Source organism: Zea mays, chromosome 2 (genome assembly GCF_902167145.1).
Source record: "Zea mays cultivar B73 chromosome 2, Zm-B73-REFERENCE-NAM-5.0, whole genome shotgun sequence".
Taxonomy (NCBI): Eukaryota; Viridiplantae; Streptophyta; class Magnoliopsida; order Poales; family Poaceae; genus Zea; species Zea mays.
In genome coordinates, this window is record NC_050097.1 from 30,330,513 (window position 1) to 30,399,377 (window position 68,865).

The following is a 68,865-nucleotide window of genomic DNA, read 5'->3' on the forward strand; positions in this document are numbered from 1 at the left end:
ACTTATGTCACACTCAGTTTTGGAAGGCAAACCGAATGCGAACCATGTACGTGCCAGGATCAGAAACTCACGTACACAGCGATTACATAATTGGACATCATCACATAATGCTTGAAATAAATAGCGGAAAGGTACTTGATTACATCAAGATGTCCAAGACATCCATAGAGTCTATTACATAACCAATGTCTTTAACGTAATTATCAAAGTTCGGAAATACGAAACGTAGATGCTAAGCCTACACAGGCAGCTGACTGGGGGTTTGCCACTAAGAAAGAACTAGAACTCGTCATATTCCTGGAACTCCTCGAAGTCATCCATGTTGTCAGCATCACCTCCTGAGCATTGGGTACACTCGGGACAACCTAGGGTGGGGGTGGTGTGTAAAGCAAGGGTGAGTACACATCAATGTACTCAGCAAATGTCCTGTTTGGCTAAAGTGGACTAGCTGTATATGGAGTTGAGGTTAAGAAGTTGCTTTTAGTTGGTCAAGTTTTATTATTATAAGTATAGCCAAATTTTAGTAATAACCCAGTTATTACCAGAAGTACCTCCTCAAAAGAGGAAATACCAGAGATCAGATTTTATAACATCATTGTTAATCATCAACATAAAAGTATCCAAAGTTCTTCTAATCAAAGAGGATCCCAAGGCTGCTCTTAATCGTGAGCTCGGCTGATATACCAGTTTTTAACACTCCGCAGAGGTTGTACACTTTACCCACAAGTCGTGATCCCTTTCCAGCCTAGGTTGTACAGACCCGATCTTCACTACCAAGGTGAATGGCCAAGGATACACTACGTAGCCTTTACAAAGACTCCCCTGGTGCATAGTTGCTCGTTAGGTTTCGCTAGTCGTACAAACGCAGTACACCTCCCCAAGGTGGGTGACTAACAAAACCAAATCGAAAGAACCTCTGCACCCTGTGACGGAACCTCCCAAGTAATTAGGCCCACCTACTGTTGTCCTTGTCTAACAGACATCAGACACCCTTAGATGTTCCTAAGTCACTTGACAAGTTCGGTATCTTTCCTTACCTTTCCAGGAACGTCTCACCCGTCTTGCAGACATTACAGAACATCGGAGATAAAGAAATGCGGAAGCGATTACATAAACTTACATTTATTAAAAAGTAAGCTCAAGTTGTTTATTACAGACCAGAAATATAAGCGAGTGCAGAGTAGTATTATTACACATACCAAGGGAGGCACAAACTCCTCCCGATAGTTTTAAGCAAAAGTTTTCTATATGGAGGACCAAGTCCTCCCGCATCTTCACTCTTGTTTCTCCTCCTTAGGAACCACCTTGGTACAGAAGCAACAGAAATCTGCTACTTCCTCACCTAAAAACAACGAAGGGATAAACCCTGAGTATGGAATTACTCAGCAAGTCTTACCCGACTAAAGAAAAGACTCTCAAGGGTATGCTGGCTTAAGGGAGTCAAGGTAAGGCTTTTCAATAATCAAAGACTCTGTTTTGCAGAAATGCTTACTAAAGTGGATCCTTAAAAATCCAATTTTATTTGTCAAGTTAAGTACAATTACCTGCAACTAGAGTTCTTTCTACCCTAGTTCAATCACTGGTCCTGCACTAGCCAATTTCTTAACAAAAAAAACCCATCATATTTAGTGGAATGCTACGTGTAGGGCAGTGACCAAGTCTTCATAACCGCGAAGGTACGGCGATCCAAATCGATTATACTCAGCTGAGGATCTCCAATCACACGACATATGTAGCACTTAACCCTTGCATATGTCAACCCGCCACCGGGGTTCTTAAGACCAGATCAGGTTCACGCAAACCGAGAGCACAGATACACCACCGTCCAGCCTCTTGCCACGGAGGGTACACGCTACTCTCGCCACCGCTCCACGCCCATTTCGTGTTATCTTATTCTGGCCTTAGTCTGCCTGAGGCAAGGCTTACCCATGACGAGGCATGTGACCAGTTAAAGGGTCCTCGATCATCAAGCCTACATCGACAAGGTCCTTAATCGACTCAGACGGAGACACTACACCGAGACTCTCTTCTCGTGCAAGTCACCCGCCCGGTCTCAGCTTAATCATTTCAACCCAAAAACTTGGTACCTGGCAGAGGTACATCTTTTCCGATGTTGAATCCATCATGGCCATGATGGATCCACCATCAAATTTTATTTTTGAAAACAACCCTCCCACTTTGCCAAACATCTTTTGTAAAACAAATCCTTTTGTTTTTCTAAAGCAATACTAAGCATAGAAAAACCTTTTTGTAAAAATAGGGTTTCAAGGAAGGTAATCAAGTTCAAGGAAGGTAATGCAAGAATTGTTTTATCAAGCAACTCCTATCACCTAATGCAGCAAGCAAGTGAGAAAGATTTTAAAAACATCAAGGGAGGTGGCAAATGCACCGGGGCTTGCCTTCGTTCACAGGTGAGTCTGGCTCGGATCCACAAATATCAAAGTAGAAGCAGTTTCCTGCCTGAGAATCCGAGGGTGGTGGTGTCCTTTCTTCAGTGACTTCCACTTCTTCTTCACGTTCTAACATAACCATATATATACATATATAAGAATGAATGCCATGTAATGCTCATGAGAGTGCGAAGATAATAAAGATTTATTATCTAAGTCTTGAATATAACTTTCCTTCACGGAACTCCGAGAACTTAGGGCTTCCGAAGTCTGTAAAGGAGTTCAAAGGGCAGGGGTGGGGGTTTTGGGTTCTAGTTATCAAACATGGTCCAAATCAATTCAAACTCTACCCAATGCTTCTAAATAATGTGGGGAGTTCATATAAAAATTTTGAACATTTTTGGGATTACCATATATCTTTTAAAAATCCAGAACTATTTCTTTAAGCTATTTTAATGCCCTAAAATTCCCTGTTTAAACTAAAAATCAGGAAACTATTTTTATTAAATTCTAGGGAAAATAATAAACCTAGGAAAATTAGTTTCACAATTTTACCATTTTTCTATCATTTTCTATAATTGTTTTGGCTCTGGAATAAAAAGAAAAGGAAAAACCAGTGAATAGTACTGGGCTGATTTCAGCCCAGCAGCCCAGTTCAGAGAGGAAAGGCGCCCGCGCGCGCCCGCGCTGGCGGTCTTGCGGAAAGGCCCTCGGCTTAATGACTAAACAGAAATAGGTCCATTCACTATTGAGGTGAGTCTCTGACGGTTTACAAAAAGGACCTCCACGTTCTATACTTTCGCAGAGCAAAGTCCACGACGAGGAACAGTCCTCGCCGCACTCCGGCGAGCCTATTCCGGCCAGATGACGCCATGGCTGGAGCTCCCAAGCGATAGGGACACAATTAGATCTACCCCGATCATTTCCCCTCCATCAATTTCACCTGGGGGACACTGAATCAATCAGTTCACGGTGACCGAGCGGATGGACAGGAGGATGAACATGTTCCGATCAAATAGCGACGGGGATGGCCAAATTGAGGTTGGGTAAAGGTTCACGGGTTCACCAGGGTCCATGGACATACTTTGGTTTGGGCAGAACAAGACCCGAAGAGCGGGTCGACGGTGAGGGGGGGTCACGGCGGTGTTTGACAGCGCACGGGTGCGTTCCGGTGATGGGCTTCGGCCAAACTCCAAATTGCCGCATCAAGGAGCAATAGGAGATCAAAGACTAACTAAAATAGGGAGTAATTTTATAATTACTGACCAGAGGAATGCTGGCCACGAAGGAGTTCTTCACGGCGGAGCAAGAACAGAGGAGAAGGAGATTTGGGGACTGCGTTAGTTATGCGGCGTACTCGATTCGAGTGCTCAGTTGTTGAGGTGCGGGATGTGATGAAGCAGCGGAGTCCGGGCTCAATTTATAGGCCGCCGACCGAAGTTGGAGAAGAAGTGCGTATTCCCGGTCATGCTGGCGAGCTCACCGCGCGGCAGATTCCGGTGATGGCACGGCGGCCGTCGATTAACCGGGGCCTGCCACCTCAGTGATTCTCTGCCATGTTGCCAAGGATATTTACCACGGCCATCGACCCATCCCGACCGCCGTGGCATCCTTATCGCCGGCGAGGTCCAGGTCCTTATCCACGGTGCGATATTTCTGAAGACCGATGAACAGTGCGCCTTGATTCAGTAAAAAGCTTATCTGACCGCCCATCTTCGGATCAAAACAACTCCAATTTTCATATGGTACCAAGACTTAATATCTACAGCAACATTGTAGAGCTACAAACCAGCTACACTTTGTCTATAGGGATTGAACTCAGTTGAGCACTAAATCAAGGTTGAATCCTAGGCCAAAGATGGCTCTGTTACACTGTAAGCCTGAAGTTCAGAGTTTAATCAGTCTGACAGCCAGACTTTAGGCTTAATTATCTCCCAAATCTTCTCATTAACTATGCTTACACTCTTAAGCAAAGTTGTTCTCCTTTGTTTGGTCTACAAGTTTTATGTGGTGACCTAGGGTAAAAACCCTAGAATTTGAAAGATAAAAGGGCTCAAAGTTGAAGCAATCACACTGAATTTCAGACTTCATCAAATGAGTCAAGTGTGGCTCGTTTGCACTTAAGTCCAAATCTCAAATTTTGGATTGCAAACCCTCATGATTGGGAACCATATGACTTAATATGCTTTAACATAGTAGCTTTCACACTTTAGTCCAAATGTGCACTGTTTTTGCACATAGGCCCCTAGGTTTTAGTTTTAGAGTTTTCCAGGGTTCCAATTAGGGTTTTTGGTACCTTAGGGGTATAAAGGTGATTCAAGTTCATTTTTGGGAACATTTTATACTATTTCCCTTAAAGCTTTTAGGTTTTCTCAACTTGGGTTATGTTTTACCCCTTTAATCCCTATTTAGGGTTAAGTTCCCTATTCAGGGTTCTATTTGCAAAATGCTATAACAATACAACTTGTTTGAAATTTTTACCTAGTGAATGCACTCTAGGTGTGTCAAACATATGCAATGCCAATGCTTATGATGCCATGCTCAAGTTTTAGTTATAGTAACACCAGGGGTGTTACATCCTTCCCCCCATAAAAGAATCTCGTCCCGAGATTAAAAGTCCTAGGGTAAGTAATAGAAAAGGAAATGTGTCACATTTTTATTCCCTTATTTCTGGTACAAGGCAGGGGTGGTTTGGGAATTACTCCTTTATTACAATAGCTATACAGGCTTTGCAAATTACAAGAGGCTAAAAAGCCTGGGAAATTCTTATCTAAAAAGTCTTGAGTTTCCCATGTAGCCTCTTCTTCGGAATGTTGGTTCCACTGTATCTTGTAAAACTTGAGAGTTTTTCTTCAGGTAACCCTGTCCCTTTGATCCAAGACTCGAATAGGGTGCTCAGAATATGTCAAATCTGGTTCAAGGACAACATCTGCTACTTCAACGGTTCGATCGGGAATCCCGAAGACACTTCTTCAATTGTGACACATGGAACACATTATGCACAGCAGACAAGGTCTCGGGTAGTTGGAGTCGATATGCCACTGGTCCACATTGCTCAAGTATAGGGAATGGACCAATATACCGAGGTGCAAGCTTTCCCTTAATCCCGAAACGCGATACACCCTTCGTTGGTGAAACTTTCAAGTAGACATAATCTCCTACGAGAAAGCATAAGGGTTGTCGTTGTTGGTCTGCATAACTCTTTTGACGAGTTTGGGCTTTCTTCATATTATGTATTATTTTCTGAACGTTGTCTTCAGTTTCTTTTACCAGGTCAGGCCTGAAGAAGTACCTTTCACCTGGTTCAGACCAATTTAGCGGAGTACGACATCGTCGTCCATATAGTGCTTCGAAAGGTGCCATCTTGATGCGTTCTTGATAGCTATTATTATATGAAAACTCCGCTAAGGGCAAACATTCATCCCATTTTTGTGAGAAGTCCAGAACACATGCCCGCAGCATATCTTCGAGTATTTGATTGACTCTCTCAGTCTTTCCACTTGTTTGAGGGTGATATGCCGAACTATGGAGCAATTTAGTACCCAGGGATTTATGAAGTTCTTCCCAGAATTTGGATACGAATTGAGATCCATGATCCGACACTATAGTCTTTGGAATACCATGCAAACTGAGAATACGGGCAATGTACAATGCTGCATAAGTAAGTACCGGGTAACATGTCTTGACCGGCAGCAAGTGAGCAATTTTCGTGAGCCGATCAATAATAACCCAGATAGAATCATACCCTTTTGTAGTCCTGAGTAATCCCACAATGAAGTCCATACTAATATCTTCCCATTTCCATGCTGGGATAGGTAAAGATTGTAATGGACCAGCAGTTTTCATGTATATGGCCTTGACACGTTTACAAGTGTCACATCTAGCCACATAGCGTGCAATTTCAATTTGCATCTTTGCCCACCAGAAGAACACATAAGGTTCCATGTGTGCAATTTGCCTCTTCTAATGACCCTGTACTTATCTGAGTCTGTTGGGTGGCAATTATGCAACTTTACCCAAATAGAATCAGATGCACCATCTTGGGTAAAACACACAGAAAGAGGTTTACCAATAAGTGGTTGCAGTAAGTTCATAGTACACGAGACGGGTGTGAATGTCGAATAACATCACAGATAACTCGTGTTAGCCAAGGAATCCAAGCCCACGGAAGGTGGTATAGATTTAGGAAAAATCACCAGCGGAGGGATCTGTAAATACGGACTTTGCAACCAGTCCATTTTACCCAACACTAGTCATGGATCGGCATGATCACACACGCAGGAAAAGTACGCGTGAGGCGGTCGAGGCACGACTAAAGCGATGATTAGGTGGTTACTGGTCGACTTAAGTTGTTTTTTTCTAAATACTTTCTTTATGGTGGGTTGAACCAAAGTGAGTTTAGACAACTCGATAAAACGATCTCTAAACTCAGCCTTCGTTCATTGGGTAGTTACAAGTTAGTCAAAACCAACTTGTTGAACCACTTTTGACATTGAGCAAGTCCTCTCAGTACCATCGGTAAGCCAAGGGTTGAGAGTTCACATTTGCTAACAAGAAATCCTTCACTTGGTTAAAAATCTATTTGGTCATGTTGTTCATCCGTTTTTCTCATGCGAGATGAACTATCCACTTGGTTAGGGAATACATGGATGAAATAAGAGAGCGAATGAACAAACTCCTGCATTTCAACAGCAGGGAAAACATATCTCTATTTTGAGAGCTAATCAGTTGTTTTCTTACACTAAAAAGCTCCAAGGCTTCACCTTTACACAAAGGATGCAAAGGGAACTTGTATGAGTAGTCACTGCCAAGATCAAAAGAAATAAGACCACACACGAAAGTGGTATGCCCTTTTGATCCAACGGAAATGACAGATGTTGCTTGATCTCTTCACAAACAACATAGAAATTGTTTCAAGGAAAGGTCAATGGAAGATAACACATCAGTGTAATTCCATAATGGGTCATGACTAGAGACCTTGATACCGGCGTGCGCCAAGCAGCAAAATCTTGTGTGCACATTTACAGGAGGCTCTCAGTTTCGCCGCGGTACCATAAGTCCTTAACCATGACACCATTACAAAACTGACACCAATAATGAATCTCACGAGGTAAAAACAATTTGTGTAGAGATAACATATCGATATAGTCTCATAATGGATTATGACTACTAACTGTGATACTAGCGTGTACCGAGCAGCACAACCTTGTGTGTATACCCACAGGAGGCCCTCAGTTTTGGCGCGGCATCATCAATTTTAGTCATAACACCATTACCAGACGTAACCAATAAGAAATCTCACACGACACCAATAGATTGAGCAAGGGTGACTATACACAAAGAGATACTCCACCAGTAAAGATGGTTACAAGTAGAGCGCCAAATAGATCATGGCCCGATGAAGTGAACAAGGCATGGCCATAACCTAAACTTGATGAAAGAAGTACGATGGGAGACTATTAATTCAGCCCAAGCATATTTCTATGCCCATCGCAGAGAGCACAAGGTCAAGGATTAAGTTGGTATGCCTTCGATAGATATGAAGAAACCAAAGGCATCAAACTCAAGGAAATGGTCGGACATGTCTTTTCTAGGTTGGGTTACTAAAGCAACATGGCAATCCGCGAGGAGAGGCCAAATACACTAGAGACTTCAACATGTATCCGCTGAACAGGAGAATGGTGCTAAAAGAAGACATGACTTGAGATCCTTGTTTGAAGTCCATGTATACTTTAGGTCCGACAAAGAAACTATCTAGGCATGTATTTGTATGTGTTTAGTCATAGAGTGATAAAAATTTATCTTTGGGTCGGGTCATGGTCCACTAAACACGAATATAGCCCAATCTTGGGTTTACGAAATCAAGTTACCAACTCTCTATTGGCCATAACTCAACCTGATGGTTCTTAGATCAGGATTGAGAATTGCTTTATGCTGGGCTAACCAGTTTATGCCCAAGATGACATCTATGTCTTGGCCTTTTGGAACAATCATATTTGTAGGAAAGTCCCGTTCAGCCAATGTTACGGGCACTTGGTAAGCCACTTCTTTTCACTTTTGGTAGCTTTACTGTTGGGCGTAGAAGACCATTTGTCAGCCAATCTTCATAGAGGGAGGGGGCCTGAAAAGGTCCAGTTCACCATCAAGTTCTTCTCCCGCTACATGAGAAGGTCCGGCTTCCATTCCGACAGGATCCGCAGGGACGTTCGGGTGCAGTTGTGAATACAACACATGAACTTCTTCATGTAGTGTATTATAATAGACCTACAAGTTATCCATGGCTGAGCTAAGCTCCTCCACACGGGCTCGAGCTTTGGCTTCCTTAGCCCAGGCGAGTGGACGAGAGTTAACCGCCCAATCGAGCGCTAGATCTCGTTTCGCGAGTTGGTCTTGTAAGTAGTGGATGGCTGCATCCACGACCCAAAGATCATTCCTGTGACGGAGTTCTGATTGAAGCAGTTCGACTTGTGCTTCCAGATCCCGATAGGATCTTTGCTACCACTGCTACTTTCTTCATGTCTTGGGACAAGTTAATGGCAGGGTATGCCAATGGGTCTAGTAGATTTGCGCACAGTCTTTCTGGTGCGCGACAGTATTTCTCTAAGGGGGAAATTTTATTGATATAGTGCTTAGCATGATGCATGTATAATTACAGAATCAACCTTAGTTGATTCACACCTTCTATATGTTGCACTCTTACTACCTGGCCTTTAAGATAGACTCTTCAGAATACTTAGGTAAGAAAGGAAGAGAGTTTCTAGGTAAGACTTTTTAGAAAATCCTTTTGAAGATGCCTCATAATATCTGCAAAGAAGGGCTACGCTCCGATACCAGCTGTGACGGAACCTCCCAAGTAATTAGGCCCACCTACTGTTGTCCTTGTCTAACAGACATCAGACACCCTGTAGATGTTCCTAAGTCACTTGACAAGTTCGGTATCTTTCCTTACCTTTCCAGGAACGTCTCACCCGTCTTGCAGACATTACAGAACATCGGAGATAAAGAAATGCGGAAGCGATTACATAAACTTACATTTATTAAAAAGTAAGCTCAAGTTGTTTATTACAGACCAGAAATATAAGCGAGTGCAGAGTAGTATTATTACACATACCAAGGGAGGCACAAACTCCTCCCGATAGTTTTAAGCAAAAGTTTTCTATATGGAGGACCAAGTCCTCCCGCATCTTCACTCTTGTTTCTCCTCCTTAGGAACCACCTTGGTACAGAAGCAACAGAAATCTGCTACTTCCTCACCTAAAAACAACAAAGGGATAAACCCTGAGTATGGAATTACTCAGCAAGTCTTACCCGACTAAAGAAAAGACTCTCAAGGGTATGCTGGCTTAAGGGAGTCAAGGTAAGGCTTTTCAATAATCAAAGACTTTGTTTTGCAGAAATGCTTACTAAAGTGGATCCTTAAAAATTCAATTTTATTTGTCAAGTTAAGTACAATTGCCTGCAACTAGAGTTCTTTCTACCCTAGTTCAATCACTGGTCCTGCACTAGCCAATTTCTTAACAAAAAAACCCATCATCTTTAGTGGAATGCTACGTGTAGGGCAGTGACCAAATCTTCATAACCGCGAAGGTACGGCGATCCGAATCGATTATACTCAGCTGAGGATCTCCAATCACATGACATATGTAGCACTTAACCCTTGCATATGTCAACCCGCCACCGGGGTTCTTAAGACCAGATCAAGTTCACGCAAACCGAGAGCACAGATACACCACTGTCCTGCCTCTTGCCACGGAGGGTACACGCTACTCTCGCCACTGCTCCACGCCCATTTCGTGTTATCTTATTCTGGCCTTAGTCTGCCTGAGGCAAGGCTTACCCATGACGAGGCATGTGACCAGTTAAAGGGTCCTCGATCATCAAGCCTACATCGACAAGGTCCTTAATCGACTCAGATAGAGACACTACACCGAGACTCTCTTCTCGTGCAAGTCACCCGCCCGGTCTCAGCTTAATCATTTCAACCCAAAAACTTGGTACCTGGCAGAGGTACATCTTTTCCGATGTTGAATCCATCATGGCCATGATGGATCCACCATCAAATTTTATTTTTGAAAACAACCCTCCCACTTTGCCAAACATCTTTTGTAAAACAAATCCTTTTGTTTTTCTAAAGCAATACTAAGCATAGAAAAACCTTTTTGTAAAAATAGGGTTTCAAGGAAGGTAATCAAGTTCAAGGAAGGTAATGCAAGAATTGTTTTATCAAGCAACTCCTATCACCTAATGCAGCAAGCAAGTGAGAAAGATTTTAAAAACATCAAGGGAGGTGGCAAATGCACCGGGGCTTGCCTTCGTTCACAGGTGAGTCTTGCTCGGATCCACAAATATCAAAGTAGAAGCAGTTTCCTGCCTGAGAATCCGAGGGTGGTGGTGTCCTTTCTTCAGTGACTTCCACTTCTTCTTCACGTTCTAACATAACCATATATATACATATATAAGAATGAATGCCATGTAATGCTCATGAGAGTGCGAAGATAATAAAGATTTATTATCTAAGTCTTGAATATAACTTTCCTTCACGGAACTCCGAGAACTTAGGGTTTCCGGAGTCTGTAAAGGAGTTCAAAGGGCAGGGGTGGGGGTTTTGGGTTCTAGTTATCAAACATGGTCCAAATCAATTCAAACTCTACCCAAGGCTTCTAAATAATGTGGGGAGTTCATATAAAATTTTGAACATTTTTGGGATTACCATATATCTTTTAAAAATCTAGAACTATTTCTTTAATCTATTTTAATGCCCTAAAATTCCCTGTTTAAACTAAAAATCAGGAAACTATTTTTATTAAATTCTAGGGAAAATAATAAACCTAGGAAAATTAGTTTCACAATTTTACCATTTTTCTATCATTTTCTATAATTGTTTTGGCTCTGGAATAAAAAGAAAAGGAAAAACCAGTGAATAGTACTGGGCTGATTTCAGCCCAGCAGCCCAGTTCAGAGAGGAAAGGCGCCCGCGCTGGCGGTCTTGCGGAAAGGCCCTCGGCTTAATGACTAAACAGAAATAGGTCCATTCACTATTGAGGTGAGTCTCTGACGGTTTACAAAAAAGACCTCCACGTTCTATACTTTCGCAGAGCAAAGTCCACGACGAGGAACAGTCCTCGCCGCACTCCGGCGAGCCTATTCCGGTCAGATGACGCCACGGCTGGAGCTCCCAAGCGACAGGGACACAATTAGATCTACCCCGATCATTTCCCCTCCATCAATTTCACCTGGGGGACACTGAATCAATCAGTTCACGGTGACCGAGCAGATGGACAGGAGGATGAACATGTTCCGATCAAACAGCGACGGGGATGGCCAAATTGAGGCTGGGTAAAGGTTCACGGGTTCACCAGGGTCCATGGACATACTTTGGTTTGGGCAGAACAAGACCCAAAGAGCGGGTCGACGGTGAGGGGGGGTCACGGCGGTGTTTGACAGCGCACGGGTGCGTTCCGGTGATGGGCTTCGGCCAAACTCCAAATTGCCGCATCAAGGAGCAATAGGAGATCAAAGACTAACTAAAACAGGGAGTAATTTGATAATTACTGACCAGAGGAACGCTGGCCACGAAGGAGTTCTTCACGGCGGAGCAAGAACAGAGGAGAAGGAGATTTGGGGACTGCGTTAGTTATGCGGCGTACTCGATTCGAGTGCTCAGTTGTTGAGGTGCGGGATGTGATGAAGCAGCGGAGTCCGGGCTCAATTTATAGTCCGCCGACCGAAGTTGGAGAAGAAGTGCGTATTCCCGGTCGTGCTGGCGAGCTCACCGCGTAGCAGATTCCGGTGATGGCACGACGGCCGTCGATTAACCGGGGCCTGCCACCTCAGTGATTCTCTGCCACGTTGCCAAGGATATTTACCACGGCCATCGACCCATCCCGACCGTCGTGGCATCCTTATCGCCGGCGAGGTCCAGGTCCTTATCCACGGCGCAATATTTCTGAAGACCGATGAACAGTGCGCCTTGATTCAGTAAAAAGCTTATCTGACCGCCCATCTTCGGATCAAAACAGCTCCAATTTTCATATGGTACCAAGACTTAATATTTGCAGCAACATTGTAGAGCTACAAACCAGCTACACTTCGTCTATAGGGATTGAACTCAGTTGAGCACTAAATCAAGGTTGAATCCTAGGCCAAAGATGGCTCTGTTACACTGTAAGCCTGAAGTTCAGAGTTTAATCAGTCTTACAGCCAAACTTTAGGCTTAATTATCTCCAAAATCTTCTCATTAACTATGCTTACACTCTTAAGCAAAGTTGTTCTCCTTTGTTTGGTCTACAAGTTTGATGTGGTGACCTAGGGTAAAAACCCTAGAATTTGAAAGATACAAGGGCTCAAAGTTGAAGCAATCACACTTAATTTCAGACTTCATCAAATGAGTCAAGTGTGGCTCCTTTGCACTTAAGTCCAAATCTCAAATTTTGGATTGCAAACCCTCATGATTGGGAACCATATGACTTAATATGCTTTAGCATAGTAGCTTTCACACTTTAGTCCAAATGTGCACTGTTTTTGCACATAGGCCCGTAGGTTTTAGTTTTAGGGTTTTCCAGGGTTCCAATTAGGGTTTTTGTACCTTAGGGGTATAAAGGTGATTCAAGTTCATTTTTGGGAACATTTTATACTATTTCCCTTAAAGCTTTTAGGTTTTCTCAACTTGGGTTATGTTTTACCCCTTTAATCCCTATTTAGGGTTAAGTTCCCTATCCAGGGTTCTATTTGCAAAATGTTATAACAATACAACTTGTTTGAAATTTTTACCTAGTGAATGCACTCTAGGTGTGTCAAACATATGCAATGCCAATGCTTATGATGCCATGCTCAAGTTTTAGTTATAGTAACACCAGGGGTGTTACATCCTTCCCCCCATAAAAGAATCTCGTCCCGAGATTAAAAGTCCTAGGGTAAGTAATGGAAAAGGAAATGTGTCACATTTTTATTCCCTTATTTCTGGTACAAGGCAGGGGTGGTTTGGGAATTACTCCTTTATTACAACAGCTATACAGGCTTTGCAAATTACAAGAGGCTAAAAAGCCTAGGAAATTCTTATCTAAAAAGTCTTGAGTTTCCCATGTAGCCTCTTCTTCGGAATGTTGGTTCCACTGTATCTTGTAAAACTTGAGAGTTTTTCTTCAGGTAACCCTGTCCCTTTGATCCAAGACTCGAATAGGGTGCTCAGAATATGTCAAGTCTGGTTCAAGGACTACATCTGCTACTTCAACGGTTCGATTGGGAATCCCGAAGACACTTCTTCAATTGTGATACATGGAACACATTATGCACAGCAGACAAGGTCTCGGGTAGTTGGAGTCGATATGCCACTGGTCCACATTGCTCAAGTATAGGGAATGGACCAATATACCGAGGTGCAAGCTTTCCCTTAATCCCGAAACGCGATACACCCTTCATTGGTGAAACTTTCAAGTAGACATAATCTCCTACGAGAAAGCATAAGGGTTGTCGTCGTTGGTCTGCATAACTCTTTTGACGAGTTTGGGCTTTCTTCATATTATGTATTATTTTCTGAACGTTGTCTTCAGTTTCTTTTACCAGGTCAGGCCTGAAGAAGTACCTTTCACCTGGTTCAGACCAATTTAGCGGAGTACGACATCGTCGTCCATATAGTGCTTCGAAAGGTGCCATCTTGATGCGTTCTTGATAGCTATTATTATATGAAAACTCCGCTAAGGGAAAACATTCATCCCATTTTTGTGAGAAGTCTAGAACACATGCCCGCAGCATATCTTCGAGTATTTGATTGACTCTCTCAGTCTTTCCACTTGTTTGAGGGTGATATACCGAACTGTGGAGCAATTTAGTACCCAGGGATTTATGAAGTTCTTCCCAGAATTTGGATACGAATTGAGATCCATGATCCGACACTATAGTCTTTGGAATACCATGCAAACTGAGAATACGGGCAATGTACAATGCTGCATAAGTAAGTACCGGGTAACATGCCTTGACCGGCAGCAAGTGAGCAATTTTCGTGAGCCGATCAATAATAACCCAGATAGAATCATACCCTTTTGTAGTCCTGAGTAATCCCACAATGAAGTCCATACTAATATCTTCCCATTTCCATGCTGGGATAGGTAAAGATTGTAATGGACCAGCAGTTTTCATGTATATGGCCTTGACACGTTTACAAGTGTCACATCTAGCCACATAGCGTGCAATTTCAATTTGCATCTTTGCCCACCAGAAGAACACATAAGGTTCCATGTGTGCAATTTGCCTCTTCTGATGACCCTGTACTTATCTGAGTCTGTTGGGTGGCAATTATGCAACTTTACCCAAATAGAATCAGATGCACCATCTTGGGTAAAACACACAGAAAGAGGTTTACCAATAAGTGGTTGCAGTAAGTTCATAGTACACGAGACGGGTGTGAATGTCGAATAACATCAAAGATAACTCGTGTTAGCCAAGGAATCCAAGCCCACGGAAGGTGGTATAGATTTAGGAAAAATCACCAGCGGAGGGATCTGTAAATAAGGACTTTGCAACCAGTCCATTTTGCAATTTGGATCACTAAATTTGGAGTTCATATGAAAAGTTTTGAAATAAACAAGTTTGGAAATTCAAAATATGAAATTAGGGCAATTTCTGTGAATATTTAAAAGTCCAGGGCTAAATCTGCAAGATTACAGGGGCCTGCGCGCGTAAACCAGGGACGGCGGGTTGATTTCCAATAAACCGAGGGTCTGTTTAAGAAAACTACCGCGCGAAGGGGTATCAGGTGAATCTAACCGTCAGATCTAAAACCAACGACTGAGATTAGATCTGCGGCCGAGGGCGTGCACGCACGCGAGCGGGTGAGCGCTGACAGGCGGGCCAGGGAGTGTCAGCGACAGAGGGGGAGAGCGCGCTGACTGAGCGGGCCCAACACCAGAGGGTTTGGGCGCTAACAGGCGGGCCAAGGCGTAGGGCGCGCGTGCGCGAAGCGGTACCTGCGGTCCAGGCCGTGCGATCAGGATTGGACGGAGGGGATCAGAGGCAGGCCAAGTGCGCAGGGCGCGCGTGTGCGAAGCGGTACCCGCAGTCTGGGCCGTGCGATCAGGATCGGACGGAGGGGATTAGACCGGGGAGGGGTGAACGGCTGCGGGCGGTGCTGCTCCTCTCCGCGGCGGTGAGGTTGCCGGAGTTGAGGCAGGCGTGAGGTAGGGGGTTCCGGGGTCGCCGGAGTTGAGCAAAGAGGAAGAGGGCACCACGGCGAACTCAATGGCGGGGAAGGGGCCATGAATCCACGGGCAGAGAGGGGAGAATGGCGGTGAGAAAGCCTCGGGCGGGTCGGAGTAACTCTGGTGAGCCATTCCGGCCACGGGGAGGGGACTTAAGGCGCACTAAGGCCTTGGCTAACTTCAGTAGAGGCAGGGGTGACACAGGGACCTACTCCGGGGAACTAGACCAGGCTAAATCGGCCAGCCACCGTGCGAGCATGGTGGACCGCCGCGGCCGAGCACCGGCGAAGGTGAAATTGGCCAAACACAGGGCGCAACAGGGGAAATTGGGCACGGGGACGGGTGTCTCACCTTGGGGTGGAGCTCGAGGAGGCTTGGAGCGGTCTCCGGTGAGCTGGATGGCCAGGAACGCGGGCGCGGGTCTCCGGCGGCGGCTGGCGGCGTGGGCAGAGCGCGAGAGAGGGTGAAGTTGAGTGAAATGAGGCGAGGGGTGTGCGCGGGGCACTGGCGGGGCTCTAAGAAGGGAGCTGGGCGAGTGGGCGGGCGTCGTGGCCGAGAAATTCGGCGACGTGCGCGAGTGCGCACGCGCCGGTCCACGGCGAACGCGGAGGGGGCAGAACTGACAGGGCAGGCCCACGGCGTAGAGAGAGAAGACAGGGGCGCGCGGGGCAACGGCTCGACGACTGGTGATCCGGGCCCGCGAGACAGAGAGAGAGGGAGCGCGCGGGTGAAGGAAACTGGTGCCAACAGATCGGTCCCACTGGGCAGTGAGCGAGAGGGGAGGGTGCACGCGAGGGAGAACTGTCGCTGACAGGCAGGGTCCGCCTGTCAGACGGCGTGGGCGCGCGGCCTGGCTGGGCTTAGTGGGCCGACAGGGCTGCTTTCTCTTTTTCTTTTTCTCTGGATTTTCTAATTCCTTTTCCATTTCTTTTTCTATAGAGTTTTCAAATCCAAATTCAAACTAGGTTTCAAATTCAAATAAATTCAAACTTGTGCAACACTTCAAAGAATATTTTAAGCTCAGCATGCTGCAACATGTCATGACTCATAAGGTTTTGGCAAAAATAAATAATTAATCTCCACTAGTTTAAGCTATTTCTAATCAAAAGGAAAAAGGGAGAAAGAATCTAGAGAGAGAAAGCCTAGAGTGAGAAAAGGAAGAGTAACACATGATTTTGGGTGATAATTAGAAAGAAATTTTATACCCCCAAAATCAGGGTGTTACAGGGGGCAGAGAACTCATGCTTGATTTCTTTCTCCTCAAGGTACTCTTCACTTGTATGTTCTTGAATTCCGATCCATTATAGCTTCTTATCTTCTTCACCTTTAGCCCAAACTCATTTTGAGCTCGCCTTAAGGAGAGCTTGAGGGTTCCTTAGGTTTTAGATTTATTCTGCAAAAAGAATATCCAAGTGAAGCGAGAATAGTCATCAACAATAACGGGACCACACTTACTTCCCTCGATGCTAAGATAAGCAATGGGCCCGAAGAGATCCATATGTAACAACTCCGGTGGTCTTGACATTGTCATTATATTTTTGCTCAGATGACTTGTTCCCGCCTATTTTCCTGTTTGACACGCTACACAAGGTATGTCTTTCTCAAAACAGACATCGGTTAGTCCTAGCACATGTTCTCCCTTTAGAAGTTTATGAAGGTTCTTCATCCCAACATGTGCTAGATCATGTTAGTCCTAGCAAGTAAACATGCATCTAGATCAGAATTCTCTTTAGTAAAATCAACCAAGTAAAGTTTGCCATCAGATACACCTTTAAATGTTAATGAACCATCACTTCTTCTAAAGACAGTTACATCAACATTTGTAAATAAGCAAGTATATCCCATATGACATAGTTGACTGACATAAAGCAAATTATAACCAAGCGATTCTACCAAAAAGCCATTAGAAATCGAGTGCTCGGTAGCAATCACTATTTTACCTACCCCTTTACCTTGCCTTGATTCCCATCTCCAAAGATGATCGTTTCATGGGAATCCTTATTCTTGACGTAGGACGTGAACATCTTCTTTCCCCCGTCATATGGGTCGTGCATCCACTATCAATGATCTAGCTTGAGCCCCTAGATGCATAAATATGCAATGAATTTAGGCTTGGGGTTTAGGTCCCCAACTTGTGTTGTGTCCTGTTAGGTTAGTTACATAAGGTTTTGGAACCCAAATGCAAGTATTACCCTTCTTGCATTCTGGTCCCACATTGGAAGCAACAATTCTATCATTTTTACAATAAAGCACATAGGATGCATCAAACGTGCGATAAAGCATAGAGGGACCATTAGATACATTCCTATCTTTACGTGCATGAGAAACTACGTGATATGCATGGTGCCTAGGTCTATTCGTACTATGAGAATATGAACCACTAGATGAAGAAATCATAGTGAGAGGAGTAAAAGCAGCATCATGACGCATAAACATGACAATCATTACAAGCATCAAGATGGACATCCTGAGAATTCTTAACATGAGTATAAATAAAGGCATGATTCTTCTTATCATGAAAAGAATGTGAGCTACTAGCCATACATGCTTTCTCTTTCGCCATAGTGAAGTTAGGAGCTTTATGGATCTTCTTGTTCTTGGTTCCCCCATGGAGGCCAAGTCCATCCTTAATGGAGTGATGTCTACAAATGGTGAAGGCATCCCTAGCAAACTTAACTTTTCTACCTCATTTTTGCAAGTTTAAGTTGATCATTTAAATGAGAAATTTCATCATTCAACTTAGCTGCACTTTACGATACTCTTCCAGACTCAAACTTCCTATGATAATGCTCATGACTTAAGCATGCTATGCACATCTTGCATCATTTCTGGTGTCATCTCTTCGCCTAGGGTAGGCTTTCCTACAACTATGTTCACAATCTCCCAAAGACTTGGATCCACATCGATTAGATGAGACTTCATCTTGTCGCCCCACTCGTCAAAGTTCAACTCATTAAGAGTTAGAAGCTTTCCAAGGGGCGTTGAAGAGAAGTTGGGCACAAAATTACGAGAATAATCAAACTGAACTCTAAGAAATCGTTACACTTGCTCTTGGATGATGACTCTATGATGACTCTATGGACAAGTGACACAACGATTTTTACGGTGGTTCGACCAATGCCTACTCCACGTTTTGGTGACCTCATTTGGTCAAAGGTTGCACTCAACCCCTCTCAAGTGATCCAAAGATCAAATTTGAGTGCCACAGATATCTTCCTTATACCAAAATCTCGTTGTGTGGAATATTGTCACACCCAGGTTTAAGGGACAAACCCGGGTGCGTCTCATCTGTGCGCCAAACAAGATCAACACATATAATGACTCGGTGTATAGAGGCGAATGTCACAATCTTTATTACATAATGAAATGTCTTACAAAATAACTGATAATAAATAAAGCGAACTAATATCATTACTATCCCATGGCGCCATCAAGCTGACTGGGAGACGACACCTAGACCTCGTCGAACTCCTCGTAGTAGTCTTCCTCCGGGGAAACCTTCTCTTCACCTGTGGCGGGAGTTTTATTACAAGAGTGAGCTCACAGATGTTCATCGCTCAGCAAGTATGGGGAATAATGTGCATGAGCTCACTTACGGTGGGGGCTCATGTATAGTGTCAGGCTGATCAACAAATAATGGTTAAGGCAAAGCATCACTTTTAATAAGTTGGTCAAATTTTTATTAGCAGTTACTAAGTATAAGTAAATACCATCACAATAAAAAAAATAAGAGATCATAATTAACAATAAAACCCAAAATGCGATGCATATGACAAATTAAGTTTAATTCCATAAGTTAATCATGCGAGAGTCCTGAGTCGATCTTGACCGCAAGCACGACTGATATACCAGTTTCACACTCTAGAGAGGTTGCGCATCTTTACCCACAAGACGTGTTCCCTTTGTTGCCTCAGGTTGATCGGACCCTTAAACACAGCCTAAGTGAGTAGGCTAGGGTACACTGTGAGGCCTTTACAAAGTTCCTCTAGAGGAGAGAACCCGCTACGGTTTCTGGGGCAAAAGCGGTATAGGAATCCCTCGTCCGAAAAGCTAAAAAGACAGTCCGACCCGAGGATCTCCCTGCACCTGCATCCTCCACCCCGCTTACCACTTTCGGGAAAGGATCAACTCACATTAGCTTTCCTAATTAGTCAGACAAGGGCGTCCCATTCCACCCTTGTGGTAGCATGGTTATCTCAAGTTAAGCACCATGTTCTAGTTAACACATAATCTTATCATGAACATTAAATAATCTAGGGATCATGGGAGGGGGAGTTGTTACGGAGATCCGATGCCCGCGCTCGCGTTGAAGAAGAGGCTGACCCTCCCCCGTATCCACCCGTCGGTGAGATAAGGCGATGAGTGTCGGGGGGGAGTTATGAATTTATAAATCAAAGAAGTTATGAATTTATGAAGTTTTAGAATTTAACTTCTATATTAAAATTCATTTTCTGGTTTATTTTATTAAACCTGAGTTCTTATTTGGATCGCGGGTACCATTATACCAAAGACCAGGGTTATTTCATAAATTCTCAGGACATAAATTAAATCCTTCCCTTCACGCATGGGACGACGGGTTGGTTTCAAAATTACTGAGGGGCTCTTATGTTAATAATAAAATGGTCGGCCAAAGGGGTACGTTTATTTCCCCGCCCTTGGATCTCAAACCTACGGCGCAAATTAGACGCAAGTCTACATGAATCGGTACGCAACCCGGGCGCTCGGATTGCCATCCGACGACCATAGTTTTATTAAACCCGAAAGATGCTCACCACCATTTGATCGCAGATCAATGACTACCATTTGATCGCAGATCAATGACTACCATTTGATCGCTGATCAATGCATTAAATACAGTGAAGATCTTTATTTTTCTGTAAGCCTGACTGTACATCACATGCTATTGAATTCTCTTATATATATGGTACATATAGGAGGAAGTAGTTCAAAGAGCCCAAAAGGGGACAAGGTCTCTAAGGGAATCTTCAACAACTGTTGTGATGACGACACATATGTCATCTCCCCCTTCTATTCCCACACAGAAAGAATAGTTCTAGCCTTCTTGGTGGCAGTGCGGAGTTATTTCTGCAAGTAGATGCAGTTGTTTCTGTAGCCAAAAAACTTTAGTTGGCTTTCACATGAGATATGTGCTAGTGAAAAATCTAGCATTTCAGTTAAAAATCTAATGTACAAATTTTCATATGAATGGCATGATATATAGTAGTTCATTTTAGTATCCTTAGGAAGAACCTTTGCATCTGGAGTGTTTGGGTATATGTAATATGTTATATGCCATTCTTAAGAAATACATGTTCAAAAATCTTGGTAACAATATAATATTAGTGTGCCTTGATTTACGCTATTTATTACATTTTATAACTTTGAATAAATACTTCATTGCAAAAGCTTTAGAGGAGATTTTTGAACGAATAGTTTAATCAACAAAATAATGAATTAATGTTTAATTTGTATCAAATGCCATATGCAGAGGTACAATTTCATCAAGGACTTCCATTCTTTTAGGGACAATATGCAAGTGTACTAGATTGCGCAGGCAATTTTTAATTACTTTGATGTGTGGATTCATGCTTACACTCTGCATCATTCTTGATTATGTCATATTGTCTCCCAAGTTTATTCCTATATGACACCGTATAATGCATTATTTAATGCAGATGACCACTAGTTATATGTGCAAGTTGTAGTTGATGAAGTGGCAATGCGGTTTCAGTCCTAGATAAGCTAAAATTTCACCAGAACCTAGACATGTAGATCAAGTGCAGGTAACTATATCATAAAAACGCAATTATCTTGTTATTGTTGTCATGTTATTGCTAGTTTGGGAATATATTTTGGGCTAGAAGGAGGATGGTCAGACTATGTACTCTGCTTCTTCCTTTTCAGCAAACTACCTTTAGAGGCATATTTGAGAAAAAAAAGGCTTAGAGTTTATGGCACTTGCATACATGGGCATGAGTAAATTGACCATGTAAAGTTGTAAACATCTTTAACAAATCATCGAGTTATGTAGAAACACGGACCTTGAGAATTCTGTATTTCTGTTAGGAAACCATATGCTCAAGTGATTCTTCAGAGGCTATCTCTATCTGTTCATATCCCTTGATAAACTTGTTGTACCATTTAGCGGACAATTTGGGTGTTCGCTTTAGTGACTTGAAATTCACATGGAAAAGTCCATACTTTATGGTGTAACCAGAGATCCATTCAAAGCTATCCATCAAAGACCAGACAAAATAACCTCTCACATCTGCTCCTTTCCTGCACAAAAGTAGTAAAGTTTTGGTATTACCTGGCTATAGAGCACTTTACATGAAAAGATAATTGAGGCATGCAACAACCTTATTGCAAAACTCAAGTAAGTGAGGTAGTCACGAATGTAATTTATCCTTTCAGTGTCATTAATTATTTCTTCTACTGTAGTGCTGATATTGGGTATTTGAGCATAACCTGAAAGACCAAAAAGGGAGACCAAAAGATACATACAAATAAAATTATGGTACCAGGGGACTACAAGTGTAATATCTATGAAGATGCATAGAAGTGAATCATTGTTCTGTACGAGGCATATATTACATAGCTAATATGTAGATTTTACCAAACCTAGTAACCCACCATTCTCTGTGATGTACAAAGGTATGTTATTATATCTCTCCTTTAAATACATGACCAATTTCTCCATAGAGCTTGGAACGACATAGGTGTTTGCATCCTGTGTCTGCAATATTAGTTTAGTTGTGTTAGCTTGTGTAGAATTAATTGGAAATAGGATTCTTGTTTAATAGAATAATGCAATATGTAGTGTCAATTTTACCAGTTTTCCAATGGGTATCCCATTTCGTTCTGTTGATTCAGAAACTAAAGCTTCAGATGTGTAGGGGTCAATATCACATAGAGAATATATGCAATCCTTGACATAGAATGTTTGGTAGTGATTTACTCCGATGAAGTCAATTTGGTTCTTCAATAGTTTCTCCTCTCCTGCTGTGAATTTCGGCAAGTTTGGGCCTAAGATTTGGCGCATTTGATGAGGATAGTCACCAAAGAACAAGGGATCCAAGAACCTGCTTCAGCATATATCATCAAGTGAGCATTCAATTGTGAAGACCAAAAAGTCAGTTCCAATAGTAAAATACTAGTATGATGGAAGGTTACTGGATCAACTAATACCATGGAGCTTCGAAAGACAGAGCTCGGCTTACTGCCAAGTGGTCCTCTGTGATATTCCTCAGTGGTTCATACCATCTCATATGTATTGTAATTCCAACTGAGCCACCTTGCTTGGACTAAGAAGGATGAATAACAAGAAAAACAACTTATACAACTTCCATGAGGATTTAAGAATAAGCACACGTTTAGTCCCCACTCCCTTTTGATCCAAATGTGTCTTTTGTACCTTGTAATTCTTTCTGTAGATGTTGTTCGTCTTTGCATGAGCTAATATCATGTTATGCGCTGCAATGTAGGGCTCAGTTGATGAATTCCCATAATCACATTTCCCATTTGGCTCAGAACAGCGGTTGGGGGGAAATCCCCCGATGAAGTATTCGAGCTTTGCCAAAAGATTTGGCTCATTGAATGTGACCCAGTGCTTTACTCGGTCACCAAACATCTTGAAGCAAAGCTCAGCAAAGTAGGTGAAGTCCTCCCTAGACAGAAATGTAGAAACAACCACACATGAACTTATTGCATCTTTGTAGATAAAGCTATAAAATAGGTGGCTTACTGAATCTCTGGGTTCAACCATGAGTTGTATCTTTCTTGGAGTTCCTCGGGTATGTCATAGTGGTTGATCGTCACCAATGGTTGTATCCCTGCTCCAAGCATATCAAATGTCGGGCCTAGATGAGAGATACTGAACTAATAGTCTTGCCCACATAATAACAGAACAAAGAATGCATACCTTTTTCCAGCAGTCCATTGATGAGGTTATTGTAGAATTTAATGCCTGCCTGATTAATACCTCCAAAGCGACCCTCTGACCAGGGATATTTGAAAGGTATAAGCATATAATTTAAGTTAAAAGATGATACTACAAAAGGATGTTGTTGAGTTGGGAGATGAGCCAGAAGGCATTGACCATTGGTGTAACTCATGAGATTCTGAGAATGAGCTCACTTGGAAGAATTCTCGACCAGGACAATGAGAATTTGTAGGAGGTGAGGCCAATCGAATGCATCATTTCAATGTCGTCCTGTCAATGCTGACTTTGAGTGAGATTTTAGTTTCTAGAGGGAATTGACGACAAAATGTCCTTTTGTTTTTTGTGATGCTTACCTTGTATCGATGATAATGGTCAGTGGCCATGTCGCCATTGCTTCCATCATCAATATTTCCTGATTGTGTTAATAGCCAAGATAAAGACAGGCAACAAAATCAAGCATGTCCGTGATTTTCAAAAAGCACATGTTTGTAGTGTACGGATGGTAGTCACACTACCACATCTATCCACGGACTTCACCCCCACTTTATGTGGATTTTGGTGTCAAATTCTAGTCGTACTCGTATATCTATAACCGAGTCAACCCGTGAAATGATGGATTAGGATTGGGTGTGAATTTTTAGCTGTTGGTGTCCAATGGGTCGGGCATTAGGGTGCGTTTGGTTTACCTATGAGCTTTGAAAAAACTATTGTGAGTTGTTTGCTGAAAAAAGTTATTTTGAGAAAAAACTGAAAGTCATTTGATTCAAATTCCTGTGAGTTGTCCACTGTAAACAAATTTTATATTATTTATATGCACTCTGTTTAACTATATCTCTTAATCCATATATCTAATTAAAAACTAATTTCACATTTGTGTTTCTAATTTTTTTACAAATAAATAATTTTTAATTCCATTCCTAATAAATTTGTATTAAATTTTTTATTTTAAATATTATAACACTTAGTCATTTTAATCCTATTTTAGTTTCAATTTATTGTGCCTGTTTATTTATATGACGAACTTCGATAAGCAACAAAAGAAGGGTCCAAGCTGCTTTCAAATTTGTACTATAGAAAAGTTTATTTTTTAAAGTAGCTGCGAAAAAATTGAACCCCTTTAGTTTAGTTTTGGTTCAAAAGCAGAATCAAACACACCCTTAGAATGCTAACTTCAAGTCCTTTTCACACATGATTTTCATTTAGACCAATGGAATCTTAGGACACTACTTAGCGTCACTCTTTTGAAATGTATATTGATATTGCATTATGTATTGTATGCTTCTAAATAATTATACATGTTTTCCTTTCTAGTTATTATCTTTTAACTATTTGCAATTGTCGATCATCCCATGGGTGTCTACATTAGTACTATAGGTGTAGATGTAGCTTGATGTGCCGCCTGTTAATATAGGTAGATGTTTGGTCCACACTCATTGCCATAAACTACACCAGCCCATTGCCATCTCTATTGTAACGGGAGTGACTTTGGTTGGGTTTTCAGGATTTCAGCACAAAATGGTCCTAGTTGGGTTGGCTCCACTTACCATGGATCGAATTACAGTTACCGGTACACTACTAGACTTGGGTCCCATTTGGACAGCTTCTTGTTGCCTCCCAAATCATGACCGAAGCCCAAGTGAAGCCACGTTCTCAGCATCCGGCCCATCTCAGCCCAAGATGACTTCGTGTTCGTCTTCTTCCTCGTTTGCAGCCGTCCCTGCACGTACGGTGCGGCGCCCGGCCGGAGGTGGCCAGCACGGCGCGGTGACAAAACGCATGGTTGGTAGGCATGGGTCATGACTACGCACGCGGTGAGCGGGGCCGCAAGCGCGGGATCCAGCACAACTGCACATGCGGGCGTCCCAGACGAGAGTTCCCTTGTGTGCTGCTGGCGCGGGCCTAGTGCATGCTGCGGTGGTGCCACTGCCGGTTCGAGCGACGGCCGAGGCTAGAGCCCGTCGTGGCTACGCAGCAACTCGTGGCTGCGGTGGTCGTGAGTATTGCAAACGGCCAACCGGCGGTGCAGGGAGTGCATGCTGAGCGGTTGGGTGTTGCTGGACAACGCTGTCGAGTAGGCCGACTTCAGAGGATGCATAACATGCATTCATTAGCCCCTCCCGGCTCCCAATTCTAGCTAACAGATACAGAAGATGCATTCATTTGCCAAAAACAGAAAGATGACACAATGTCCTCTTAAATAGAATAGTATATAGTCATTGTTAACACTATAATCCTGTGGAGCGGGGAGGAGTCGACGATAGCAGAGGTGACACGAGGAGAGGAGTTGACGACGGAGATGGTGGTGCGAGTGAGGGGGATTAGGCGGCAGGGACGCGAGGTGAGAAGGAAGGAGGAGGAGACTGGACAACAGGTCATGAGAGAAGGGGAGAATGAGATATGATTCAAATAATATTATTCATTAGATTTGAGTGAGTAAAAGAAAAAGAGTTATCCAGTGATCTGTATCGTTGGTTTTAACGGTGTGTTAAGTTTGGGATAAGTTGTTTGTGGATTTAGTGGAGGTTATAAGTATGGAGTGATTTAGTTGAGTAGGTTTTGTAAAATTTAAATTAGTGGATTATATATTGGTATAGATACGTGATACGTCTAGTTGACATGCAAAATTTCATGAGGGTAAAAATTAGGTTAGACTACTATATTACTGACATCAAGAACGTACAAAAAAGTATTTAGAATAAAACAATTGAAAGCACCAAGCGAAAATGATAAGATGGTGCTGCCCCTGCTGGCCAATTTCATTGTCTAAACTAGGCAGCCCAGTTTAAGAACCGGTTAAGGCCGTGTTTGGGTACACTTTTTACGGCCTCGCTTCGGAGACAAGCAGCGACTGAGAAAAGCAAGATTTTACCCGCGTCGCGACTCGCGAGAATCTAATTATCAGTACAAATGCAGCCAACGCACTGATTCACAATTCACTGAGGCTGCATTTGGGAGAAGCGAACGAAGCAAAATGCGTTTGGCACGATTATTCTCGATTCTCGCTTTTTTCCGTCCAGAAGCCAATTACAATCGTCTCCAAATATACCCTAAGACCTTGTTCGTTTGTGCCGGATTGGTGGGTGAGAACAATTCCTAGCCGGATTGTTTCTCTAATTTATATAAACTTTGATTAGCTGGAACGATTCCGGGTGCAATCCGACGTAAACGAACAAGCCCTAAGCCAGTTTGCCTGTTGTTTCTGAACCAAGTCGATTTTCAAATTGGTTTTGGATCTATTTTTTAGCATGGAAAACTTGTAGATCATGGACTATGATGAGACCAAAACCCTCTATATGAGAGGATTACGGCCGATTAAGGGCATGTTCGTTTCTACCGGAATGCACCAAGAAATTGTTCCTGTTAATCAAAACTTATATAAATTAGAGAAACAATTTAGGTAGGAACAATTCCGGTTCTACATTCCATGTCTACCGAACGGGCCCTAAGGATACCCAACTGCCAGTCGTCAAAACATACATCACTTGATCCAATTAGAGCACTCCCAACGCTCCAGCTCATATGGTTTCCATAGAATTTATTAGACTACCATGTCAGCTTTTTGATGATGTGGCAAGAGATTTATTGTGAAAGAGAAGGAACCGGTTTCTCCCCTGAGAAACGAAGTCTACTCTCGCACCAAGACGCATGGAAACGACCAAAACAACGTTGAGCCCCGTCGGTGGTTTCCATACTCGTTTTCTTTCCCTTCCCCGTGAGAAACGAAGTCTGCTTTTTCTGTGAAGTCATTAAGAGTCTGTTTGGTTGCCTGTATCTGCGCATGCTTGCATCACAGGATGCGGGTAGCTGCTGTTTGGTTGCTGTGAGCCAGACTATGCGCGTGCGAGCTCTGTGTTTGGTTGCCTGCATGTAGATTTGGATCCAGGCTCGCACGATCCTTAAAGCACCCTGGGCCAGGCTCACCAGATACGAGCAGATTGGTCGCATCTCCAGAGTCAGGCTCCAGTGATCCTGGCTCACACAGCCAGGTTGGCGAGAGAAACCAACCAAATGGATCCTAAATGTGTTCTCTGCATAGAAACTGCTTTAAACCATTTGCATTGAGAGATTAGTTTTTATAAGTGGTTCCTTGACTAGGTGGCAGCTATGGAAACCACTGAGCAGTTTCTGGGTTGGGAGTCTTCTTAGGGCGTGATTGGTTGCTCGAATACACTACGGTCTGGCTGGGGACTAGAACCAGGCCAAGGCCACCCAGATTATGTGCATGCAGGTAGTGATGTTTGGTTTGCATGGTTTAGTTGGCCATGTTGTATTGAGCTGGTCATTGGTTAGCTGATATGAACGACCTTGCATGTGTGTGCACAAGCGGAGAAAAAAATAGCCCGTGCGCGCGGCATTGTGCCAGCCAGGCGGCCAGGATGATGTGCTGTTGCAGCCCAACCAATCAACCCCTTACCTACTTTATATTTATCTTACCGTTTCTCACATCTTTCGATGAGATTTAGCGACGCTATATGCACGTATTCAGTGTTCTTTCGATGAGATTTAGTAGTGTTTGGTTGAGAAGCCAAGTAGAACGGAGCCGTTCCATTCCTGATTCTAGGAACGGAGCCGCTCTGTTCTGTGTTTGGTAATCTGGAACGGAGCGGTTCTGTTTTTTGTTTGGTTGCAGAGTGAGCGGAACGGAGCGTGACTGTGAGAGCGGGATTGGAACGGAGCGGCTCCGTCCCATTGATTTTTTGGAGCGGAATGATTCCGGATCTGAGGAGAATATTCGCTAATTGGAGTCATTCCGTTCTAGTTACTTTGTAACCAAACAACAACAAAACTGGGACAGAACGGTTCCGTTCTACTTGGCTCTTCAACCAAACGCTACCTAAGTTCTTTCTCAATGTATCTTTCTAAGAGGTGTCCAAAAGTCTAATAGTAGATGAATAGATGAATATACGCCTGCCGACACCTCGTTTCATTGATCTGCTACATTCTTGGTGCGATCAATGTTGTTTGCAACCACGGGCTGGCTTACTATCCATGGGTGGTATGTGACCTAAATCGACATCAACATAAGTCCAAATAATTTTAACAAAAGACACTAAAAATATCTCCAAGAATATCCTTAACTATAATAGTAGCTACTTGCACTCAAGGCGGCCAAAATTAGATTATTTCCTTATTAGGCCTTGTTCGGTTAATCCCGTTAACCATGGATTGGATGGGATTGGAAAAAATTAAGAAAGAGTTTGACTTGATTGGGATTTAAACCCACCCAATCTCACTCAATCCATGTGGATTGGAAGCTAACCGAACAAGCCCTTATTGAGTTGCTTAGATGGCTTAGATCACCGTATGCGTGACTGAGACCTTTGGAAGCACCTTTAATATGGGTGAAGACATCCCAATTGCTCAGGCCCTTGTTGTCTTCTAGGTAAGCGCCTTCAATCTAAAATGAGATAGTCATAAGAAGGAATTAAATGGAAAGCAGTAGAGGATAAAGTATTCAACAAAGATACTATAGATGTGTTTGATTCAGCTTTTTGAACCAGATTTGCTACCAAAAGTCTGAAATCTCAACTAAATGGGCACAACAATAGAATAGGTTACTGAAAATCTATAAATTTATCTAGTTCAATTCAGAATCACTTTCTACACCAGATTTTCGAAATTTCTATCATCCATCTTTTTCTTTTAAAATCTATGGTGTTCAACTAGACATATTTTAGCTTCCCTAAAAACATCATTAGCTTTCCGAAAAAACATATTTTAGATCTTCGGATTTTATAGCTGAACCAAATCGACCCTAATACCATCAGGCACTGCTGGTCATAGGTATGACCAGATCAGCAAAACAAAAATTGAAAAAAAAAAGGTTTAGGGGGAGATCGAGCTACAGTTTTCATCGAGTAAATGAGTAAGGAAAGGAAAAACGTACGTAGAAGGACACAAAGCCATGGCAGAGCATCTGGCCGGTCTAAAGAACCGGCTTCTATCCACTTTGCGAATTATATCGAAAAAATGATGAGGACAAGCAGCTCAACCTAGTCTAAGGCTGTCTCCAACAAGGATCTGTAAAGCCTCCTTTCCCGTAAATATAGCGGATGAAGACGTTCTGCACGCGTCCAGCAACGACCGCTACACCACCCGCTAAAATATAGCGAGCCTACGTCAGCCGCTACATCTGGCGGATAAACGATCGTGCGCTATACACTGTTCATCACGTGTGTCACCGTCTTCCGCCCGTTCCCGCGCTTGAGCAAAAGCTACTGCAGCCGTCCATGGCTGATGCCAGACTGTACGTAGCGGCCAGCTGAAGCCAATGGTGAGCATCGCGGCTGTACTTTTTTTTTGTCATATTATCGAAATAGTTGAACGTATGCAATAATTCGTAAAATGCTAATAATCAATTTATTTGATCCGATAAAAAATGATGAAAATAATTTCTGTTAATATGGTTGCAAAGAATATGGAGGATAAGATATAGAGGATGAAATTTAGAGAACGTTGCTGGAGATGGAGAAGATATAGAGGATGAAATCTTTTAGAGTGTGCTGTAAAGGACAGAGAATATTCATTTAGGGGATGAAATTTAGAGGACGTTGCTGGAGACAGCCTAACCTATTTAGTTGCCTGTATGCACAACTTTAACATGTTTGTCTGCATATACAACGTTAGCATATTTTGGTTATATGGAAGCCTGAATCTATCTCTCCAGATACAACAAGTAGCTCACAATACGCATGCTTGGTTGTTGCGTAGTGATAGCTTGGTTCGTATATGTGGGGCCAGACTCTTTATGTGCAGGCTAGGTACGTGTATAAACTTGTGTTTGGTTGTCTGCATTAGTACATTCAAAACAAATATAGCTCGTGTTTGGTTATCTGCATCAGAACGTGTATTAGAAGAACGTGTATTAGAAAAAATGCACAAATAAATCTTCAAGTATTATACAACATGTGTGGTCTAGTTTTGTTCACAAAATACCAGAAACATAAATATAAAATCGGTTCCGTGATTAAATCTTTTAGTTAGAAATATAACAAAAAAAAACAAACCAAAAATGTTTTTGGTTTTGGGTGCATGAACATGAGGTTGTATGAGGCGTGCTTGCACGCGCGGGTGCGCAGCCAAGGAGTGTCTCTGTGGAGCCTAGCTCGCCTGTCTTTTCTGCATGTCGGGCGTATGTATTGGCTCATCCAACAACCAAACAAAATGTGCTTTAAAGTTTCGCGAATGCAGTTGCACGTTTTCAGCAGTGAACCAAACATGCGGAATCTGAATCGTCAGATACAAATTTCATTTAGGTGTCTGATGAGCCAAGTTCGTATGGTGGAGCACATATTTTCTAGCTTAATGAGGCTATATTAACATGTGATTAATGTATATTAAGCTATATTAGTGTATTTTAAAGTGGATTAAGATATTAAAGGTAAAGTTGGGACTATTAGAGCGTAGTGACATAATAAGTTAAATGCTATCAAACATAATTATCTCTTGGCAGCCAACCAAACAAGCATATATATAATATATAGCTTGTACCATGCATCTCGTAGCCTGCTCAGTTCAGCATGGAGTCTGATTCCCATATTCTATGCATGCTATAAACTATGCAAACAACATGCACGCGTGCGTTTAGAGCTAGATATAGCTTGTTGAGCTCGGCAACGGCTTCCGTACGGCCCCCTACCTGGTAAGACGACGAGCCGGCGCCGAAGAGGAAGGACGGCGGGAAGTCGCTGCGCCTGAGCCCAGTGACGGAGGAGTGGAGGAGGGAGAATAGGAGGAGGAGGAAGAGACGCGCCATGACGGCGGGCAGGCTGGGGCGTGATGATGGTTAGTCTGGTGCTGTGTATATATATATTCGGATCTGCAGATGTTGTGAAGAGGTAGGTAGACTGCGCGGACGGAGAGAGCAGACACCATCCTCCCAGCAAACTCGTGGAACAATCACGGATCTAGTTACGCATTTATGAAGTTTAGGAGTATACCCGAACTCAAAATATATACCTATCTCTCTACCTGATTGCTATTTCGCATACCTATCTCGAGCTAATAATTTGGGTAGCCCGCAGTACCCGTTCTACTCAAATTAGTGGAACCCTGAAAACATCACATCACACATCACGAGAGACGAGACACACTAGCAAAAATAATAAATTCTACAAATAGTAGCAATTTGCACTTGAAATATATTCCAACCAGCAGAGAGATGCCAAGTGAAGTATCCTGAATCAAAAGAGCAGATTTCTGTGCGTAACAATTGGACTTGTTTGCCAATTACTGAACTGACTGACAGGTCTAGTACACCCAGAAAGAATGCTTGCAAATGTAAAGTTGGACGGCTTGAAACCATCTTTTAGCACTTGCTGAAATAACTCTATAGCTTCATCTTCCCTATTGTTCTGCACAAAACCTGTAATTAGCGCATTTATTGGAACTAATGCTGCTTGCATCTACAACAATCAGAGAGACATCTAGACTTTAATTCTTAAAAAAATGTCCACCTCTATTATATTATATTGTCACACCTTGAAATTTCTAAATTTTAGGATGAGCATAGAAAGAAAAATTAATGCAATAATTTTTAAAATTTTACCCTGTCAAGTACGTGGACTCTAAATCGCAGCGACTGACGTGTAGAGCCCGCTCACCAAAGTCGTCTCCTATCTAGAATCCATAGACTCAATCATCATGATTTTTAGAAGGTCTAATGTGAGGACTCCAGAAGTACATATATACCAAAGATGTTATTAAAATAGGAGGGACAAGTTTAAGTCCTAAATAGATAGGGCAATATCTTGACATACAAGACACAAGACAGAGTTCGAAGCAGATAGGACATAATTCTAAGAAACACACACTTGTAATTCTAGAGAGTTAGATTCTTATAGGACTAGGTTACCAGATTAGATCTATCATGTGGCCTATCTGTATTCATCTTTGTAACAAACCACCTCCTTGGACTATAAATAGGAGGGGCGAGGGAGCTCCGAGAACACAAACCAGAATATATCAGATCAATAGCCACCAAAACACTAGACGTAGGGTGTTATATCAAGACGAAAGCCTGAACCACCCTAAATCTTGTGTCTCTTTTTTATTTTACCATCAATTATCGATCTCGCGACATACCTTGTAAAGTCACTATCAAGAAATCCTCGAGAGAGGGATTTGAAGCCCAACCTTCAGAAGAGTTTGAGCAGTAGGAGTTAGTTGTAGAAGGCAAGTTATGTTCTTGGTCACGTTGCTTTGACCTATATAATATTTAATATTATGTTCTCACATATGCATTGCATTGTTAGATTAACCTGAGGGACCTATTAAGGATGCCTAGCTTTGTTTCCCATATACCTTGTTTATACCTGGTTTTATTATTATTAGGTAGACATGCTAGTGCTCTACTTGGGTTATGGGATAAAATTATCATTTTGTTCATATGGATGTTGTTTTATTGGAAACTTAGATAATGTTTTGTTCACATAAATATGGTTATATTCATGTGAATGTTGTTTTGTTAATTGTTGGACAAGATCACTATATTGAATAAGAACATGGAGGGACAACCCGACAAAACAGTACAACCACAAGAACTATTATGGCTCTAGTTTTGGCCGATTAATAGGGAAGCTAGTATGTGAAAACCTTACCCGAAAGGGCTAAGAGGTGAGGTGTTGCTCAAGTTTAGGTTGGTTCTTGGACGGATTTGCCCTGTGGTAGCTCATTAGTAAAGGGAGGCCTCTACCATCCCGTCTTCAAACATTAGCGAGTTTTCTTATACCGGTGGATCTTTATAAAAGTCTCAAAGTGAATCCTGACAAATGGGTAACATGACTTGTGGGTAAAGATGTACAATCTTTATAAAGTGCAAAACTGATATGTTAATTGTGCTCATGGTCATGAGAAGCTCAAATACTCACATGATTAATCTATGAAACTAAATTAAATGGACTTACAAATGGTTTGTTGTTGGTATTCTATTTATGATCTTTTATTTAATTAGGATGGTATAAATTATATGTAGTAATTGCTAATAAAATTTTGACCAACAAAGTTAAAATCTGGAATGATATAGCATCAGCCTTATCCTTGGTAAGCCTTACACTTCATTTTTTTCTTACAGACTTGCTGAGTAGCAACCATAAGTGTACCCATTCTTGTTGAATTTGTTGCTGAGAACATGGACAACAAGATGAGGACTACTATAAAGAGTTTGAAGAGTTTTAGGTTATCGTCGCTTGAGTCAACCTACATGGGTCTCGTTATCAAGATCGTTAGTTTCTTTTTATTTAGTTATTTTTGAAAAGGCAGTCCGCGTGCCCCGAGATTAGATTAACTCGGTGATTATCCTTATCTCATGTGTGGTTATCCATTTAATCATGTGGGAGTTATTGGCTATCTCTTAGAAATAGGTCCAGACCTCCTCCTCTATAAATATAAAGGGGTACGGCTGATTGAGAACCCCCCCAAACACATTCCAATCGAACCAATTACTTTATTTACCTTTCCTGTCCTAGAGTAGATGTAGCGTAGTTCTAGTTGTAGCCTTCCACATATCCACCTCCACCTCTATTCGACTCTACGTCGTCTAGATCCGTCTTGGGTGGCCTGCTGACTCCAAGACGACCCTAGGATCTTACCCCTCCCGGGGGCAAGATCTAGTTGTCCACTCAAGACCTCTTCCTCAAATTGATATCTTAATTCCTAGGCGACTCTATGTTGTCTGGGGACGCTCCAGGTGACCTGTCGACTCGGAGCACCCTAGGATCTCTTCCCCCAGGGAACGAGATCTAGATTCCAGCGAGGAGGAGGAAGACGACCCTATCGCCAGGTCGCTGTCACACCCGGCTTTAAGGAACAAAGCCAGGTGCATCTCATACATGCGCCAAGAAGACAACATATATAATAACAGAGTGTATAGAGATAAATGTCACAATAATCAGAGTATTTATTACATAGCGGAAGACTTATTACAAAATAAAAGAATAAATATAAAACGAGCTAAGAATCGTCGGCGCCAATGTCAACTGAGAAACTCCACCTAGATCAGATCATACTCCTCGCCTTGTGGCTCCTCCTGAACCACCTGTTCTTCTCCTGTGGGGGGGTGTGAGACACCAAGGGTGAGCTCACACATGATCATAGCTCAACAAGTTGTGGAGAACCAGTGGACATGAACTCACAAAGGTGTGAGTTCATGTGATGTGTAAGGCTAATCAATGACAGGGGTTAAAGCTGAGCGTTGCTTTTAAGTAGTTGGTCAAACTTTTATTAGCAGTTACTAAGTGTAAGTAAATACCAAACCTTAAGTAAAATAATAGAACAAATTAATAATAAACCCATGTAATGCAAATGACAAAATTGAATTTAAGTTCTATAATTTAAACATCAGAGAGTCCTGAGCTGCTCATGACCGTGAGCTCAGCTAGTATACCAGTTTTACACTCTGCAGAGGTTGTACCCTTTACCCACAAGTCATGTTACCCACCTGCCAAGGGGTCGCGACTCCCATACACCTCTACCTAGGAAGCGCGGCAGGGCAACACTACGAGGCCTTTACAAAGTTCCACTAGCTTCTGAAAACCCGCTACAGTTTATGGGGAGAGCACTTGCAAGAATCCCCCGTCTGACCGCCATCGCAGCTAAATCAACCTGAGAACCTCCTTGCATGCAACTCCCCTACTGCCCTTGCCCCTTTCGGGTAAGGTAGTCTTCACTAGCTTTCCTAATTAGTCAGCCAAGGGCGTCCCATTAAACTCTTGTGGTGGCACGTGTTTCTCAAGTTAAGCTCTATGTTCCAATTAACATTAATGAACATGACATGAACATAAATAGAATAACAAGAATAATTGGAACATAGATATAATAAATGATTATCCCAAACCATGTAAAGCAATAGCAAACTACCCAAATGATTCAGGGGTAAACAAGGTAATGAGATAAACAATCTAGGGTGACCTATTGGGTCCCATCAAAATTAACCTATGCATGAATAAATGATATTAAAGAACATTATTGGGTAAAAAGTGGTCAAGGGCACAACTTGCCTTCAATGAGCTCCTGCTCAGCTACTTCAACCTGCTGCTCACCAGGATCCTCAGTCACGTGCTCTTCTACTCGCCACAATACAAACAAGCACAGTATATAGGAAAATTAACATCACACCAAACATGTAAACAAAACACACAATAATATTCTACACATTAAAATAAAATCCTAGGAACAGGAATCATAATTTTTCGAGTTATAGATTTTAAGTTATGGATTTTCAAAGGTTTTATGTGTTTAAAATAGGATTAAGTGTGGGATTAATTTTCTTACTGTTGTCATGATAAAACAGAGACACTAAGTGCTAGAGAATAAAATTACAAAATTTTAGAAAGTGGAATGAAGTAATTTGGAGTTCATATGCATTTTTTATGAATTATTGAAGTTCTAGCAATTATTTTCCTATTAAAAATCTATTTTCTACTTCATTTATTCAATTTAAACGATCTCTGGACTGGGCCTCAATTACCAGAAACGTCAGGGGCCTCGGCGCTAAAAATACCGAGACATAGGACTAATGCGCAGTGGACGGCGGGTTAAATCTCTAAAAACTGAGGGGCACATGTATAAAACGACCCAGCGAAGGGGTATCGCACGCCCTGGGCCGTTGGATCTAAAATGTGCGCTCCAGATTAGAACTGGTCCCCCCCTAAAACGGTATCGGATCGAAGTCGTCGGATTAGGAATCTATGGCACCGATTTTTTAAACACTACATAACCCACACTGTCCGCTCGATCTGATTTGGACGCTCCAGATCGACTATCGCGAAGGGGTACGCGCGGACTAATCACCACCGTTCGCGCGGATCCGACGACGCACGTTTTCTGCCCCTACAGGGCACCCACGCACGGCGGAGCGAAGCTCCCCCACGGCGGTGCGCCATGGCCGGCGAGGCTAAACCCCATGCTCACACACCCGTTTCCTAACTAAACTCGGCTACTCAATGCGGAAGGCTTAAGGAAGGTGGGGGTAGGCTTATTACCGCGAATTGTTGACTCGACGGCGCTGGCCACGGTGTACAGCGGCACGACATAGAATGCCGCGCCTCGGTGCAGAAATTCGCTGTGCCCGCGCGACGATTGGTCCCGCAGCGGTGTCGATCACACTCCTTAGGGCGCGGCGAAAGTCGTCGGCCAACCGTGCGCCCCAATTGGCTTCACCGACGAAGAACGCGTGCAGCAGCGGCCGCCTCTCTTCTCTCTGTCTCTTACTGTGGGTTTCACGGTCAAGCGCTTGCGCCTATGGCGGAGTCCACATGACTTATAAGCTCACTCCCCCGTGGATCTCGGTGTGCCGGTGCCCCAATCCATGAGCTGCACGCGCACACGGTCTCCGCCGCGATCCCGCTAGGTGCGGTGTTCGTTGGAGGAGACATAGCTGCGAATCCCAGGCCCACTAGTCAGTCAAGGAGCGCGCTACGCGGAGGAAGGTGCGTTCACTTACACGCGGGTCCCACCGCACAGCGGCATAAGCACGCAGGAGAGGGCGCCAGCGCGCGCGGTTCTGCACAGTCGGGCCCACGTGTCAGCGCCGGAGATGGGTGGTGGGCTGCGGGGTTAAAAGGGAAATTGGGCCAAATTGGTGGTTCTGGGCCCAACAGTGGGATCTCTCTTTTTTTTCTTTTATTCTGATTTTATTTTCCTCTTTATTCCCTTTTTGAATTCAAACTTGAATTTGGATTTGGTTATGAGTTCCTCCCTTGAGTTAATTACACAATTTCAAACTCTAGTTTTGGAACAATTTATTTTTATTTACTTATTTTTCTCCTCATACTATTCATTTCTTCTCTTTTCTAAATTCTAGAATTCCCTTTAAATCTTAAATTCTCATCTAGGTATTAATATATTCTCTTTATTTTATTTTTTGTATAGCCACAAAATGCACTCCACAAACATAATATCCAGCATGATGCATAATTTTAATGGCATATATTCTTTTATTAACTATTTGCTTTTGAATATGGTGTTCACATGGGATGATGCATAAAGGTTAAACCCACATAAGGAGAAATTGTTTCTCTATTGGTATTATTTCTAGCAAATTACAAAGTGGGTGTCACAAATCCTACCCCCTTAAAAATAATCTCGTCGTCGAGATTTAAGAAGTTCTAGGGAAAAGGTGGGGAAAATCTATGCGAAGCTCTTCTTCTCTCTCCCACGTTGCTTCATCTTCGCCATGGTGACTCCATTGTACTTTGCACATCTTTATCACCTTATTTCTTGTAACTCGAGTCAAAGTATCAAGAATCTTGATCGGGTACTCTGTGTAAGTCAAGTCATCCTGAACACTGAGCTCTTCCATTGGTAACTGTTCCTCGGGGACACGGAGACACTTCTTAAGTTGAGACACATGGAACACATTATGCACATCCGACAGAGTAGCAGGTAGCTCGAGTTGGTATGCCATCTCCCCAACTCGCCTAAAGATCAAGAATGGTCCAATGTAGCGAGGGGACAATTTGCCCTTAACTTTGAATCTCCTCATTCCACGAAGTGGTGACACCTTGAGGTACACATAATCTCCTTCTTCAAATTCCAGTGGCCTCCTTCTATTATCAGCATAGCTCTTTTGCCTGGTTTGAGCCACCCTCAAATTCTCTTGAATTATACGGACTTGTTCTTCTGCTTCTTGAATCAATTCAGGCCCAAAGAACTGTCTTTCTCCAATCTGATCCCAATACAAAGGAGTCCTGCACTTCCTCCCATATAAAGCTTCAAAAGGTGACATCTTCAGGCTGGCCTGGTAACTATTATTATATGAAAACTCAGCATAAGGTAGACTCTTATCCCAACTTCCTCCATGCTGAAGGGCACAAGCTCTCAACATATCTTCTAATACTTGATTAGTCCTTTCAGTCTGTCCATCAGTCTGAGGGTGATAAGCCGTACTGAAATTCAACATGTTCTCATGAAAGCTTCTCCAAAATCTTGAGGTAAACTGTGAACCTCGATCAGACACGATCTTCTTTGGTACTCCATGTAAACACACAATCCGAGCCATATATAACTCTGCTAGCTGAGAACCTTTATAAGTAGTCTTGACAGGAATGAAGTGAGCCACTTTAGTCAATCTATCCACAATCACCCATATAGCATCATATCCTTTCTGGGTGCGAGGCAATCCAGTAATAAAATCCATACCAATCTCTTCCCACTTCCACTCGGGTATCTTCAATGGGTGCAATAGTCCAGCTGGCCTCTAGTGTTCAGCCTTAACTCTTTGACATACATCGCACATAGCCACATGTGCAGCCACATCTCTCTTCAATCCATACCACCAATATTTCCGCTTCAAATCCTAATACATCTTGGTACTACCAGGATGAATAGAATAATCCGAATCATGGGCCTCCTTCAATATGGTTTCCCGAAGACTATCAATATCGGGAACACAGATCTGATTCTTGAACCATATCGTGCCTTGCTCATCCTCTGTGAATTCCGGACCTCGACCTTCAGTAATCAGATCCTTAATCTCTTGTATTTTGGCATCACCAATTTGACCTTTACGAATTTCTTGCTCCAAGGTAGGTTCCAATTCGATGGTAACACCTTCCGTACGTGTAACAATCCCTAGGTGGAGCCTCCTGAAATCCTCAACAATCTCATCGGGTAGCTAGGCAACAATAGCTGAATGAACATGCTCCTTTCGACTCAAGGCATCTGCAACCAAATTTGCCTTGCCCGGGTGATAGTGAATCTCCAAATCATAGTCCTTAATAAGCTCCAACCAATGGCGTTGCCTAAGGTTGAGATCCTTCTGAGTGAATATATACTTCAAACTCTTATGATCCGTGTACACTTGGCACTTGGTTCCCATAATGTAGTGTCTCCAAATCTTAAGCGCATGCACAACGGCTGCCAATTCCAAGTCATGAGTGGGGTAGTTCAATTCATGTTTCTGTAGCTGACGAGAAGCGTAGGCAATCACATGTCCCTCTTGCATGAGCACACATCCTAAGCCTTGGCCACATGCATCACAATAAATATCAAATCCTTTCTGTAGATCTGGCATAACCAATACTAGGGGCGACATCAATCTTTTCTTCAATTGATCAAAGCTGTCTTGGCACTTCTCATCCCACTTAAATTCTCTGCCCTTCTCTAGAAGCGAAGTCATAGGCTTAGCAATCTTAGAAAATCCTTCAATAAATCTCCGATAATAACCAGCAAGTCCCAAGAAACTCCGAATCTCAGTAACTGTAGTGGGTACTCCCCACTCCATTATCTCCTTAACCTTAGCAGGATCCACTGAAATTCCTCCATTAGAAATGATATGTCCAAGAAATGGCACCTCGCCAATCCAAAACTCGCACTTGCTGAACTTGGCATATAGCTGGTTATCTCGTAGCTTCTGTAGCACCAATCTCAAATGTTCCTCATGATCGCTATCACTCTGGGAATAGATAAGAATATCGTCGATGAACACCACGACGAATCTGTCCAAATACTCCATAAACACCTTATTCATCAAGTTCATAAAATAAGCTGGTGCATTAGTTAATCCAAACGACATAACAGTGAACTCATATAATCCATATCGAGTCGAGAATGCTGTCTTGGGAATATCCGATGGTCTAATCCTCATCTGATGGTATCCGGATCGGAGATCAATCTTCGAGAATACTCTAGCACCCCTCATCTGATCAAATAAATCCTCAATATGGGGTAACGGATACTTGTTCTTCACAGTAACATCGTTGAGAGATCTATAATCCACACACATTCTTTGTGATCCATCCTTCTTCTGTACAAACAGTACCGGTGCTCCCCACGGTGAGGAACTCGGACGAATGTACCCAGCCTCTTGCAACTCAGTTAACTGCTTCTTAAGTTCCTTCAACTCCTCTATGGACATCCTATATGGCCGTTTAGAAATAGGGGCGGTTCCAGGTAAGAGATCAATAACAAACTCAACTTCTCTATCAGGTGGCATCCCTGGTAACTCCTCTGGATAGACATCCGGGAAATCTCTAACCACACGGATGTTGTCACCAACAAACTCCTCAGGTATAAAGAACATTGCACGTTTGGATGAGGTGGTCACTGCAATATTAACTTGAAATCTTTCTCCTTTAGTGGTAGTGAGTTCTACGGTACCTCTACCACATGCTATAGTGGCCTTTGCCTTTCTCAACCATGACATACCAAGGATCAGATCTATACTGCTTGCCTCTAATATTATACCAGTAGCTCCAAATTCTCTACCCATAATGGTTAATATCAATCTACGTGTCATTTGATTCGCTTCAACAGGCCCTTTAGGTGTAATTACTATCATGGTTTTTCTCATTTTTAGCAGTGGTATTTCATTTGTGTTGGCATATCTAGCAGACATAAATGAATGTGTAGCACCAGAATCAAATAAGATGGTTGTAGGAATAGCATTAACATAAAACATACCAAGTACGATATCAGCACCATCCGGAGTAGCATCAACGCTGACTTGATTAACCTTGGCAATAGAATATCCCTTGCCAGATCCTGGAGTTTGTTGCCTATTCTGAACTAGAGTAGTAGCAATCCTCTGTGGGCAGACATTTGCATAGTGTCCAGTCTTCCCACACTTGAAACACGTAGTGCCTGGACTCTGTCCTGAAAACTTCATCGGGGTGCCAGTGGCCAGTGGGGGTAGCCTGTCGAGGAGGTGGAGTCCTCAGTGGTGATTGCTGAACTGGGCGCTGGCCTCCGCCAGTGCGAACTGGTGTACCCTGAGGTGAACTGTAGCGAGGACGGACACTGCTGCTTCCTTGTCCTTGAGATATAGCCTTTCTCTTCAAATCTCCCAGCTGAACACGCTTATGCTCAATAGCCAGGGCCTTATCAAGCAGCCTCTGAAATGATGAAAATGTATGTGCCACTAGAGCATACTGCAGGGGTCCATTAAGTCCTTCAATAAAATGCTCCTGTTTCCTCTCATCCTCAGCAACTTCATCCGGGGCATATCTGGATAACTGGATGAACTTGTCGCGGTACTCGCTGACTGACATACTTCCTTGCTTTAGCGACAGAAATTCCTTATTCTTAATCTTCATCAATCCAGCTGGTATATGATAATTCCGGAACTGTGTACTGAACTCTGCCCAAGTGATAGTATCAGCAGCATCGTGGGCAGCAGTATATGAATCCCACCAGTCAGCAGCAGGACCCGTCAGACGTCCAGAAGCATATAAAACCTTCTCCTGATCAGTGCATTGTGCAATATTCAACATCTTTTCCACAGATTTTAGCCAATCATCTGCGTCCAGTGGATCAGGAGAGCTTGCAAACGTTGGTGGCTTATGGCTCATGAACTCCCTATGCTTATCTCGGGGTGGAACTGGTGGTGGAGGTGGAGGCAATGGTACTTGTTGCTGTTGTTGTTGTTGTTGTTGAATTTGCTATTGCAGCTGCTGTTGCGCCCTCCTTTCCTGGCGTATCTCCTCTCGCTCCTGGCGCAACTCCTGTCGTATCTCTTCTCTTTCCTGGCGCATCTCCTGGCGTTCTTGCTGCATCTGAGCACGCATATCCGCCATAGTGTCCGTCATTTGCTGCATCATCCTCATCTGAGCTACAATCAGTGGGTCAACTCCGTCTGGTGGAGGATTAGGAGGATTCATCTCTGCTGGTTGTGGCTGAGGTTGTCTATATATCCTTCGAGTGTGTCGATTAGGAGGCAAATCAATTCCACCACCCCGCCTGGTATTGACCATCTGAGTTAGATACATATGGTAAGAGAATAGTAGACAAGGCAGTTATTTACAAATCATTTTACTTTGGGGGATTTATTAGCTAAGCAAATTAATATTTCACCTACTAAAGCTAATTCAATACCTTATGTTGGTACATGCTAAGATGTCCATCTATAATAATTCAATCAATCAAAGAAGCAAATCAGGCATTTAGCATCAGCACAATCAACCAACATTTTAAATAGAGAAAATAGTTTTAATTTCGACTTAGGTTCCCTATCTCTTAAAAAGATCATAGTGGTAGGATTCCAAGGTGTGAAATCCATCTTGTCTTAGAGTAGAAAAGATAAGATTAATCAGAGTAGAAAAGCAAAAGGTGAGATAAGACCAAGATGAGATAAGTATAGAATGAATCAGAATAAGGTAAGTAGAGAAGGGCTTTATCCATTTCTATCTAGGTTTCATCCTACAGTCAACATTTCCTCTGATACCACTTCTGTCACACCCGGATTTAAGGAACAAAGCCAGGTGCATCTCATACATGCGCCAAGAAGACAACATATATAATAACAGAGTGTATAGAGATAAATGTCACAATAATCAGAGTATTTATTACATAGCGGAAGACTTATTACAAAATAAAAGAATAAATATAAAACGAGCTAAGGATCGTCGGCGCCAATGTCAACTGAGAAACTCCACCTAGATCAGATCATACTCCTCGCCTTGTGGCTCCTCCTGAACCACCTGTTCTTCTCCTGTGGGGGTGTGAGACAGCAAGGGTGAGCTCACACATGATCATAGCTCAACAAGTAGTGGGGAACCAGTGGACATGAACTCACAATGGTGGGAGTTCATGTGATGTGTAAGGCTAATCAATGACAGGGGTTAAAGCTGAGCGTTGCTTTTAAGTAGTTGGTCAAACTTTTATTAGCAGATACTAAGTGTAAGTAAATACCAAACCTTAAGTAAAATAATAGAACAAATTAATAATAAACCCATGTAATGCAAATGACAAAATTGAATTTAAGTTCCATAATTTAAACATCAGAGAGTCCTGAGCTGCTCATGACCGTGAGCTCGGCTAGTATACCAGTTTTACACTCTGCAGAGGTTGTACCCTTTACCCATAAGTCATGTTACCCATCTGCCAAGGGGTCGCAACTCCCATACACCTCTACCTAGGAAGCGCGGCAGGGCAACACTACGAGGCCTTTACAAAGTTCCACTAGCTTCCGAAAACCCGCTACAGTTTATGGGAAGAGCACTTGCAAGAATCCCCCGTCTGACCGCCATCGCAGCTAAATCAACCCGAGAACCTCCTTGCATGCAACTCCCCTACTGCCCTTGCCCCTTTCGGGTAAGGTGGTCTTCCACTAGCTTTCCTAATTAGTCAGCCAAGGGCGTCCCATTAAACCCTTGTGGAGGCACGTGTTTCTCAAGTTAAGCTCTATGTTCCAATTAACATTAATGAACATGACATGAACATAAATAGAATAACAAGAATAATTGGAACATAGATATAATAAATGATTATCCCAAACCATGTAAAGCAATAGCAAACTACCCAAGAGATTCAAGGGTAAACAAGGTACTGAGATAAACAATCTAGGGTGACCTATTGGATCCCATCAAAATTAACCTATGCATGAATAAATGATATTAAAGAACATTATTGGGTAAAAAGTGGTCAAGGGCACAACTTGCCTTCAATGAGCTCCTGCTCAGCTACTTCAACCTGCTGCTCACCAGGATCCTCAGTCACGTGCTCTTCTACTCACCACAATACAAACAAGCACAGTATATAGGAAAATTAACATCACACCAAACATGTAAACAAAACACACAGTAATATTCTACACATTAAAATAAAATCCTAGGAACAGGAATCATAATTTTTCGAGTTATAGATTTTAAGTTATGGATTTTCAAAGATTTTATGTGTTTAAAATAGGATTAAGTGTGGGATTAATTTTCTTACTGTTGTCATAATAAAACAGAGACACTAAGTGCTAGAGAATAAAATTACAAAATTTTAGAAAGTGAAATGAAGTAATTTGGAGTTCATATGCATTTTTTATGAATTATTGAAGTTCTAGCAATTATTTTCCTATTAAAAATCTATTTTCTACTTCATTTATTCAATTTAAACGATCTCTGGACTGGGCCTCAATTACCAGAAATGTCAGGGGCCTCGGCGCTAAAAATACCGAGACACAGGACTAATGCGCAGTGGACGACGGGTTAAATCTCTAAAAACTGAGGGGCACATGTATAAAATGACCCAGCGAAGGGGTATCGCACGCCATGGGCCGTTGGATCTAAAATGTGCGCTCCAGATTAGAACTGGTCCCCCCTGAAATGGTATCGGATCGAAGCCGTCGGATTAGGAATCTACGGCACCGATTTTTTAAACACTACATAACCCACACTGTCCGCTCGATCTGATTTGGACGCTCCAGATCGACTATCGCGAAGGGGTACGCGCGGACTAATCACCACCGTTCGCGCGGATCCGACGACGCACGTTTTCTGCCCCAACAGGGCACCCACGCACGGCGGAGCGAAGCTCCCCCACGGCGGTGCGCCATGGCCGGCGAGGCTAAACCCCATGCTCACACACCCGTTTCCTAATTAAACTCGGCTACTCAATGCGGAAGGCTTAAGGAAGGTGGGGGTAGGCTTATTACCGCGAATTGTTGACTCGACGGCGCTGGCCACGGTGTACAGCGGCACGGCGTAGAATGTCGCGCCTCGGTGAAGAAATCCGCTGTGCCCGCGCGACGATTGGTCCCGCAGCGGCGTCGATCACACTCCTTAGGGCGCGGCGAAAGTCGTCGGCCAACCGTGCGCCCCAATTGGCTTCACCGACGAAGAACGCGTGCAGCAGCGGCCGCCTCTCTTCTCTCTGTCTCTTACTATGGGTTTCACGGTCAAGTGCTTGCGCCTATGGCGGAGTCCACATGACTTATAAGCTCACGCCCCCGTGGATCTCGGTGTGCCGGTGCCCCAACCCATGAGCTGCACGCGCACACGGTCTCCGCCGCGATCCCGCCAGGTGCGGTGTTCGTTGGAGGAGATATAGCTGCGAATCCCGGGCCCACTAGTCAGTCAACGAGCGCGCTACGCGGAGGAAGGTGCGTTCACTTACACGCGGGTCCCACCGCACAGCGGCATAAGCACGCAGGAGAGGGCGCCAGCGCGCGCGGTTCTGCACAGTCGGGCCCACGTGTCAGCGCCGGAGATGGGTGGTGGGCTGCGGGGTTAAAAGGGAAATTGGGCCAAATTGGTGGTTCTGGGCCCAACAGTGGGATCTCTCTTTTTTTCTTTTATTCTGATTTTATTTTCCTCTTTATTCCCTTTTTGAATTCAAACTTGAATTTGGATTTGGTTATGAGTTCCTCCCTTGAGTTAATTACACAATTTCAAACTCTAGTTTTGGAACAATATATTTTTATTTACTTATTTTTCTCCTCATACTATTTATTTCTTCTCTTTTCTAAATTCTAGAATTCCCTTTAAATCTTAAATTCTCATCTAGGTATTAATATATTCTCTTTATTTTATTTTTTTGTATAGCCACAAAATGCACTCCACAAACATAATATCCAGCATGATGCATAATTTTAATGGCATATATTCTTTTATTAACTATTTGCTTTTGAATATGGTGTTCACATGGGATGATGCATAAAGGTTAAACCCACATAAGGAGAAATTGTTTCTCTATTGGTATTATTTCTAGCAAATTACAAAGTGGGTGTCACAGTCGCAGACCGTCCGGCCCAGAGCCGTGCACCGTCCGGTCGCAGGGAAGGCGCCGCTCCTGCGCCTAGGTCGCGGACCGTCCATGCCGCCAAAGAGGGCACCGCCAGGCGGTACACCACCTAGTGATTGGCGCTGCCCAAATTGGTGCCAACAGATATTTACTTATATAATAAAGTTTGTGACATTGGTTTCTATACATTAAAGTCATCATATGTGTGTAAATTGATCCTGACATTTAGGTTTGTCCTAAAATATGGGTGATACACACACATGCTATTTGGTTCCATAGGTGCCAAATACCTATTTGGCACCCAGCGTGTAACATCCAAAATCATATATTGGTAATTTAGAGAGATCTTCCAAGATACTTAAGATTAAATGACTCCTAAATAATAAATTCCCTCTTTATAAATATATGTTTCCCTGAAACAAACAACAATTAACATTAAAGGTTTGGTAATTCAAACTTTGGCCCAAAGTTTGAATTGAAAATAGAAACAACAAAACAGAGGAAGGACCTTTAATCTACCTAATTATTCCCTTAAACACTCTTCACAAATAAATATATGCATTTGAATGAAAATAGTTCAAGACACATATAATATATATTTGTTTATTTATTGTTTTAGAAGAAAATAAGTAATGAAAATTAAAGTATACTTTCCAATTGAGTATCTTATAAAAAAGATATATATATATATGTATGTGGTTTATATTTTGAGGCATATAGATACCAAATATTATAAATAAAATACAATTTTGCATTTCATGCTAGAGTCTATTTTGTTTATGCATTTGAACTTGAGTGTGGAATTCAAAACCCAATTTAAATAAATAGAAAAGGAAAACAAAAGAAAAAGAAAGAAAACTCGCTTGGGCCGACTCCCTGCTTCTTGCCCACATTGCCTTTCCCTCCTCTCGGCCCATCACGGCCGGTCAACCCCGCTCACCAATTTTTGCGCCGTGACTCTGGTTTGTGGGGTCCACACGTCGGCAGTTCCATCTCGCAACAACGCGCACGCGTGACTTAGTGTTGTCCAGGGCCCACAATCCATCCTCCCTCCCTTGCTCTCGGTGTAGCCGTGGCTCTGACAATGGGTCTCGGCTGACAGGGTCATCCCCTTCTCCGCGTCGTTCGGCTCTGGTTGACCGCAACAGACGCACGCACCTCGCGCTCCTCTAGTCAATTCCTTCCCCCGTTCTTAGGCACTTCGTGCTGTAACTGACGCCGGATCTCCAGCCTCGCCCGCCGCCCTGGTGGCTCTACCCCTTTACATATAAGCATCTTCCTAGACCACTCCCTCCATGCTCGGCCTCGCCTCGGCTGCGATTCGGACTGCGCTCTGGCCAGCCATGGTTCGCCGGTAAACTCCTCCAGTGCCGGCCATGCTCGCCCTCCTCGCCGAGATGTTCCGCACCGTGTGCGGTCGAACGCCGCCACCTTCACCACTGTCATGCACCGGCTCGCGCGGGGAAAAGCAATGTGGGTTTGCCGCCATCGGCAAACTGCGAAATCACTCGCGCGGGGTCCTTGAACACCGACCTGGGAGCCTTGTCAAGATGCGGGGAGGGTCTCCTTGGGCTTCCTGGACTGGATTGGAGGCTCGGGGCTTCGAAATTTCTCGTCGTCGACCTTCTTGCCGCCGTAGTGTCGCTCGCGCCGTGGGCCGTCCTCGAACCCGCCTTCTCCCTCGGTGAGAACCACCTCCCTCGCCACAATGTTGTTCCCTGTCCCTATTACGCCTATTAGCGCTCGATTCGGTGCATGGGGAACCCTCAGGACGCCTCTCCGGTGGCGCTCCGTGCGGGAAGTCTAGCGCTGCCGCTGTTGGCCGGGGAAAGAAGAAGGGGGTTTCCGGTCCGTCCGTCCGGATATGGACAGGGTAGATTAGATGCCGCTTAACTCTTCACGTGATTAGATCGTTGCCATCGGTCGCTCAATCGACGGTCAGCGCTGGATCTAGATCTCATTAAATCCCTGCGCTCGGTTCGGGATCCAGCGGTTAATAATGTGTAACGGTTCATCCATGACAGGATCTAATTCTGGCCGCTAGATTAAGATCTGACGACCAAAATGGCGCCATACCTCTTCGCTGTGCGCTATTTTCATATGAGTCCCTGCATTCCTGTTAAATCAACCCGCGATCCTGGCAGGAGTTTTCCGAGTCTTAGGAACATTTGTGCTGTAGTCCCTGGCTTTTCCAGAATTTGGCGCCCAGTCGAGGGAATTAGAAATTCAGTATAAGTGATTAGAAAATGGTTTTTAATGTGAAAATAAATGCTGGAATATGTTTAATTCGTAGAAAATTCATATGATGCCCAAATTAGTTCATTCCAATTTCTATAATTTTATAATATTATTGTTTATCACATATTACCCCTATTTTTGGCATGAAAGTCACATTAAAATTTATATTCTATTTAATCTTGTACAAAACACATGGAATCTTTAGAAATTCATAACTTAAAATCTATAACTCCGATTTGATCCATTCAAGTTGTGTTAGTCTCGTATAAATATTTACTATACAATAATAACATTTATTGTATCATGTTTCATTCTTTTATGACTAGACTTTTATTTAACTTATGTTGGTTAGTCTAGTTAACCTGCTTACCATTATAATCTACTAAAATCGGATCTATGGTCAATTTATAATTTAGATTACAGTTGAATTAATTACTACTTTAGGTTATATTTTCTCTAGAATTATAAAATAAACATAGAACCTGGTGTTAATCATTTAATCACATCATAACTTAATGACCACGACTCCGATCTTAGTAGTTCTCGAACCCGCGATCTCATAGCGACGCGTAGATCATTATTATGCAGTTTGTATTTATTTTTGGTGTGATGTTAATTTTGTCTATACCATGTTTGCTTGTATTGCTACGACTAGCAGTGAAGTCACGAGGATTTGAAGAATCATCCTGGTAACTGGAATCTCAAGTGACAGGCAAGTTGTGCCCTTGATCCACTTTTGTTACCCAATAATATTCTTTAGTATCACTATGCAATGCATAGGGTAATTTTGATGGGACCCAATAGGTCACCCTAGACTGTTTATCCTTTTACCTTGTTTATCCCTGAATCATTTGGGTAGTTATGCTATTGCTTTACACGGTTTCTGGGTTAATATTTCATTACATCCATGTTCCAATTATTTCGTTATGTTATTTATCTTCATGATAAGATCATTATGTTAATTTGGAACATGGAGCGACCACCCGGGAAAACAGTGCTACCACAAGGGTTTAATGGGACGCCCTTGGCTGATTAACTAGGAAAGCTAGTGGAGGTCTTCCTTACCCGAAAGGGGCAAGGGCAGTAGGGGAGTGGTCAGTGTAAGGAGGTCCTTGGGTTGATTTTGCTGCGATGGCGGTCAGGCGAGGGATTCCTGCACTGGAGCTTCCTATAAACTGTAGCGGGATTTCTAAAGCTAGTGGAACTTTGTAAAGGCCTCGTAGTGTTACCCTGCCTCGCTTCCTTGGTAGAGGTGTATGGGATTCATGACCCTTTGGCAGATGGGTAACACGGCTTGTGGGTAAAGATGCGCAACCTCTGCAGAGTGTAAAACTAGTATACTAGCCGTGCTCACGGTCATGAGCGGCTCGGACCCTCACATGATTAAATTATGGAACCTAAACTCAATTTGTCATTTGCATCTGCATGGGATTATTTATTAATTTTGTTCTATTATTTATTATGGTTTGGTATTTACTTACACTTAGTAACTGCTAATAAAATTTTGACCAACTTATAAAAGCAATGCTCAGCTTCAAACTTTATTTGTTGATCAGCCTTACACTTCACATGAACTCCCACCTTTTGTGAGTTCATGTCACATTATTCCCCACAACTTGTTGAGCGATGAACATGTGTGAGCTCACTCTTGCTGTCTCACACCCACCCCATAGGTCAAGGACAGGTACTACAGAATGAAGCGCATGGTGGATGATGCGCTGTGTTCGTGAGAGGTCTAGGTCGTCGTCTCCCAGTCGACTTTCTGGCGCCAAGGATATTTTAGATCCTACTATATTTATCTTTTATTTTGTAAGTCTTCCGCTATATAATAAGTACTCTGATTATTGCGACATTTATCTCTATACACTCTGTGATTATATATGTTGTCTTCTTTGGCGCATGTATGAGATGCACTCGGCTTTGTCCTTTAAACCCGGGTGTTACACAGCGGCTCAACTGTGTTCCCTCCAATCGCCATGCAGCTAGCCACTATCGGGTACTTGTGAACCAGATACCCGAAGTAGACCCATGACCTCCTTCCGGCCCATTTGTCGAGCAACCCTGCGCCGAGGAGCGGACGACCAGGTCCTTTGCCGAGCAAGCCTGTGAGGCGGAGCGGATGACCAGGTCCTTTGCCGAGCAAGCCTATGAGGCGAAGCGACCGACCAAATCCCTGCTGAGCAAGCCTGCAAGGTGGAGTGGGCAACTAAGTCTCCGATGAGCAAGCCTGTGAGATGGACCGGCCGACCAAGTCCCCATCGAGCAAGCCTATGAGGTGGAGGCCCCAGTCCAATGCTACTAACCCATGTCAACTACGATAGGACGTATCATCACCAAACCACGTCCATACATATGTGCAGCACCCTAAAGGGTAGGCCTAGGAAAAATAAATTGAAACCGAAAAATTGAACCTAATTAACCTGAATCGAAATCAAAATAACCAAAACCAAATTAACACTTGTAAATTTTGGTTCCATGTTTTAGAAAACCAAAATAACTGAGATAATTTCGGTTCTAAGCATGAGAAAACCAAATTAACCGAAAAAACTAAAATATAATAGAATCACAATCGACCAATAGAATTTTAGGCATATCTCAATATAACCTTCCCGAATCCTAAGTATATAAGCACACAACCTCTCCAAATTAATCCATCTCCAACTCCAATCCTCCATCCGGGCATCTAATTACTTTTGCTAAACTTTAAAATTGTGTTGTTTTGTTATTTTTGCTAAACTTCACTCTATTTGGCGAGGAACTGAAACCGAAACCGAACTGAAAGAACCGAAAACATTTTTTTGGTTACGCTTGTCCTGAATACGTATTTCGGTTCTAGTTTTCTCAGAAACAAATTTTCTGAAAAAACCAAGGAAACAAACCGAACGGAACCAAAGAACCGAATGCTCAGGCCCACTAAATGAGCACCAGGAGGTCACCATCAACACCCCTGTACGCCCCCACGAAAGGTCTCAGGCATATCCCCACTACCATATGGGGCTAGTTAGTGGCAAACCTAGAATTTAGAGACAGTCTACGCGAGATTACCCTATGATCCTTCATGCATGTGCCTTTGCCCTGTACATGTTATGCTGCTTTCTTGCTTCTACATATCATGTTTGCATCTATATATTAGAATCGGTGAGGCAGCCGAGACCATCGCCTGAGGTGCCTAGGTTTTGGGTTCGATTCTGGGGTCAGTCAACCTTAGTCGTGAGAGGACCTCAACATCAGGGTCTCTATAGTGAGCCGTGTATCGGGAAAGATGGGACAGTGCACCATATCGAGTGTATGCCTATACACACTGGCAGGTGACGCATGGCTTATGACGACAGGCAAAGTAGCGCCACACACGATCGCACCATGAGACTGACTCGCTGAATTTGCTACCCACTACTACAAAGACATTAGCAATGGGCTCGCTATAGGGACCTGTATGACGGACAAGCAAGGCGGTATGCCATGTCGGGAGTAAGGCTACACATGACCCTAAGGACAACCTCAGAGATACCATGTCAACCCAGGCAGTAGATCTCTCTCTCTCTCTAGTAGAAAACAGATCTCCTCTGTAGGGTTCTCCTCGTAGCTATAAAAGAGAAGGTCCCCTTCCTCTTATACACACGCACAAGTTGTAACACAGTTCTCAATCAATACTATGATCAACACTACACTAGACTAGAGCGCAAGCCTGAACTAGTATAACTCCTTGTCTCAGACCACCTCTTTTGGAATCCTAGAGATTCATCATTCGGAGTGAGTCCGCGCTAGCATCCCCACCGAACACAAATTCTATTGTCCCTTGGTTTCCAAAACAACGACAGCCACTCTCCCTAAAAATGGACGCATACATGTATGATTTAATGTTCCACTTAAAAATAACATATACTAAACTAAGTACCAAAATTGAAAATCAATTTCACCATTGCATTTGTCACGATGAAAGCTTCAAAACTAGATCTCACTTACATATTTATCTCAATGTTTTATCAATGTTAGTGATTGTAGTTATCAGTGTCAATCATTCCATAAATACTCGGTCATTCCATCTTGTAGCCCTAGTCATTCATGAGAATTACTGAGATAACAATCATTTAGTGAGTCAGTCATTCTACAAATAACGGGCACTACAAAAAAGTAAGTGAACAAACTCAATCATTCTAGAATACTCAGTCACCCACCTTTTTAGCCTTAGTCATTCATGAGAACAACTGAGATAAGAGTCATTAAGTGCGTTAGTCATTTTAAAAAATAGGCATTACATGAAATAAAGTGAACAAACTCAATCATTCTATAAATAGCTAGTCATTTCATCTTTTAACATCTGTCATTCATGAGAATGACTGAGATATGAGTCATTTAGTGAGATGATTATTCAATAAAAAACCAGCTTTATATGAAAAGTAGTGAACAAACTCAGTCGTTCTATTAATACTTAGTCATTCCATGTTTTAGCCTCAGTCATTCGACTGAGAAAAATCATTTTAGTAGATCAGTCATTCAAAAAATATGCATTACAAGAGAGTGAACAAACTCAGTCATTCTATAACAACTCAGTGATTCCATTTTTTTAAATTATAGGCGGCTGGACAGTCGAGGAGCACAAGGTAAGAGGTAAGAGAAATGGGCTGAGGAGGCATCCAGTTTCGTGTATGCGTAAAGTGGATTTGCCCTCGTCGTTAGTTTGTGTATATTAAAGGCATCCAGTTTAGGAACTAAGATGTTTGTTGTAGTATATATTGCAACTTCTACTTTTTATGAAAAAATAAAAGATGATTTCAAGGACGTGGACTCTATTGCGAGAAGCTTTGACTATATAGGGTCGGACGTATAAGTTTTGCAGGAATAAATGCACAAAAAGTGACTAGGAGCATGATGTAAGCTGCACAATTCGAGCAAGAAGCCATCACAAGCTGACGATGAACAAGAGGAGACGCGCGAATGCGCGATGTAAATCTCGTTCAAGCGGGATGCCACTGCCATGAGCGAAGTGCCCAGTTTTCCTTGTCGTTCTCGAGAGAATTTTTCGTGCAATAAGACATGAACCAACTCATCAACCAATTTGGTGAGATGTGATAAAAGCCTAAATCCTTAATTTATGAGTAATTGTATTACTTATACTATGCAAGGGTACCAAATTCCTCACCTAAATAACCAGACATCTTTCTATTACAGTAGAAGATCAATCTAGGCCCTTGATTATTTAGCATGATATATTAGTTAAACAGGGTCATTGTCCCTCAAGTAAGCATTCCTTGATTCTGCCATCTTTATTCATCATTCCAGTTAGATCATCAAGCATTTTGTAGATGCTCAGAGCGTCCGGATGATGTGTGTCCTGTACAACAAATACGCTTTGTTTGTTCCCCACTGTGATCCAACTACACCCTGGAAATTTCATCACCCCTTTTTCTCGCATTGCTTCTCTGGCTACTTTGGCTTCAACCCAGTTACCAGCCGCAGCATGTAAGCTTGAAAGGAACACGTACGTGGATGAGCTTTGTGGTTCCATCTCAACAAGTTTCTTTGCTGCAACTTTCCCTCTCTCTTCATCCTTGTGCATTTGACATGCTGCAAGGTATGTAGCCCAGATCACACCATCAGCTCTGAATGGTAACTGGTCAATAACTTCTTGAGCCTTTTGAAGGTGACCACCACGCCCAAGTAGATCGATGAGACATGCATAGTGATCTACTCTGGGTACTATACCATAAACTTGGCTCATAGAATCGAAGAAATGTAAGCCTTCGGAAATTAAACCAGCATGGCTACAAGCAATCAGAACACCAAGGAGTGTGACATCATCAGGCTTTATTTGTGATTCTTGCATCTTCTGGAAGAGAAGAAGTGCCTCATTTGCATAACCATTTTTCGCAAAACCAACAATCATGGAGTTCCATGGCATTATATTTTGCCTGTTTTTCAATTCCTTGAAGATTTCAAAGGAAGAAATAACATCCCCACACTTGGAGTACATGTCCATGAGGGCACTGGTTGCAGTTTCATAGGAAACAAAACCAGATTTTACAATGAGGCCATGTATCTCTTTTCCATCTGTAAGAGCTGCCATCTCAGAACAAGCTTTCAGAACACTAGTGAATGTGGCCTCATCTGAACGAACATCATAACTGCGCATTCTCCAAAACATCACCAAAGATTGAACACTGTAACCATTTTGAGCATACCCTGAAATAGTAGCTGTCCACTCAACCAGGTTTTTGTGATCTGGCACCTCCTCTAAGAGTTTGTTTGCATCCTCAAGCAATTTGCACTTCAAATATATTCCAACCAGAGAGATGCCAAGTGAAGTATCCTGATTCAAAATAGCAGATTTCAGTGTGTAACAATGGACTTGTTTACCAATTACTGAACTGACAGGTCTAGTACACCCCGAAAGAATGCTTGTAAATGTGAAGTTAGACGGCTTGAAACCATCTTTTAGCACTTGCTGAAATAACTCTATGGCTTCATCTTCTCTATTGTTCTGCACAAGACCTGTAATTAGCGCATTTATTGGAACTATGCTGCTTGCGTCTACATGTGCCAAAACCTTCCTAGAAGATTCTACATCTCCAAACTTTGAATACAGGTCAATCAGAGAGCTGCCAACAGCATGGTTTGAGCAGACATTGTACTTGATAGATGCGGAATGAATCTGCTTTCCAGTCTCAATAGCCCAAATGTTGGAACAGGCATTAATTGCAGTTGCAAAAGAAACCTCATCTAGTGCTATACCATAGAACTTCATCCTTTTAAGCATATTGATAGCTTCTCCCTCCTCTTCATTATGTGCAAGTCCAACTATAAGAGCATTCCAGGATACGCTATCCTTAACTGGAATGAGACTGAATAGTGCTTTTGCAACGTCAATTGCTCCAAGTTTTGAGTACATATCTAGCATTGCATTAGCAACAAACAAGTCTGCATCCATGCCGTTCTTGATTGTTATACAGTGTACCTGCCTACCTAAATCAAGTGAATACAAGTTAATGCACGCGCCAAGGACACTCACAAATGTAAAATCATCAGCCTCAAGATCAGCTCTCCTCATATACTGAAACATCTGAATGGTCTCTTCTTGGAGCTCATTTTGAACAAACCCATAAAGGATAGCATTCCACATCACAATGTTCTTTTCAGTGGAGAAGTCAAACACCTTCTTTGCATCAGAGATGCAGCCATGTTTCACATACAGGTTGATGAGTGAACTGCCCACAAAAACATTTGCATCTAAGCCATGCTTTACTGCCGTTGCATGTATCTGCCGACCTTCATCAAACGCTGTCATGTTGGCTGCTGCACTTAGAATGCTCGCAAAAGTGGACCTAGTTGGCATCAATCCCTGTTTCTTCATATCCTTATATAGGCCAAACACTTCACTGTCAAGACCACTTTGTGAGTAACTTGCGATGACAGCATTCCAAGCAACCGTGCTCGTCATCCGTATCCTCTTCAGTAGAGTTCTAGCGTCGCCCAATCTGCCCATGCTTGCAAGAGTGGAAATGATGGTAACACACGTTACCTGGTCTGGGACAGAACCCATCTTCTCCATCCTGGAAAACAAAGCTAGCGCTTGCTGGTAGCGTCCAACCCGATGGTAGCCCGCAATCATGCTTGTCCAGCATATTGTGTCAGGGCAAGCAATCCCATCAAACATCCTCCTTGCATCGTCGACCTCGCCGCATTTGGCATACATGTCCACCAGACCCGCCTGACAGAAGACACTCGAGCAGAACCCGCTCTTCAGCACGTCACAATGCACCTGCCTGCCGTGCTCGAGGGCACCCAGCCGCGAACACGCGGACAGAACCACCGCAATGCCAAACTGGTCCGGCGTGCTACCAATGGAACACCTGATACGCTGGAACGCATCGAGAACATCCCGAGGGGACCCTGACCGAGCGTGGCAGGACAGCACCGAGCTCGCCGCCGCGCTTGACGCTGGAGCCCCGGTGCAGCAGGCCAGCGCGCGCCAGGCGTAGCCCACGCGGCCGGACCTGCCGTACAGGTCGACGAGCGCGTCGCCGAGGCGACCCCGGAGGGGCAGGCCGAGGCGCAAGATCCGTGCGTGCAGGACCCCGCATGCCCGCGCCTGATGGGTTCGGTGAAGACCTGCGTCGAACGGGTGGTGGGCGTGTCGGCACTCCCGGGAGAGCGACGCGAGGAGGGTAGTGTAGTAGGTCGTGGGGTGGAGCTCACCCGCCGCCTTCGAAGTTGCCGGAAAGAAGCGGAGAGGATGCTGCTCGGGCCACGGCTTAGGCGCAGCGCGGACGAGGGCGGCGGAAGCGGAATGCATGTGCGCACGGCCGCGGCCGCCGCATGTGCCGTCCGTTCGGTTTTTGAGTGGTTGACGGGAGAATTTTGCAAACATGGCACCGCCTACGACTGGCTTCAGACATTTGGCATCATCATCACGGCAATTAAAATCGTGGCATTATAATCCTTCACGGTTTAAACATTTAGCATCTATCTCGCTTAATGGTCATTAGCACATTTGCTCTTCTCTTCGTGCCCTCGCGCCGTTACTCCGCTGGGCGCCGTCATCCTCTGACGTTCTTTATTCTCTTCCACGGTCACGCTGCTCTTCTTCAGTCTCTTCTGTTCTTTCACTGGCCGTCGTCTTCCTCCCTCCTTCCTCCCTCGGCTCTGTTCGTCGCTGGATCCGCCTTCCTCCCCTGTCCTTCACCGGATCTCGCCCTTCCCCCGCTGAGCAGGTCCCCCCCCAGGCAGATCCAGCGCCTGTGGTCCATTGCCGTCCCGCCGACGCTGGTGAGGTCTCTTACTTCTGTAACCCTAGGGTTTGCAGACTAGGCGGCCGTCATGGAACCTGTCGCGGAGCTATGTGCCTAGAAGCTGTCCGCGACCGTTGATGTAGCCCGTGACACAATAAATGCTTCTGTTACTGCTTGTATGATTGCTGGTGATTATTGTGCCACATTTTCCTTAGGTAACGATGTGGTTTTACTCTTGATGTTCTTGAATCCGCTGTGGCGGCGGAAAAAAGTGTTATGCGTTCTTACAAACAGGCGAGTGCAGCCGTCGTTTGTGCTAAGGAGACAATGGCCAAATACTATGAGGTTTGTATTCTCAAACTATTACTGAGCCAGGCAATGCTTGAGATATTTTTGGCATGTGATTTCTTTTACAGTTGAAGTGAGGAAATGTGAGGTGATATAATTGTTTAGCCCTGTGATTGAATTGTAGAAAGCTGATTGCAGTTTTCAGGCTTCTGATTATTTGAGATGATCAAGTTGCTTAGCCCTGTGATATTTTCTTTGAAAATAGTGAACTGTATACTATACTTATTCTTTTTATGCTGAAAAATAACTGAGGTCAATTGGCTGTTTGTGATGACAGTTGAAGTGAGGTCATGGTTGCAAAATTCTATGTTTGATGTTGTTTCATTGAAAAAATTGACCTGAGGCTTGTGTTAATGTAAGATGATCTACTTGCTTAGCCCTATGATGTTTTCTTTCAAAATAGTGAACTGTATACTACACTTGGTTTTGTTTCCTGAAAAAATACTGAGGGCATATAGCTGTTTGGAGGATTCAGATTATTGGCAGTATGGCTATTTGTCTGAAAACAGCACTGTGATGATATGTGGCAGTTTGAGGGCATATGTGCTGACCCTAAACCCTGAGTTCAGGGTATGTGCCTGTTTGTTCAGTTGAGGGCATATGGCTGTCTTCTTCAGTTATGAGTTCACTTTGGTAGTTTCCCTATGATGTTTTCTTTGAAATATTAGAACTGTGAACTACATATGATGTTTTTTAGCACAAACTGAGGCATATGGCTGTCTTGTTCAGTTATCAGTTCACTTTGGAAGTATGGCTATGGCTGTTTCAGCCTATTTGCTGCTGTGTTGTTGTGACCCTCAACCCTCAGTTCATGGAGATTTCTCCAGTTCATGTTCACAGCTGCCTGTTTGTTCAGTTGTCAGTTGCCCTATGATGATATTTTTGAAATTTTAGAACTGTATACTACATATGATGTTTTTTTCAAAACCTGAGGGCATATGGATGTCTCAGCCTGTTTGATTCAGTTGAGAGTATGTGCCTGTTTGTTCAGTTGTTAGTTCCACTACCTCCTCATAGGGCTGTCCATAGTCTGATGTTATTTTTTTGCAGGTGAACCAAAAACTTGCGCATGCACTCAGATATGCCATGTCTCAAATGAGTGATACAGCTAAGAAACTACAAGATACTGCCTCTTTGTGCTACACGGATGAAGATGTTGTAGATGGTTTCATGATGACTCAAGTAGCTCGTTCAATGGACGAGTTAGCTAAAATGCTAGAAGTAACTTCAATTGACTGCCAGGTTTCGATGCTAAGTGGGGGCTTAGTTACAATGAGATCTAGGATAGATCGGTGTAACATTGTCTTGTGTAGTTCTTTTGTAATGAGTTCAGTTAGATGAACTAGTATTGTAATGCGTGAGTTGCAAATTGTAAGACATCATGAACTACTTGTTGGTTCTTATCTTCTATGAAATGCTATGAAGTACCTGTTATGACTACTTGTTGGTTCATATTTTTTATGTCTTCTCTAATTGGGTTCTATTTTGTGATATTTTTATAACTAAGAGAGGTCATGACAAAATTTTTAACTAGAACAAATGCCACAACAAAGAGAGGTCATGACAAAATTTTAACTAGAACAAATGCCACAATGAAGAGAGGTCATGACAAAATTTTAACTAGAACAAATGCCACAATGTCATACAGATGCCATAATGTCATACAAATGCCATAATGTCATACAGATGCCAAAGTACGATACAAATGTCACAGAAATACCATAGTTCCATACACACACCATAGTACCATAAGAACAAACTACTTGACCATAGTACTCAAACATTCTTCTTTCTAGGTGTGATCTTTTTAACTAGGACACGAACTACATGTTCTTCTGGTGGCGAAGAAGGTCTTTCAACAAGATCTTCATTAGCTGGTATAATTGCAAGGACGTCTTCATTCTCGTGGACGTCTGGCTGTGATGACTCAGGTACATCTTTGGGGAACCAGCCTTTAGTTGAATTTTTCCTAGGCTTTCGCTTCGTGTTTTGACAGAAATTAGTTAATGTCATAAAATAGACGAGTTGGTCAAATAATTTAATACAGAATTAATGTAACCTTTTCTTTGTGCCATTTAATGGACATTTGTAGCTTTCTTTTCTGTGGCCTAGTTCACCACAGTTGGGACACTTGAACTTGCCCCAAATGCTTTTCTTACCATTGTCATTGTTAACTTTCTTTTTTCCACTACCTCCCTCAAGGCATCCTTTCATCCTATTTTTCCTCTGTCGACCCACAGCTCGTTTTCCAATTGGAGCACCCACTTCTTTTGCGAAAGGAACTTCTGGCCAAAATGATTTGTCACGCATAGGTGGAAAATAGTAGTCATTGACAAAATCCTCCATCGTGACATCCCTAAATTCTTGCGATGTTATCAAACACAATGCATGGATACATGGTTTGCCCGTGTGCTGCCACTCTTTGCAAGAACATTCCCGTAGCTGAGCATTGACAATGTGCTTCGAATGCACATCATTGTAGGTCCCTAACCTCTGCAATGTAGTTGTCAGCTTTACGTACTGATAAATGACCTAAACCTCTTGTTCTGGCGTGTAGGATATGCAGAACCGACAGTAAAATCCTTCCTTGCAACTTTTGTGCAATCTTCCTCCTGTGAAACATCTCCATAATTTCCTCCCTTATTGAAAGGGAATTAGGCTTACACCTATTTCCTAATTAATTTTGGTGGTTGAATTGCCCAACACAAATAATTGGACTAACTAGTTTGCTCTAGTCTATAAGTTCTACAGGTGCCAAAGGTTCACAAAAAGTCAATAAAAAGACCAAGAATGGGTTCAAACAAAGAGAGCAAGGGACTACCGAAGGCTGCCCTGGTCTGGCGCACCGGACTGTCCGGTGTGCCACCGGACAGTGTCCGGTGCACTAGGGGACTTCAAGTTGAACTCTTCACCTTCGGGAAATCTCAGAGGCGCTTCGCTATAATTCACCGGACTGTCCGGTGCACCACCGGACAGTGTTCGGTGCCCCAGGGAAGAGCGACTCTGAACTCGCCAGCTTCGGGAATCCGCTCCGCTAAAATTCACCGGACTGTCCGGTGAGCCAGCGGAGCAACGGCTACTTCGCGCGCAACGGTCGACTGCAACGCATTAAATGCGCGCCAGCGCGCACAGAGGAGCAGAGCACGCGCGGGTGGCACACCGGATAGCCTACAGGGCCTGTCCGGTGCGCCACCGGACAGCCAGACAGGCCCACAAGACAGAGCTCCAACGGTCGGAACCCAACGGCCAGGTGACGTGGCTGGCGCACCGGACAGTGTCCGGTGCGCCATGCGACAGAAGCCTTCACCAAACGGCTAGTTTGGTGGTTGGGGTTATAAATACCCCCAACCACCCCACATTTAAGTCATCCAAGTTTTCCACCTTCCAACTACTTACAAGAGTTCTAGCATTCAATTCTAGACACACAAAAGAGATCAAATCTTCTCCCAATTCCACTCAAAGCTTTAGTGATTAGAGAGAGTGATTGTTGTGTTCATTTGAGCTCTTGCACTTGGATTGCTTCTTCTTTCTCATTCTTCTTGTGATCAATCTCAATTGTAATCAAGGCAAGAGACACCAATTGTGTGGTGATCCTTGCGGGGACTTTGTGTCCCATTTGATTGAGAAGAGAAGCTCACTCGGTCCGAGGGACCGTTTGAGAGAGGGAAAGGGTTGAAAGAGACCCGGTCTTTGTGACCACCTCAACGGGGAGTAGGTTTGAGAGAACCGAACCTCGGTAAAACAAATCCTTGTGTCTCACTTCTTTATTCGCTTGCGATTTGTTTTTACGCCCTCTCTCGGACTCGCATTATATTTCTAACGCTAACCCGGCTTGTAGTTGTGATTAACTTTGTAAATTTCAGTTTCGCCCTATTCACCCCCCTCTAGGCGACTTTCAATTGGTATCAGAGCCCGGTTCTTCATTAGAGCCTAACCGCTCGAAGTGATGTCGGGAGATCACGCCAAGAGGGAGATGGAGACCGGCGACAAGCCCACTACAAGCCACGGGAAGGCTTCATCGGAAGAGTCCCGCAACAAGGGGAAGGGGAAGGAGAAGAAATCCTCTTCCCACAAGTCGCATCGGAGCGGTGACAAAAAGAAGAAGATGAGGAAGGTGGTCTACTATGAGACCGACACTTCATCAACATCGACCTCCGGCTCCGACGCGCCGTCCATTACTTCTAAGCGCCATGAGCGCAAGAAGTTTAGTAAGATCCCCCTATGCTATCCTCGCATTCCTAAACATACGCCTTTACTTTCCGTCCCATTAGGCAAACCACCAACGTTTGATGGTGAAGATTATGCTAGGTGGAGTGATATGATGCGATATCACCTAACCTCACTCCACAAAAGTATATGGGATGTTGTTGAGTTTGGTGTACAGGTACCATCCGTAGGGGATGAAGATTATGATGAGGACGAAGTGGCCCAAATCCAACACTTCAACTCCCAAGCCACAACTATACTCCTCGCCTCTCTAAGTCGAGAGGAGTATAATAAGGTGCAAGGGTTGAAGAGTGCTAAGGAATGTTGGGACGTGCTAAAGACCGCGCACGAAGGAGATGAGGTGACCAAGATCACCAAGCAGGAAATGATCGAGGGGGAGCTCGGTCGCTTCCGTCTTCGCCAAGGGGAGGAGCCACAAGACATGTACAACCGGCTCAAAACCTTGGTGAACCAAGTGCGCAACCTCGGGAGCAAAAAATGGGATGACCACGAAGTGGTTAAGGTTATTCTTAGATCACTTGTTTTCCTTAACCCTACTCAAGTTCAATTAATTCGTGGTAATCCTAGATATACACAAATGACTCCTGAGGAAGTAATAGGTAATTTTGTGAGCTTTGAGTTGATGATCAAAGGCTCAAAGAAGATCATCGAGCTAGATGGCCCCTCCGCGCCCGAAGCACTACCGGTTGCTTTCAAGGCGACGGAGGAGAAAAAGGAGGAGTCTACATCAAGTAGACAACCAATCGATGCCTCTAAGCTCGACAATGAGGAGATGGCTCTCATCATCAAGAGCTTCCGCCAAATCCTCAAGCAAAGGAGGGGGAAAGACTACAAGTCCCGCTCCAAGAAAGTTTGATACAAATGTGGTAAGCCCGGTCATTTCATTGCTAAATGTCCATTATCTAGTGATAGTGACAGGGGCGACGACAAGAAGGGGAGAAGAAAGGAGAAGAATAGGTACTACAAGAAGAAGGGTGGCGATGCCCATGTTTGCCAGGAGTGGGACACCGACGAGAGCTCCACCGACTCCTCCTCCGACGAGGACGCCGCCAACATCGCCGTCACCAAGGGACTCCTCTTCCCCAACGTCGGCCACAAGTGCCTCATGGCAAAGGACGACAAAAAGAAGAAGGTTAAATCCAAATCCTCCACTAAATATGAGTCCTCTAGTGATGATAATGCTAGTGATGAGGAGGATAATTTGCATACCCTTTTTGCCAACCTAAACATGCAACAAAAAGAAAATTTAAATGAATTGATTAGTGCCATCCATGAAAAGGATGAACTCTTGGACACCCAAGAGGACTTCCTAATCAAGGAAAATAAAAAGCATGTTAAGGTTAAAAATGCTTATGCTCTAGGAGTTGAAAAATGTGAAAAATTGTCTAGTGAGCTAAGCACTTGCCATGATACTATTGCCAACCTTAGAAATGAAAATGCAAAATTAATTGCTAAGGTTGATTCTAATGTTTGTGATGCTTCAATTCCCAATCTTAGAAATAATAATGTTGATTTACTTGCTAAGATTGAAAAATTGAATGATTCTCTTGCTAGTCTTAGAAATGAAAATGAAAAATTGATTGCTAAGGCTAAGGATTTAGATGTTTGCAATGTTACAATTTCCGATCTTAGAGATAACAATGAAATTTTGCGTGCTAAGATTGTGGAACTTAATTCTTGCAAACCCTCTACATCTACCATTGAGCATGTTTCTATTTGCACTAGATGTAGAGATGTTGATATTGATGCTATTCATGATCATATGGTCTTAATTAAACAACAAAATGATCATATAACAAAATTAGATGCTAAAATTGCCGAGCATGAACTTGAAAATGAAAAATTTAAATTTGCTCGTAGTATGCTTTATAGTGGGAGATACCCTGGCATCAAGGATGGCATTGGCTTCCAAAAGAGAGACAATGTCAAACTTAATGCCCCTCCTAAGAAATTGTCTAACTTTGTTAAGGGCAAGGCTCCCATGCCTCAGGATAACGAGGGTTACATTTTATACCCTGCCGGTTATCCCGAGCATAAGATTAGGAGAATTCATTCTAGGAAGTCTCACTCTGGTCCTAATCATGCTTTTATGTATAAGGGTGAGACATCTAGCTCTAGGCAATCAACTCATGCTAAATTGCCTAAAAGGAAAACTCCTAGTGCATCAAATGAACCTAGCATTTCATTTAAAACTTTTGATGCATCTTATGTTTTAACTAACAAATCCGGCAAGGTAGTTGCCAAGTTTGTTGGGGGCAAACACAAGGGCTCCAAGACTTGTGTTTGGGTACCCAAAGTTCTTGTTTCTAATGCTAAAGGACCCAAAATCGTTTGGGTACCTAAAGTCAAGAACTAAAATTGTTTTGTAGGTTTATGCATCCGGGGGCTCAAGTTGGATCATCGACAGCGGGTGCACAAACCATATGACAGGGAAGAAGAAGATGTTCTCCTCCTATGAGAAAAATCAAGATCCCCAACGAGCTATCACATTCGGGGATGGAAACCAAGGTTTGGTTAAAGGTTTGGGTAAATTAGCTATATCTCCTGACCATTCCATTTCCAATGTTTTTCTTGTTGATTCTTTAGATTATAACTTGCTTTCCGTTTCCCAATTATGTCAAATGGGCTACAACTGTCTATTTACTGATGTAGGTGTCACTGTCTTTAGAAGAAGTGATGATTCAATAGCATTTAAGGGAGTGTTAGAGGGTCAGCTATACTTAGTAGATTTCAATAGAGCTGAACTTGACACTTGCTTAATTGCTAAGACTAACATGGGCTGGCTCTGGCATCGCCGACTAGCACATGTTGGAATGAAGAATCTTCACAAGCTTCTAAAAGGTGAACACATTTTAGGATTAACAAATGTTCATTTTGAGAAAGACAGGATTTGTAGCGCATGCCAAGCCGGGAAGCAAGTTGGTGCCCATCATCCACATAAGAACATCTTAACGACTGACAGGCCACTCGAGCTCCTCCATATGGACCTATTCGGCCCGATCGCTTACATGAGCATCGGCGGGAGTAAGTATTGTCTTGTTATTGTGGATGACTATTCTCGCTTCACTTGGGTATTTTTTTTGCAGGAAAAATCTCAAACCCAAGAGACCTTAAAGGGATTCTTGAGACGGGCTCAAAATGAGTTCGGCTTAAGGATCAAGAAAATTAGAAGCGATAATGGGACGGAGTTCAAGAATTCTCAAATTGAAAGCTTCCTTGAGGAGGAGGGCATCAAGCATGAGTTCTCTTCTCCCTACACACCACAACAAAATGGTGTAGTGGAGAGGAAGAATCGAACTCTATTGGACATGGCAAGGACCATGCTTGATGAGTACAAGACATCGGATCGGTTTTGGGCCGAGGCGGTTAACACCGCCTGCTACGCCATCAACCGGTTGTATCTACACCGAATCCTCAAGAAGACATCATACGAACTCCTAACAGGTAAAAAGCCCAATGTTTCCTATTTTAGAGTCTTTGGTAGCAAATGCTTTATTCTTGTTAAAAGAGGTAGAAAATCTAAATTTGCTCCTAAGACTGTAGAAGGCTTTTTACTAGGATATGATTCAAACACAAGGGCATATAGAGTCTTTAACAAGTCCTCAGGACTAGTTGAAGTTTCTTGTGACGTTGTGTTTGATGAGACTAACGGCTCTCAAGTAGAGCAAGTTGATCTTGATGAAGTAGGTGATGAAGAGGCTCCGTGCATCGCGCTAAGGAACATGTCCATTGGGGATGTGTGTCCTAAGGAATCCGAAGAGCCACCACATGCACAAGATCAACCATCCTCCTCCACGCAAGCATCTTGAAAGTTGCCTAGAGGGGGGGGTGAATAGGCAAGTTAAAACTTTTTCAACAAAAACTAGAAGCAAACTGGGTAAAACTAAATTGATCTCGAAATTCACCCAATTAACTTTGGAAATGAGATGTTCTAAATGATCCACAGGGTTCAAAGTAGTAGATCTGAGAAGGGCACTTCTCAAAATCCACACACTAAAAAGATATAAACAAATCTTTCACGGAATGGTGAGAGAACGAAGAACACGAATAAGCACAATGAACAAGAACACAAGATACACAAGATTTATCCCGAGGTTCGGTCACACCATCAAGGTGCTCTACTTCCTCGTTGAGGCGCCCACAAAGAGCCGGGTCTCTTTCAACCATAATCCTCCCTTTGCCGACCACAAAGGTCACGCCCACACACTAATCTTTGCTCAAACGAGCGGGTAATACAAACTTTCTTGGGGTCTTCCACAAGATTTGGAGACTCACAAGAGACACCTAGTCGTCTAGGAGCTAGAAGCTCCAAGAGTAATGAATTCACAAAGAACTCGATGTAGTACCAAAGCTCGAATGAAGAAGAGCAAGAAGGATTTAGAGATGAAGCACCAAAATCGCAGCTCTTCAATCTCACTCAAAGATTTCTCTCCAAAGAATTGAAATGGGAGAGGCAAGAGGTGTGTGAGAGAGAGTGGGAGGTGTTTCTCAGGTTAGAAATGGAGTTTTGTGCGTGCTCTACTGTGGGGAAGAGTGTGGGAGGTGTATATAAAGGTGCCCCCAAAAGCTGGTGGCCGTTGGGGAAATCTGACTGAAATTCGGTTGAACCGGTTCTAAAACCGGTTGAACCGGATTCCACCAGTCGGTTTTCGATTCACTGGCGGACTCAGTCAGAGACTGGACCAGACTCAAATTCGGTTGAACCGGTTTCAAATTCGATTGAACCGGATTCAAATTTCGGTTCAATCGGTTTCAAATTCGGTTGAACCGGTTTTCTAAAAATCTGCACATGACTTTTTCTGACAGGACTGACTGGCAGACTGGCAGTGACAGAGGGGAACAGTGCAGAAACCGGTTGAATCGGTTTTAGGTCCGGTTGAACCGGTTTTTGAACTGTTGCACAGATTTTGAGAAAACCGAAGTGAAACCAGGGTAAAATGGAAGTTTTAGATCAAGGATTTTGAGCTTTAGTACCAACACCAACCTTCTTTATGGATCCCCCTTGATAGTACGACGATTCCTATACTCAAGTTAAATAAAATATAATTAAGTAAACTCCTTGAGTCATTGGTGTCTCAAGTGTGATTTCTCCATGGTGTTGCTTCATAAGGATCACAAACATCTTTGTCTCACCTTTTGAAGCAAACACAGATCGAGCCTATGACTTGTGCCATTTCACCATATATGAGTTCAAATCATGGCTTCAAGTCACCTTACTGATGCATCAACATGTTGTAACTCTTTATAGCTGATTAGTTCATCGACTTAGTGCAAGTACTCTCTTCTTCACCTTAGCCATGGTACCTCGGTCTACAAGCCGTCGCTTGGCCTTCACCTTCGCTTAGTTCCTCGAAGCCCTTTCCTTGCTATCTTCACCCTATCAAGCCATTCTTGAGTCACATCCTATTGTTTCTTCAATATTGTGAATCTTGCTTGAATGTCATCTAGATATAACCGTTAAGATTAATCAAGCTCTAGTTTGATTCTCATAGAAGCATATATGGACTGATAGTAATATGGTCAAGCCAATTCATGATTCCTCATATCTCATTCACTCTGGCTTGACCAATCCTCTTAATCACTTCAACCTCTATTATGATCATATTTATGCATAGTGATTTCTCAGGACTTGTCCATATATTCAAACCAATATAGAGACCATATTATATCCATTTGCATTGTCTCACTGGTTATTTGACCTTGTGTTGAACCTTGTTCACTGATCATTATACACTATTCAAGTATGTTCATCATACTGAATTTCCTGTTCAACACCTAGCAAACTTGTTAGACCTTTAAATGTGTTGTTATCCAAATCACCAAAACTCACAAAAGGGATGAATGCACTTTCACATCTCCAACAACTCAAAATGAGGATGAGGCTCAAGTTGATGAAGGAAAAGATCAAAAATATGAGCCACCTCAAGATGACGGCAATGATCAAGGGGGAGATGCAAATGATCAAGACAAGGAGGAAGAAGAACCAAGACCGCCACACCTAAGAGTCCACCAAGCAATCCAACGAGATCACCCCGTCGACACCATCCTCGGTGACATTCATAAGGGGGTAACCACTAGATCTCGTGTTGCACATTTCTGTGAGCATTACTCTTTTGTTTCCTCTATTGAGCCACAAAGGGTAGAGGAAGCGCTTCAAGATTCGGATTGGGTGGTGGCAATGCAAGAGGAGCTCAACAACTTCACTAGGAACGAGGTATGACATTTAGTTCCACGTCCTAATCAAAATGTTGTAGGAACCAAATGGGTCTTTCGCAACAAGCAAGATGAGCATGGTGTGGTGACAAGGAACAAAGCTCGACTTGTGGCCAAGGGATACTCCCAAGTCGAAGGTTTGGATTTTGGTGAAACCTATGCACCTGTAGCTAGGCTTGAGTCAATTCGCATATTATTAGCCTATGCTACTTACCATGGCTTCAAACTTTATCAAATGGACGTGAAGAGTGCCTTCCTCAATGGACCAATCAAGGAAGAGGTCTATGTTGAGCAACCTCCCGGCTTTGAAGACAGTGAGTACCCTAATCATGTCTATAGGCTCTCTAAGGCGCTTTATGGGCTCAAGCAAGCCCCAAGAGCATGGTATGAATGCCTAAGAGATTTCCTTATAGCTAATGGCTTCAAAGTCGGAAAGGCCGATCCTACTTTATTTACTAAGACTCTTGCAAATGATTTGTTCGTATGCCAAATTTATGTTGATGATATTATATTTGGGTCTACTAACGAATCTACATGTGAAGAATTTAGTAGGATCATGACACAGAAATTCGAGATGTCAATGATGGGGGAGTTGAAGTATTTCTTAGGATTTCAAGTGAAGCAACTCCAAGAGGGCACCTTCATTAGCCAAACAAAGTATACTCAAGACATTCTAAACAAGTTTGGGATGAAGGATGCCAAGCCCATCAAGACACCCATGGGAACCAATGGGCATCTCGACCTCGACACGGAAGGTAAATCCGTAGATCAAAAGGTATACCGGTCGATGATAGGTTCCTTACTCTATTTATGTGCTTCACGACCGGATATTATGCTTTCCGTATGCATGTGTGCAAGATTCCAAGCCAACCCTAAGGAAGCTCACCTTACGGCCGTAAAACGAATCTTGAGATATTTGGCTTATACTCCTAAGTTTGGGCTTTGGTACCCTCGGGGATCCACATTTGATTTAATTGGTTATTCCGATGCCGATTGGGCAGGGTGCAAAATCAATAGAAAGAGCACTTCGGGGACTTGCCAGTTCTTGGGAAGATCCTTGGTGTCTTGGGCTTCAAAGAAGCAAAATTCTGTGACTCTTTCAACCGCCGAAGCCGAGTATATTGCCGCAGGCCATTGTTGCG

General features: G+C 43.2%; 2 protein-coding genes across 2 annotated transcripts; both read right to left on the reverse strand.

Moving 5' to 3' along the window:
• Nucleotides 1–18,890: 18,890 nt before the first annotated feature.
• On the reverse strand, nt 18,891–31,299 carry LOC103646226 (probable inactive beta-glucosidase 14). The gene is made up of 13 exons (XM_008670955.4): nt 31,165–31,299; nt 28,857–28,923; nt 23,879–23,937; nt 23,720–23,795; nt 23,505–23,579; nt 23,328–23,415; nt 22,998–23,250; nt 22,772–22,887; nt 22,416–22,665; nt 22,217–22,319; nt 21,943–22,051; nt 21,625–21,862; nt 18,891–19,092 (listed from the first exon to the last, which is right to left on the reverse strand). Exons 1-12 carry the CDS (start codon nt 31,279–31,281, stop codon nt 21,646–21,648), a joined length of 1,530 nt encoding a protein of 509 aa, XP_008669177.1. The 5' UTR covers nt 31,282–31,299; the 3' UTR covers nt 18,891–19,092; nt 21,625–21,645.
• Nucleotides 31,300–53,129: 21,830 nt separating this feature from the next.
• LOC103646227 (pentatricopeptide repeat-containing protein At3g09040, mitochondrial) lies at nt 53,130–56,603 on the reverse strand. The gene has a single exon (XM_008670956.3). The coding sequence runs from the start codon at nt 56,572–56,574 to the stop codon at nt 53,434–53,436; it is 3,141 nt and encodes a 1,046-aa protein (XP_008669178.1). The 5' UTR covers nt 56,575–56,603; the 3' UTR covers nt 53,130–53,433.
• Between the last annotated feature and the right edge of the window lie 12,262 nt (nt 56,604–68,865).

What these genes read in the sequence shown, in the direction of transcription:
- LOC103646226 (XM_008670955.4), bottom strand. Translation starts at nt 31,281, where the DNA reads ATGGCGCGTCTCTTCCTCCTCCTCCTATTCTCCCTCCTCCACTCCTCC. An exon ending in CCGGCTCGTCGTCTTACCAG is followed by an intron (nt 28,924 to 31,164) that starts GTAGGGGGCCGT and finishes ATCTCATTTTAG; the next exon opens with ATTGAAGGCGCTTACCTAGA. An exon ending in TCTACAGAAAGAATTACAAG is followed by an intron (nt 22,888 to 22,997) that starts GTACAAAAGACA and finishes CATCCTTCTTAG; the next exon opens with TCCAAGCAAGGTGGCTCAGT.
- LOC103646227 (XM_008670956.3), bottom strand. Translation starts at nt 56,574, where the DNA reads ATGTTTGCAAAATTCTCCCGTCAACCACTCAAAAACCGAACGGACGGC.